The following is a 72089-nucleotide window of genomic DNA, read 5'->3' as shown; positions in this document are numbered from 1 at the left end:
CTGGGGTTCCCTGTATTTTCATTGAGGAAGACAGTCTCCTCTGGAGACTGACTGAAACCACCAAAGATCTGCATCATGCAGTCAACATGTCTGTCTTTCAGCATTCAGCATGAGCAGAACTTAGGTGACATAGCTCATAACACAGAAACCTCATTTAAATTCCTGAAATTAAAAAAAATGGATGTTGGTTTAATTATATCCAGTGGGAAAGACTACAAACACAGCCTCTGGAAAATACAGGTGAAGCTTAAGCAATAAAGCTCATGAAAGAAATTAATCTGTAGAAAATTCATCACAAAGACACAGAATGAATTCATAGTTAAACACAGAGTGAAGGAAGTATTCCCAGCAAACAATTAATCTATGTAAATTTATCTTTAACTTTTTAAGCTGGTGCTGAGTTTCATGAGTTGTGGGGATTGCCCACAAATATGTTTGTCACCAAAAGCTGTGAAGAGATCTGTGTGACAGGGAGTTACTGTGATTGACCTTGAGAACAACAGCACAAAGGTCAAATCAAAGGTCCAAAGCACAGTGTCTTTAAATAGCAGCAAAAAGTAGATGGCTCAAGAAAGTGTAAATGCTAGGAAAACAATATTATATTTTGTCTACTGTACCATTCCAGCTTCTAGTGCTGTGTAGATAAGTGACTTCATAAGGCAGATGTTGTAACTTTGTGGTTAGTACTGCTTGATTAATTTTCTGCTCGTGATTTTAACTGGTCACTACATCTGTGGTTCAGACCATGGGCTCATTTCGTTTCCTTCTCTCATGAGCATTTCCATGCTTTCTACCATGCAGGCCACTACACTTGAAGTAACTTTTACCTATTACTTCATTTGATTCTCCCCATCTTAAAACTCAACATTGCTCCAAAAAACCTCTGGGAAAGAAGTACTGAAAAGATTAATGAGTGTATCTTTCAAATTGTGCCTGTGCTCTAAAGCTTGATCCAATATCCCATTGCTGACTAAACAAAAACCCACACCGACTTGAGTCAGATACACACTGCTTCCAATGTGACTTTGTTTTGAGATACGCCAGAAAGTCTCAGGGCACTTGAAAACTCAAAAGTCACATAAATCTGGATTGAACACTAGATCCTATATTACTGGGGTTTGTTCCCTGATTAATTAAAGTAATAGTGTTTTCATTGCAAATATAAACAGTTGTGAATTTGACATTGACATTTGGAATGATTATTACACAATGTGCATCAAAATACTTTTGCCAGTTAACATGCTCGGTGAATATTCACAAAAGCCCAGTACATAGTCAGAACAGAATTTAGTATTATAGTGCCAGTAGACATTACAGTCCCTTTTGACAACCTTCATCATTCTCACCAGTCCATGATTATGCCACTGAATACTGTGTAAAGAGTAGCAGAATCACCGAAGGTCCAAGAAGTCATTCAAACCTCTTTGGGTGTTTGATAAACTTGTCTCTTGTCATTGAAATCAAGAGGTTAGCTTTCTATACCATGAATGACACCCAAACTAGAAATTCACCAGATGGATCACAGTCTTAAAAGACTCTCTTTCCTATCTATGAAAATGGGGTGGAAAGGATAAATAATCTACGTCACAACTGATCAGTCTGGCAGGACTGCCATTTGTCATTCCCGTTTTTTTTTTCTCCAAAATTTCTTTATCAGATACCATAGGAGGAAGCCATCCTTACTGGGAGCCTTTTCGTTTTGTCTACCAGACAGCTATTGAAGTCTCAACACAAAGCCATTTTCTATGTCTACATCTTTTCCACATACATGCCCCAGCATATACTTCAACACAGTATCTCAAGTATCTTTCTGTTGGCTCCCACAGTTCCTTTTAAGCTTTCTTATTTTAAGATAGACTGCACACCTTGGTTATCTTTTGCTGCTCACCTCAGTCTCCACCGTGACTTTTTCCTTTCTCTCTCCAGGACCAGTTAAGATGTAAGTCCTTCAGTAGCTCTTCATAGCCTGCTATGGGGAGCTTCCTGAGGAAGCCAACAGGCCAGCTAGTCTACCTTCTGCTTTTCCATTCTTCCGGTGAGAAGTCTGCAGGCAAACCCTCCTCTTACTGTCCTGCCCCAAGCCTTTTCCCACACTTAACTGTCCTGTTCTGCTGTTCTCCCTAGTTCAGCTTTAGAAGGTTCATTCCTCCTCCCCTCTTTCCTATCCTGCTCTCCCAGCTCTCAGCTTTTGCCAAAATATCTTCTGAGGTCCCCATAGTGTCCCCTTGCCAGTTAACTGACTTCTCCAAAGAACCTCTGCAAGCCTGTGACCCCTCCTGCCCTTCTTTTTCCAGTTATTAGATTCAAACCTTCCTAATCAGTTCCAGTTGAGGTGCAAATGCTCAACCACAGGAAATTACACTTTGGTTTATTTGGCATCCCTCTGACAAACACTTCTCTACTTCACAGGATTGTACAGGGTGAGTCCTTCCAGGATCAGAACACTTTCCAAAGTCTTGGTTTGATTACCCAAAATATTTCAGGGTGCAGAATAAAATTTATTCCTAAAATGTTCCTATTCTTTTAGAAGTCAGGACATACTTTATTTGAACCTTCCACTTCGGTGATCAAGAGATGTGTCCTAAACACCTTGTGAGAGATACTTGGAGCTTCTTACTTGCATGGAGTCAATTAGAGCATGAGCAAGTAGGGCTCAGCACCTTCGGGCTCTCTTTGCAGTGATGAGGTGGTACGTGCCCTGACAGTACCTTTGCAAACTGCATTGCTTTTCCTGCATGGCATTTTTTAAAAAAATAATTCCATTGCAGGCTTGTCCCTTCAACGTGCTTAGCGTTAAGCATATAAATAGTTTAACTGATGGAAAGAAATCGCCTACATGTCTGCACATGTGATTAAATGCTTTGGTGGATCAGGCCAGAATGCCCGAACACATTGTTAAATCAAGCAATGAGTGTGTATATAAACAAAATCTTTACAAACTGACACAAACATAGCACTTGCGTTTCTTTAAGAATCCCATAACTGTGTTCAGCCCTGGCCTAAATGCATTGGCTTTAGTAGGATAAGGCTAGCAATTAATTTAGCCTTACTTCTTTTTTGATGCAAAGACAAACTGCTTAGGTAAAAGTCCATGGTTCTAATTTTATTAGTTACAGACTTATTTTCACCAGTTGCTATACAATCTTATGTGATGATTTACAGTATTGACAATATGCAAAAACTTTAAAAATATTTGGATTTCTATTTTTACCAAGCCCCGATTGCTTTTATGAAGGATGGTATTTGTGTTATTGGCCACTGGAGCCTACCTAAGAACATCAGAATATTATCCTGCCCTGCCCCTACAAGTAATGAACTCTTTTCCAGTCTGTAAAATGTTGGCGTTTTGTGGTTTCCTGGAAGCGAGATAGCAACTAGCTGTGCTTGCCCCCACTGAACATGATGTCAGGGTTGTCAGTTCGTATCGGAGATTGCAGTGCCAGCCCCCCTGCAGGCATTAGTGCAGAATTAGGGGAGCAACCATTACTTACTTTATTTTAAGTGCATCACTTAGTTAGCTTGTTAGCCACAATTCCATGCACCAGGACAAGTAGCAGTTGATGCTTTTATAACATCAAAAGTAAACAGGGATTTACACATACTATTTTGATTGTGCTCCTGTTCCAGATCTGTAGCAGTTTAATTATTTTTAATAGTTGCCATGAACTTTCTATTGAAACGTATTACAAGCCATCTCAAGTGGGGTTAAACTAGTCCTCTCAAAAACCTCACGGTAGAATTGCCACAGGTTTAATTTCCTACTTTAATCAGGCATTTATTCTGCACTTTGAGAAGACAGAGTTTCTATTGATTGTAACAAATTCACATAACTGGGCTTATTTTGTGTAGGCTAAGAAAACTGATAAAAAAGTAGAAGTGACTATTTTTGTAGATGGCTTCGGAAATATTCCAGCTTCTGTAGTGCTCACCTCCTATCAACAAGTGGAGGATCTGCACACCTTAAACCTGCTAGTGTTAATGAGAACGATATCTGCAAACGTGCCACATGTAGCTGGGAAAGGAAGAGACTCCAATGCTCTTGCTTGTTAACATTCTCCTTTGTTTCTGCCCTCTCCAACTCAAACGCTTTCTAGCTGTTTTGCTGGCAGATTTAGCAGCATTAATGCATTCCAAACTAGAAAAGTTTTTACTTTAATATCTTACAACTAGCTCAATATGTACTGACCTCAAACCCAGGATAGTAGTAACTTGATATTGCAGCTCATTATTGTTACTCCCAGCAAGTTTCCCCTTGAAAGTGCCTGATGCTTCCCCCTCCCTCTCACACGCACCCTCCCACCCTCCATTCAGAATTTGTTTTTAATTGTTCAGGAGAGAAAATTCAGACTGTGAGCCAACAATATATTTCCAGGGGGTACAAGATATTAATAGAGCTACATCGTGGCCCCATATATTGTAATAAACTGAGCTGTAATTTGTTTACCCACCGTAGACAGTAACTAACATTCAGATAAATGGAGTTGGCGCCTGCAAGATTTATGATATACTTCTGTGCTTAGCAATGTTTAATCAGGGAGTTAAAATATTACAGTGTAAAATCCTTTACAAGCATGCACAAACAGAGAACTACCATTAGAGGCTTGGCAGACATACTCAGTGTCAAATAGTACCTCCAGACGCTCTCAAAACACAAAGAGGAATATTCAAAGCAGCTACTAACTGACTAGCATTATTTGAGAACCACGTCAGAGCTCATTTTTTTAGGGGGACTTGCTTTTGAAGTGACAGAATGATAGGCAGGGACAAGTGGGCTTGTCTGTAGAGCCCATCAAGCTAAAAGAAGTTGGGGTGGGTGGAAAGCGTGGAGGGGGGAGGGGGAGGGAGGTGAATTTTGGTCAAAAAGGTGGTAGATGCCTGTCACAGAGCTTGGTGTGTTTGGATAAGACAGGCTAGCATGTGGGGGGATCAGCATGAAGCATCACACCTGGAGGAAAAGACAACTAGCTCCAGCCTAAGTGCCATAAGCCTGGCTCCACAAAGTCTAGCCAACATCTGGAATGGATATCAAGAGACACAGTGCAGCCCTGACTGGCGCTCTACTCTACCTTTGTACTTTTCACTGCAAATTGAAAAGCAAAACAGACATCAAGGATATATTTATATAACTGTCTTCAAGCTGCATTTTCTACTCCCATCTGCTGCACATGATAAGTTTCAAGTGTTTTCTAATAAAAAAAGGATTTTTTTTCTTTTTTTTCACTCCTTGTTCAGTATACAGACTGACCTTTTTTTATTCACAGTTTTAAAGGAACAGTAAATATTTTACAGCCAGAGGAAGTGTCAGCACTATAAGACTTTCTGCTATTGACATTATTTAACCACGCTGGCTATCGAGCCAAATGTGACAGGGCACAAGTTTGTGCACATGCAGACGCCTGCATTTGCCTGTGTGTAAACGAGCTCACTCGTGTGCATTTGTATGTGCACATGTGCTTTGGAGAGGAACATTCCTGGGAGTTTTTGGCTTTATTTTCACATTATGTTGTTGTTATGTCGCTCAAAAAGGGAGGGCAGTCCTGTATGTACAAACAGGAGATCCTGTGGTAAACCACTCTGCAGGAGGGATACGCCGAAGGAATGCAGCCACCATATCAGAAAGGTTCTGGTTTTTCTCTTTGTTTTTCAGCTATGTAGCTGATGAGACCAGATCAGCCTTCTAGTCAGGCTGATTAATTATGAGGAAAATAACCAGAATGAGAAATGGTTACACTTGACTGTGAAACTTCACCCTCTGACCATAAGGCACCAAAATGGGCCTTGCCATAACGTGAGTTTTGGCAGAGACATAGGGAGCATGGCCTGATGCGCTCCTCAGCAATAGCCAGCTAGACTCAGATATTCCAAAATGCATTCTGGACCACATGGGCAATGACATGTGAGCAGCCACGAGAAAGTGCAGTTATCTGAGGGAGTCAACTTCAATCCATGAGAGACAGTAGGAACCAGAGATACTCATCCAGCCCTAAGAAATATCTCCTCTTCAGTATAGAGCAGAGAGCCTGCTCCCTATCTACCTCATTTATTGGTATAAATTAGGGATACCTGCATTTGTTGGGGTTATACTGGTATAAATGTTCAGAAAAAATCCTCTTTGAGTCCGCTGGTGAAAAATTTCACCAATACTAATAACAGGAATAACAATCCTATAGAAACTGGCTGGGACATCAAAACTGTTATTTGCTATTACTTGTTGCTCTCCTAAGAAAGGAGAATCATACTGGAAAAGGCTCCAGTTTCCTTCATATTGTAAAGTACTATTTTCAGCTGTTTTAGTAGTGTGAACAGGAGATGGGGATGTAAAACCTATGGTTCTGTTGTGACTGCACCAATTCACCTTATAAACGAAAAGAATTAGTAACATCTCTATCTACTCCTTTGTAAAATACATATAATTCACCCATTACAGGGAGAACGTGGTCCTAATTAAGATAATCCTGAATTTTGTGTTGGAAATTTATTGCTGTGTTATAGCTGTTCAGTGAAGCAGAAATATTTTTCTTTTTCTCCATGGGAAACGGTACCTTTTTTCCATAAGACACCCTTCAAGAAAAGAGATGTTGTCTTTAAAAAAAGTTTTATTTTTGTAATAAAAATATTTGCAAAAGGCAAAAATATTGTTTTAACCAACATTTCTTATATGAAAAACCCCATCATTCCTAATTTGCTCTACTTGTAATATGCTTCAGCTGTTTCAATGAAAAAGCCCAGTATAAGAGCAAATACTATATTTATAGCACAGGAAGAAGTTATACACCCTGCATTATGAGACCCCATGAATATCAAAAGAGCTAAGAGGTATTCTTAGCTGAACTTTTCTAAAATAATATCAAAATGAGTACAATCTGAAAAGTGAATAACTTCATAACATCTAAAATCATTCCCTGTTAGCTAATGAAACATATTTTCCCTCTTCCATAATATGCAAACAAATACAAATATCTGTTTTTCATTTGCTGCTGTGTTATCACCAGCAATTATTTTGTTAGGAATTTGGGGGCTTTTTGTGTTGGGTTTTTTTCAATTAAAAGCCTATAACTTCATTGAACCTCCCAAGTTTTATTTGGAAAAAACGGGTGACATAGGATCTGTGAAGTGAAACTCACAATGTCGGTAAAGCTGGTGAGAAATCACAAAAAAGAGAAGCCTTTTCTTTGGCTGAAACCAGTCACTCTGCACGAATCAGGCAAATTTCACAGGTAAAAAAAAAAAAATAAATATTGCTTGCTTTCCTAATTCTGAAAATATGGTTTTCCTTTGAAATCTCACTGGCAAACTTCAGGCATCTTCCCAAAGTAATTTTAGAGTTTACTACTTTTGAAGCTATGGTCCCAAGCGAAGTTATTCGCAGCAAAAGTAGCACATGGCAAAAAATTTGCACATGCTTTTAATATGGAAACTCTGTGGAAAGAAACTCTAGGCCAGTGTTTGGACATAAAGAAGGAAGTGTTTTCTCCTTTCCATATCTAGACCATTTCACAGCAGTTCTTGTGATGTGTTTTGCCATGCATATCCATTAAAAATAAAAGCTCCATGATTTTTTTTTCTGGAGAGTAAGGCATTTCTGGTTGCCTTTTAACAGAAGGGATCATAGATCAAAGGAAAAGCAGCCAGGTGGGTCAGAGGAAAACACCAGCATTTCCTGACCCCCCTTACTTGTTTACAGATAAACACAAGATAGCTGTAAAAGCAACAATCTAATGTGTTTGCAAGAGTGAGAAGGAAATAGACTTGAATGAAACTGAAGAAATAGGAGTATATTTCTAAATTTTAAAATTTGTGAGTTTATTTAATAATAAATGTTTCTATAGTGACTTAGAGCATGTTCAATATTATGTATCTGACATGTACGTGTATTTGTATTTGTATTGTCTCAGTTGTTAAATTTGGATAGAAGGATTTGTTCTCTACAGAAGGTCTAAAGAAAACAGAAAGTCATCTGTATGTAGTTTGTAGTGAGAGGGACAGTCTGCAGCAGACCATGCTACCAGCTCATCTTGTACTACATAGAAAGTAATGAAATTAGCACTCTGTAGAGTTAGACATCCCATGCTGAAAGGCACTGTCTGCAAATTCAGTATCAAGATTACATTAAACCCCTAAAATATGCTGAGTGAGGTTCAGTTTCTGAGCTCGTTCCTCCCTCACATTTCATGTGGTATATTTCTCAAACAAGGAACCTGCTCATTCTCTCTGTTTACCAGTATCTGCCTGATAAAGTAGAACTGAAAACACTGTGTTATACTGGAACATGAAGAAGCAGGGAGTTCAAAACAATTGCTTGCTACAAAAATAAAGGAAGGCCTTTCCTATAAAATCTATGAACTCGAAACAGGAATACAGAACTAGTTGTTGCCAATAACTTTAACTTCATTTATCTATATTTGGCAAAAATTGTGCTGCAGCTGGAGATGAAATGCTGAGCTAAATAACTGCAGCGACATGAGCTCCAAAACAGCAATTACTAAGCTGTGCTGCCTTGTGTAAGATTTTACTTTTATTTATTGTATTTAAAGCAACTCTCTAGCTATGTACAGTACAACAAGAACTGCCTGATCAAATAATGCCTGATTGCAAGGCATCTCAGCTCCACTGTCAATATAGTTAAGTGTTTAGCAAGGCAAACACGTCTTTCATGAAGCCTGATTAAAGTGGTGTGCATGCTAGTTTTACCATTCTACATACCTTTTTATTGTCTCTAATTGCAAGGAATAACTCATTTTGAACCTAAACTTGGTTTATCACAAATACTGAATGTATTAAATTTATTTTTTCTTATTATTAGAAAAGCTATTGATAGTTTTAAAAGGCTGAAGGAAAGGGGCACACAATCCCTATTCACTGCCACAGTGAAAATCTCTGTCTCTAAGGGCTTGGTTGTTTAACCTTTCTTCATGGTTATGAGAACAAAAAAAAAATGTATTAATAAAGCTGTTGGAGGAACTGCTTACCAACATGTTTTCTGTCATCTACCCTTTTAAAAAGAGGACAAGAAAGTTGGGGGGGGTGGTTTCTGCAGTGTCATCCCTTCCTGGTGGATGTCTCTGTTCTCAAGTGTGAAGCCCAGGTAGCAGTAATTGTAGGTGTTCTCCAGTGCTATCTAACTCCACATGTGTGTCTACTGTTACAGTGGAGCCTCACAGTGGCTTCTGTCTCAAGCATAAAGAAGAGGTACAAGAATATTGAACAGGCATAACCAACTTCATCTAGGGAAATGTTGACATTTCTGAGAAAGAAAAGGAGAAAACAGAGTGACAGAGAAGTATTCTGCTAGTTGATCTAGAAAATGAATGCTGATGCCATAGATCTAGCTCATTCCCAAAAAGTAATGTGACTGAAATAATATCACAGGGACAGAAAAGCTAATTGTCTGGATTCCAAAGGTGACATAGTATTATTAGTAGCATTCAGTCCCTCAAACAGTGGATTTCATCCTCATTTGCCACATTTCTCTCTTTTGCTTTACTTCCACAACCAGAAATCCTGATACAGAGCCTTCCCTTCTTCCAATTTCTTGGTCGTTTGTAAGCTTTTTAACCCAAACCAGCACAAGCTCTTATCTGTCTCAGTCATTTTCTAGATGCAGATAGCAGCACTTCTTTGGAACATATGGCCTTTCAGCACTGGTTCCCAAACATTTAGGGCCAATCAATCATTGCTGTCATTCAAATTAATCAAAATTACTCTGCACTCTTATAATCTAACCTCTGCTTGAAGGTAATACTGAAAATAATTCTTAATATAGCTCTAGATTTCATCTGCAGACCACCTCCCATGACTTCATTGATTGACTACTAGTCATTGGTGAATACAAAACTACTATCTACTGTACACAGAACTGGTGACATTTGTTCCTCATCATCTACATCTGGGAAACAATTATGTCAGAGGAAGCAGTCACCTAGACAATAGTAGGTCATATTGCTTAATTTCTCACCAACTTCATCTAAGGAGAAGCAATGTTAGATTTGTCTGTGCTTAGGGAGCACCAAGCTGGTTACTTATATGTCCTGGGATGCTTCTCCATTTATTTCAGGACATTGAAACCTCCTGGGAGAGGTAGGAGTGGGAGACTTGCTTCTTGTCACCTTCTCTCAACTTCAGAGCCTGCCTTGTTTAATGGAATAAATTTTAGTCCAGCACTATGCATACAGATACATATTTTCCTCAGATTTTGTGATTCCAGTCTAGACCTTGTGATTCTATCCTCTGCTAAATTGCTTGATTTCTTGGTGGAAAGGAAAGCAAAGCAAGGAGAAGCAAGCCAAGGAAAGGAATACAAGTCCTGTATGAATCTTCAGAATTCTTGATGGAACTTGCCCACTTTTCATTACTGGATATAGCCTGTCAAAGCTTGGCTTCTCTATTTATTTGTCCATACTATGGGTCACTCTGCAGTTCCATAGGCACAATGTAGAAATATTTCAACATGTTAACTTACAACTGCATGACCACCAAAATCATTTACAAGCTATAGTTGCTCTTATACTAGTTGTTACTATAGGAGACCTTTCAGAATGGAAAAGAATTGCTAAGCACATGTGTCTAGCAGCCATTTACATCCCTAGACCATCTCTGCTGTACTGACTGAGAAGCTAACGCCAAAGTCCCTCTAACCTTCTGATATTCCTGTCTGAGTAGATCGGTTATCAGCTGCCCTTCACAGCCAGGTCCTTGCACCTTGAAGGATATGAAAACCATATCATGGTTTACTCTTCTTTTGCAGAGTCACTAGGAGATGGCAGAGCTAAACATTTCAACAGCCATCACTTTAAACTCAGTAAACCAAATGAGCTGAAGCATTCCAGCATCACTGCTAGTGCTTTTAAAGTATAGCCCCTGTTTTGTGTTTTTACATCAGAAAACTCATATTTACATCAACTTCCCGCTTAAAGAGAGAGAGTGCACACATACTTCCAGGGTAATCTAACTTGTACCAGAGACTGCTAGAGATTAACTGACTGGGTGTTACTGATGTTGACACTCTGATATATGTCTCTCTGCTTCTACTTCAATATCTTATGGCCATCACATATGTTGAATGTTTTTTGGGCTGTGGTGCTTCAACATAACATGAAGCAGAAACTACAGCAACATATAATTTACAATGGATAGTCTACTTTTTACTTTCACATATAGAACACATATTGAATTCTTCCTTTTAAAGTAAAGCTTCCTTGTCCGTTCGTCACATACCACTAATCACCACCACTTAGGCATCTTAAAGAAAATGATGTACTATGTATCAGAAAAACTGACAGGACAAATGACGGAAATTGAACACGTCTGTACAAATTGTGAAAAAACTGCAGGACTGTTTTACAAACAATAAGAAAGGCAGCCACATTTCTTTTCTAAAAATGGAATCATTCTCCTGCCAGTTACAACAGTTTAGTATTTATGCACCTCCACAAGTCTTCAAACCACTCTTCCTGAGTGATTCTGAGGACTAGATCGTGGTTCTGTTGTTTTGGAAAGATCAATAGCTAGTCAAGTACATAACAAAATAACAGCCTAACTCCTTCTATTCAGCAGGATGATAGTACTGAGGAATCTTCTTGCTAACAAGGTTATACTCTGTTTCAGGAAGATCTACGTGCATACGGATCCCTGACTGCATTTACTCTTTGCATTGCAATCTGCTCTCCATTATCCAATTCACTATCCTTTATATCTTATATTCCATTCTTAGCTATTAAATAGGAAAGACTATGATGTTGAAACTTGTATATGATTACCATGGTAATGGAAGCATTTGGTTTCTTCTTTAAATTCCTAATATGCATTGGCTGCTTTTTGTCTGCTGTACTGTTTTCCTCTTCTTGGCTACACTGTCATCTATTCTGTTCCCAGTTACTCTGCAGTAGACTGGACATAAAAGTCTATGTCAACTCTACAACCAGTCAGATAAAGACACAAGAAAACGCTAAGCTTGCTAAAATAAGGGGCTTCTTCTGGAGCAGAAAGCATTTCAGCTGAAAGCTAAGGGGTAAGATAAAGGCAGCTCATAGTTTGTCCCACTCCTGCCTCAAGTAGACACCCTACTTTGCCCTCTTAGAGACATGCAGCTTCCCATGGGGCGCTTACATCCTATTTTCCTAGGGTACCTGCAGTGCAGGTAAATTACTATCAAAGCAGTAAGGTAATTCCCATTTCCACACTCTTCTAATCTGCCCCTGCCTCATGTTCACTTTGGCTCCTTACACTGATTTTGAGACAGTAATTCTTTCATTTTTATGACAGCTAAGGGCTAGGCTCCACCAGCCTCTGAGCTTATGGTTTATCATCTCTGTGTAGCTCATGCTCTTTTCTGTTTATACCACAGAATTCACTTTCACCTGTTAAAAGAATTACTTAGCTCCATACATAGGAACATCCTGCATATTTCCACTAAGCACCATTGCTGCCATTCTAGCATGACTTTATTGTAAATGACTACTCAGACACAAGACAGTGAGAAACCCGACGTTGACATGCAAAAGAAGCTAAAGTGGGTCTGTGCCTTTTACAAGGATGTGCATTATTGATAGCTTGCAACCTGCAATCCTTTAAAAGGCCCAGCAAAATCATATTGGACATCAGGAATTGTGGTTTCAGACAAGGAAATAACTGACTAGCTCATACTCTTTGATGGCAAACATTTTCTGAAGGGAAACTATTGTCCTAACTTCTAAATAAGAAAAAAAGAGAACAATTTATGAGGCTTATGCTAGACTCAAGGCCCTCAATTTTTATTTGTTTGGTTGGCCTGTTGGGATTTTTTGTTTGTTAGGAGGTATTTTCTTTCTTTATAGAGAGCACAATATTTTTAAAAACAAAGGATATACTGTTGTTAGTAGATCTGGCCTGAATACCATTCAACTAACATTAGTTATTAGGTCAGAAATAAAACTTACCCTGTTATTAAATCCATATTCTACCACAAATACTTTGCTAGTAAGAGAGCACATTTCTTCATATGGCAGACAGGAGCTGAGGAAAGGCAATGGTGAGGGATAATAACAGTGGAAACTCATTTATCCTAAAATATTGCATAAAACTTAAGTTGTAATTTTCTTCTGCCTTATTGAACTGTTTTCCTTTAAATTCCCAAGAGCAGCCAGGTGAATCAGGAAAGCATGAGAATGAAGATTAAACAGATTTCCTTTCCTACACTTCCACTCAGGTGAGGGGGGAGGATTCCAAAAAAACTGGTATTTTAACTGCATTTGTTGGAGGGAAAGAAGAAAAATTTGGAGATAGTGCCTTTTCATTTACAGATTATTAGCAACTTTTACTGTAAAGTGCAATTATAGGTCTGCCAAAATGGCTGAGATTATTTGATAAAGATTCATCAGAGAAGGAGAAAAATAGAAAGTAAAGGAATGAAGATCTTGGATAATCCAACATGTTCTACTGCAGCCAACAGAGCCAAGAATGTAATTTAGGATGCATAGTTTCCCATTTTTTTGTTTCCTTTATTTTCAAACATTGCCTACTAAAACAGCCATTACTAGCAACTCGAAAGGTGCTGTGGGCTGATTACATGACAAATCAAGATCAGGTGAAATAATATACAGCATATACAAAAAGTATAATTTCAGTAATCCCGAAATTACTTCTGGATTTGCACTGAACAAGTGGAATAAGGGTTTGAGATCTAGATGCTGATAATGCTGCTATCTATCACTCTGGTTTTGTACTCTCTTCCAGTAATTACAGCTCTGCCCAGTCACATGAGACTGGTTCAGTGCTGTTCTTCACTAAACAAAATTTGAACCCAAACTACTTTTCTCCAAAAAGAATGCCCTAGACATTGAACTAGGCATTCAGAGTGTTCAGACACTCTTTACTGTTATTTTAATATTCCTTGAGTTGACAAGAAAATAGCCCAGTAGCCTAATGGCTACTGAGCCTGTAGACTACCTTGGCTTCAGGCACTGCTCTGAACCAGTCATAACATAACCTGAATGCGGTTCTTGCATCTTTCAAGCAAATGTCTTAACAACAGACTGTCAATCAACCTAAGCATTAGCTTCCTCAACCTGTTTCTGGTGGTGTTTCACAATGATTGTTTATTTGTCAATCCAATGAGTAAATCACGGTTTAGCCTGGTGGTTAGGGCATTGCTCTAAGAAACATGACAAGTGACTTCTCATCCTCCTCCACTCATTAAGTCACTTATGCAATTGAAACAGCAATGACTTAAGAGCATTTTACCAGGATATCTTAACCAGATGGCTCACATTTTATACTATGAATAAGACACCAGGATTCAGTCTTCATTAGGAGAAAAGGGGGACTGTCTCCCACACTGAATAAATGTTCAAAACTCAAGACAGACAAAGAGTGGGAGAAGGAAAAGGGGTAAAAAGGAGGTAATGATGGAAAGTGACCCTGTCTTAGGTCAGATAGACAATAGTGTTAAAAGTGGAATCAAAATTCAACCTCCTGGCAGCCAAGACACAGCCTCAGGTACTAAACAGCCTTGCCTGCCCTCACTTCATTTGCTGTTTTTCCTAATTTATCAGGTCATGTTCATCAAGCCACTCCATGTCACCCAGCTTTAGAGCCCAAACATGGGTTGACGAAGTGTCCCTGAGCTCCATTTCTGGGTAGCGGAGACCTTTCTTCCTCTCAACCCAGGACAGGTTTTGAGATGGTTGAGGTGAAACATCCTCCCAGATTGCATAGTGTTTGACTGCAAGAGGGGCCTAAGGTACTAAGACTAGACTGGGATGACTACATTTCAGATGCCTGAACTACACAGGAGGAACCTCTGTGATCCAGCTGCCCTGTGCAGGCACTACCCCTGTTTACCCTACAGAGACATCATGATAGTTACTGCACATTCCAAAATCCTCAGAAAAAGGTATTAAGTACACATTATTTGCACCAGCTTTGAAGACACATTCAAATTCACTTACAGGCTGCTATTACTCTTCAGTTACTGAGAAACCCATCCTATATTTTTACAGAAGTTTGAGTTAACAATGGAGCTAAGCTCCCACAACACAGTAACCATCCCTAAAAGCTGGCTTTCTTGATGGCATCCAAGACAAAGAAGAGGAAATGTTTCAGTGATGCTGACCAAAAAGATGTGCCATCTCTTCATGAATAAGAGAAAGGGAAAAGCACTCCACAACTGAGCGTACTCACCAGCTGGAAGAGAAGGAGAGGCAGCAGGCAGGTGCAAAATAGCCATTTTGGGGCTCTAGCTGGTTTTCTCTATATTCCAAAGGACTGATTCCACAACAGCTTTCTGTGAAAAGAGACAAATCTAGATATAGTCCAGAAGTGACCAGTCAGTGAAAAGGGACAGTATCCAAACTCCCGCATTTTTAAGGATTAGGCCCCTCACACACTATTTTTCAATATTATTCTCTGCAATAAAACTGAGATTGTTTTCTGAACAGGACGCCAGCTGCTTCCTGTTCACGCTACTAATACATAACACTGCCATTGTATCAAATCAAGGGATCCTCACTCCGATCATCAGCCAGCAGAACAAATGCACTATATTAAGTAAATCGTCATAAAAGGCTACAGCTTCGATTGGTGTAATTCAGCCCAGTCACACTGACTTCAGCAACATTTTACCCCTGCTTAGGACCTAATCTGCATTGAAATTTATCTTTCACATGATTAACTAATACGTTGTATGCTTATATGTAGGAAATACAGTTCTATAGGTTATGCACATAGTATGGGCCCCATAGTTAGTCACACTTACTAGACCTCTCAGGTGCCCTGCAACGAAAACATACACAAACAGCACAAAGCTCCCTGTAGCATGAGCTGAGTATTGCTCTGTTTTGCCATAAAGAAGCATTCTCTGACCTTCTGCAACTCTTGCTGTGAGCATCCCCTTCCCTCCCAAGAGGCGATCTTCCCCAAGAAGCCACTGCCTCATTCCACGCAACTCAAATCTGCTGTTACCATGGTTAATATTTCTGACTTGATTGGCACCACTAGTAATTGAACTGCAGTCTCTTGAGTGCAGCAAGCTCTACTCATTAGCCCCTATTGTGTTAGGACACTGCATCAACCCACATTATTTTTCTGTGTTAAGGGGAAAAAAATCAGCCATGAATACAAAGTTATGTTGCCATACAAGATCATGCGGTTTTGCTCTTGGATTAATTTTATGAAATTAAATAAAATATTGCACATAAATTTTATTTATATCAAGAGCAGTGCAATATGGGATGAGGCACTTTCATTATCACTGCATAATGTTATGTATATCTAAAACCTGAATAGCTCGGTATCAGCTTTATAAGAAGAGTTTCAGTTTCATCACCGTATTAGCAAAATATTGCAGTCTTCTCCTTTTTTCCACTTTATACAGCGTTATACTTCACACAAAGTTGCTGATTTGAGTCTATATGTGACAGAATGCTATATAGGCAATGAAAAGAATCATATACCAGAAGGTTTCCTGTATGAGGAACAGGACAGATAAGCTTCATACTGCAGCTTCCAACTGTCTACTTAGACGAAGATTTTATATATTATATACCTTTTAGTAGATTTTATAGATTACCTTATGGTATATATAAATGAATTAGACCAATTAAAAATTACTTCATAAATCTTGGTAATTTTAAGCTGACAGGTTTAATAGAAGTAGCCAAAATATGAGAAATATTTTGTATCCTGATCCCATAAAATCTTCCACAAATGAATAACCTCTGACATTGAGGAGATGGCCATACCAGCAAGGTTTTCCAGAGTGATCCTTTTGTTCATCCTACTGCATTTTTACTGTAGTAAATATCCTCCTGGTTTCATCTTTGCAAAAGTTTTCATGCTTTGTCTGTTTTATTCCTTTTTCCTTTCCCCTTTATACAGGCCCATTAGAGAGGCCTGAGAAATATTGGCCATGAAGATTCTTTCCTATGGGGAAAAGGGAAAAAAAAAAAGAAGAGGAAGAAAGGAAGATAAGAGAAACACAGGTGCCAAAGCACAAAGTTCTGCTTTACTCCATCAGCCCACCTTGTGAGACGGATCTTGGAAGACGAGGAGTTTGCAGGGCTTCAGGAATGTGAGTTTGAGAAAGGTGGATGGGAGGGAGAGCAAGAGACAATGATGTGAGATACTGACAGCAGACAAACTGCTTCTCATTGTAGCTTGCTATTAAGTGGAGTAAGCTGTTCTTCACACTCTCAGTGCCAAGATTCTCACCTTTCCACAATTTCCACTCTGTTGCATATGCAGTAATATATTTCCTATTTCTTCAGTTTCCAGCCTCAGCTGAGTCCATTGCATTACGTAGAGTCAAATAGGTTTACAAGGAGCAAGGCAAGAACAGCACATATTCTAGCAGAGGCACACTTACACAACATAGCAGTGCAAAAGAGCAGTACTGTGAGATGTGCGTCCCCAAGTCCACAGGGTGGATAGTCCTGTCAGTGGTTCTGACTTGTCTCAGCTCTGTGTGAGGATGGCCAGTGCTTGGCACATCAGAAAAATCCAGTTGTGTCCCATTTTATACAAATGACTATTGAAGCAGTCAAAATTGATGGCACTGCTTGCTTAGGTCCTCTTCCATAGCATGCAGATAGTAACAGTTATCTTTCCCTTTATCATTGTAAAGCTTACTTTGTATTAGTAAGGTACTCAGTTGATAGAGTAGCAGTTGCCAGAAGAAAGTCCATGGCACTGTGAAAATTCCTTATCTGGTGTATGCCTGCTGCTGGGACTGCATATGAAGAGCACTATGAGTGACAAACTCAAACAGACTGTGAAATGCAGTATTAACTGAACCTGCTTCACTCTGAGCGAGTGATTCTCTGATGTCTAATATGCTGGTTGAGCTGACTTAGTGAGGTTCTGAGGACACACACTGTCCCCCCCTTCCCTGCATCAAGTTTAGATTAGATTGTCCAATAGATTTAAAGTCATTAGAGAGAGGACTAGCCAGCAAAAAAATAACAAAAGCCTCTTTTCTTAAGAAAACAAGGTTAAAACTAATTATTGATCATCTGTCTCATCCAGATATCTCTGTCCATGCCATTTGATAAATGAGGTAGGCACCCAGTGGAAAACCATTATATGTGATCAAGTAATAGTTCTCACAGTACATGTGCCAATGGGTATGCCTATAGGCATCAGATTAAGGCAAGTAGCTGTCACGATACTGATGCATTCAAACTTCTGATTACCTCATTTCACAACTGTAATTTGTTTTAAGTTTAATCTTCCCTTAATTCAACTTTGGGTGTGCATAATCCAAACAGCTACATATCTTTTTGTACTTATTCTGCATTTTTAGATTAAACTGGTAACTTGATGCACCAGCCCACACTCAGTGTCAATAACCTCATGTTCCCAGAGCATGATCACACATGCTCCTGTAGCTTTCTGAGTTCTTTCTGTCTTTTCACAGCCTCACCACCATGTGGGATTTGTAGCGTTAAGTAGCCCCACAAATGGTCACCTATGGCGTGCGTTAACTATGCACCCTTTGTTTCACAATTTACACAGTCCTCTTCAAACTCCTGCTGGGACCACTGCAAGCAAAATTCATGTATGAGCAGACTGGTTATTTTCATGCCCATCAGCTTTCATTCTTTTTGTTGGCCAACACGCCTGCTACATAAATAATCATGGTTTAAGAATAGAGCTAAATTCTATTCCTCTGTTTGACATACTGAACTAACTGCAAATATTCTCAGCTCAGCTTTTTAGAGCAGTTTGTAAACAGCACAAAACCCAGATTTGACTCAGAAAGGACACTCTCATGTAAATATAAAAAGACATAATTCAAAGTACAATATTAAGTCTCAGTAATTCACACCCATTTGAACTTTACGCTTTGATGGCAACAACCCTGACCTGACAAATACTACTGTGTAAATTTTTATAAAATTGAGTACATTACAGGATCTTAAAATCATAGTCACATTATAATAATAGCAGTGGAGCTCTCCCTTGAGCCCAGTACATACACACAGATTTTCTAAAGCACCTAAGGAATGTAGGTGCGTAAGCACTCCTGAAGGTCAGTGGGATTTCCATGGCTAAATCCCTAAGGCATGTTGGAATCAGTCCCTTGCAATTACTAATTCAGGTACAAAATACAGTTATTCACTTCTATATTTTAATGTTCACCTTGGATAGAGCAACAGGCAGCATTTGGACTGATCCTGAGTCACACCTGCCTGCATACTTTTCCAGTGAGGCAATGCATGTTGGTTAAGTCATCTCTAATGGGAGAGAGAGCATCTGAGTCTGGCTGTGGCTGTTTGTTTTTATTATCTTTGGTTCTATTCTCTTGCTTTCTTCTCTTTATGTTCAGCATCTCCCATTCTCAGGCTAATTTTCTTCATGTGTGTTTTGATATACACAGTGGTTTTCTTCTTGGCCACACACTCTTTTCTCTCTGCATCACCAGGCTGAATTCAGAGAGGATTAGTGACTTAGCTGCCTCCCTCTCCAAGCTGTATTTATGATGATGACAGCACTTGGGTTAACTCCTTCTTGTTTTCTGATAGAACAGAAGCAAAATTAAATGTGTTCATTGGCCAGACAGCTGCACTCAGGAAGTTTCTGGAGTTAGAGGTATGTCTATGGTACCAGAACACTGTCAGGGGCAAAAGAGAAAGCCACACAACACTACACCCCCTATAACCCTACCGCCGTACCCATCCAGACTTACTCTCCCTCTCATTCCCGAACACAGAAGTGGGATGCTACCCTGGACGGTCTTGCTGAACCTGCTGATGAGCAGTGTCTGTTACATTTGAACAGCTCTATCCAATACAGCACAATATCCATCAGTGAAGGAGCAAATAGTTCATATGTCACACAAGGCAATATTGTGCCTGCATTACCACAAGGGAATGCTCCTGGGACAAACATCAAGTGCTGGGGGAGAAACCTCAGCAGGAGACTGCGTATGAGGTCTTCTCCATGTGAGCCCCTGAGGGACAGCAGATATGGATACAGCACAGTGCTGCAGATGGGCTCCCCAAAGAAATGTGTACCAGTCAGCAGCTGCTTGGACACACTGCTCAATGTTAAGCTTCAGATTCCAGAGGAAGAAAATGGTCACTGTTTCACTCCACAAATGTGAGGAACAAATGCAGCAGAGTTCATGTGTATGAGTGCTGTTTAATGCAGACACTGAGCAGGCTTTGAAATTATTTTGTTTGAGTATTCACACAAAAAATAAAAATCAAAAGCTATTTTGGTAAAATATGATCTTAATATTTGGAGACGGACCCCCAAAGATATTAGCCATGTGAGGACTGAAGCCTCAGTGTGTGTTCAAGTTCCTTCACCACTGGAAAGCAGTGAGATTTAATTATTTTATGGCTGGAGGATACATACCAGTCTCTATAGGAAACTGCAAGTAGTATTGCGAAAGATTAGCCTTATTTGGTTTTGTTTTCTTTTACACAGAGTAACATAGCTGCTGAATCATTATTAAAAATTGTTTATGTTACAGTAATGCCTTAAGCAACCCTCCAGGACACATACTAAAAAGGATAAACCCTGAGCAATAGCTCTAGCAGAGCAAGGGGGATTTTGTTTTCCCTGCACCCTGAGCCTCTTGCACCTGCAGTTGGGCTGCTCCCCAAGTTAGACAACCAGACCTGTTTTGCGGGTCCTGAACTGTGTGGGCTACGTGGGGTGCTGCTAAGCAAGTGGTGCTACCATCCTCTAGTCTGCTCCTGAAACCCAGTTACCCCTCAGCTCCATAAGTCCCCAAGAGATCTGACAAGGAAAATAAAACAAGCCTGGCACACACTCAGCTATGTTAGTCAATCTGAATAATTCCCTAGCTTTGATATCAGGCACCGGTGCAGCTCCCACTCACCTCAGTAGGAGGGAACTGGCCCTGTGCATTGCCCAATTTATCAACATGATACATGAAGTCTGTCTGGAAGATAAACAAGGGGACATATTGTGGTGACATACGAACTCTTTTCAAGTTGCACATCCTAGGAGATAGATTACATGATGAACATGTGCAGGATGCCTTTTCCAGCTCGTGCTTCTGAGCTAAACTGTGATGTCCTTCCTGAGGACAGGCTGCATTTTATCCCACGGATAAAGCTGGCTTCCCTTTCTGGGGGAACCTCTCAGAATTTGGTTGCTTGGGGTACATGACAAGTGCCTAATTAATGAGAAGAAATTTATAACCCTTTGCCTGATGAGATTTTGTGTTGTCTTTCTGTTTGGGGAGAGGTGAAGAAGTACACTTCCATTCAGAGAAATGCAAAGGAAAAGGAGCAAGCCCTGCCGTGTAAAACTGTCCCCATCCCTGCCTGCCTCCTACCAAAGCTGATTGCAAAGGCTGTTTGAAACCACCTCCTTCCCCTCTAATTCACCATCACTTGAGAGAGAAGCAAGAGCTTCTCCCTCAGTAATTTTTAAAAGGTATTAGGAGTAATATTGTGACAAGTCAGCAGCAATTCAACACCTCCAAACACAGGATAGCAGAAATGTGCCCATTAGAGCACAGCTACAAAACAATTGCTGGACTTGCCATCCCCACTGTCAAGTATGGAGGTGGGAAATCTCCAGGAGCCTGAAAGACACATAAAGGCAGTCTCCCCTCTCCCAGTCAAATTGATCTGGGGACCTTTGCACTGCTTCTGCCTTTGAAAAACTCCCTCTTCAAATGTGGCTGATAGAGTTGTTATTAAATCTGCATATACCTGGACTGCAGTATTGCTGAAAACAGTTTATCTGAAGATAGTAATCTTTTAATAGTATCTTTTCAAATGACCTGTTCTCCTGTTGTCACTGATATGATATCATATGGTCAAAATTCATTACAAACATTGATGTTAAGCTTGAGTCACCTGGCTGGAGAAAACAGGTTGGCGTGGGAGTTTTTAAGAGATACATTCACAAAAAAAGGGCCTTTTAATAAATAAATTAATATATGGGGAATATATATACAAACCGGAGAGATGTACTAACAAATAGGCTGGCACTGGCTGTACAGTTAGACTATGCTCAAGTATGAATTAAGTAGAATTAAAATGCTAGGTGCCATAACCCAGCCATTTTCCTCCGTATCACTTACTCCAGGACTATACTGAGCTTGTACCTGACCTGGTCAGTCCCAGGAACAATCAGAAGCCCATGTCCTGACTCCCTCAGCTAACACCAATGCTGCCATCAGGCTGCCTACAGCTCCCTTGCGCGCTGGTGCTCCCCGAGGCTGGAGCCTCTCTAGTAAGGACGTTTGGGCTGGTGGCTCAGAGTCATTCAGGCAGTGGGTCAGCTGGGTGCTACCACCAGGCACGGAGCATCCAGGCTTGTCCGTGTGGAATGTCTGTGTGCCCTAAAGCATACAGTTCAGCTCCTCGACAGTTTATCTCCTCGATGGTAGCCACTGGGTTACCTCAGGGCTAGCAGGTTAGCACCTGAGTTCGGCCCTACAAGGCTTCAAGGAAAAAGTAAGGTGGATTGGTGGTGACTTACCTCTGCTCCAGCCTCATGGCTGCTGCTACGCAGCTGCATCTATACTATGCTACAACTATACAAACACAAGAAAACTAGAGATCTTTTTTAGACTAGAGATCTTTTTCAGACTAGAGATCTTTTTCAGGCTCTGAAGCCAAGTGGCGTGGCCCAGCCTGCATTCATATGCACTGATGATCCCCAAAAAAGGATAGCTATACCCCAACTGCTTTTTGGGGATAGTTCTTGTTACACATTCTGTTCCCATCCATCCCCAGCTGAGATAACGTTCTGGTTAAATCCATTACAGGGACCGTGCTGGCAGTTTAAGTGTGGACAATCACATACCAATGCTTCAGCATAAACCAGCCTAGGTTAGTTTACCAGCATAGATGTAGCTCCTGTGTCCATACCTGCCCGGGGAGAGACAAACTCAAAATATCCACTGTTGTCCTGGGCTGCTAAACACAAGGTCTCACCTAGGCCTGCTCCAGCCAACATCCCAGGAGCAAGAACCCAGGTCCACTTTATGGCCTTAAACACCCTCCCATATGGTGCTCAGGAAAGCCTGGCTGGCATGTAACGATGCAACTGGTAAGCCAAGATTTGGAAAGTGGTTTTGACTAGGACTGACTGAGTTGTCATACTTCAAAGTCTGTATCAAAACGCTCCAAAAGCAGCAAAAGTAATGGGCTCTCGCATAATGGCAATAGACATCAGAGCAGCCTAAAGGATTAATGAAACAGAAGGCACAGTTTTGTTACTTTGATGCTCGGCTTCCCATGCAGCCTTTTAAATCAGCCTCTTCAAAATCTGAACACACTCCCTTTTGCACAGAACCACAATACACACAAAAAGGAATATGCGATGCAACTTAGAGAGACAATATTAGGTTGGAGAATTTTGGACTATTTCTCTTACAGTTGCAATCAATGCCAGTTTTGTGTATCTTTCTACCTGCATGAACAAAATAATTACCAGACTACAGCATTCTGCAGTAATGACCATTAACTGCAGTAGCAATATTGCAGGCTCTAGGGCCATATTGTAATCTTCCTCATTTCAGTGTTAAACTACTCAAACTTCATTAGTTTCACTGGAGATACTCCACTTTACACCTACATAATTGAGAGCAGAATCAATCCTCCACTGCTGTGGAAAATACTGTGTAGTGCAGCACTTTTCAAATAAAATGTAATTAACATGAAATTCTAGATCCATATTGCAATTTGCAGAATGATCACTGTGGGTGCAACATGACTTCCAACTCCCTCTCTCATCTTAATTTAGTTAGAAATAGGACTGCCTGTGTAACATTTACTCCATAGCAGAAAACAGAGGCATATTTCTTTTTCTTTTCCTATTGTTATTTTTTTCTCTTTATAAATCTTTGTCAACAAAGGATTACTGGCTCACCTGAGAGAGGCAGTTAAAGTCAGATACTCACCCGTAATTAGGGAAACTTGGAATCCTTGACAGTGAACACCTGGCTTCTCATTACTACCTGAATTTTATACTTCCAAGTGTTAATCTCTCCTCAGGGTTTGCCTTGGAGTTTCATTCTGGTATTCAATGAAACCATCAGGTTTTCCAGGCACTGACACCTTTGAAATGTTTTCCACATGGGAACCAATATGAAACATGTGTGATTATTACTGATTTCTCTGTGTTGATTTCTATTATGGTAGCGCCCTGGAAAAATAGTACAGACAGCAGTAATAAAATCTTTCATTGAATGACTTTATACAACAGGAAGAGTTGTGTTTAAAGGGGCTGGTTTGATGGGGGGGCTGCTGTGATGAATGGTGTTATCATGATTATAGCTTGGTTTAAAGGATTCGAAGAACTTCTGGCACATTTTTAGTCTTGAGAGTAAGTAAGTCCTACCTTCTTTCCTCTTAAAAGCCAGCACTGCTACCATTCCTCATAGTTTTAGATTAAATACGTGGGCTACCTGGAAGCTGGGAGCAGGCTGAGCATGAACTCCCAGCCAACACTACAGGGCTACAGTTCAGGCAGATTACAATAATTTCCTTTACTTTACTGAGTGAAGAGTTTTCTTGACTTCCCAACCTTTACCAGCCTTATGGGCAGGAAAGTTTTCTCATTCTTATGAGATCAAATGTGCTGAGAACTTTGTACTTTTACTCCAGACACCGGAAAACCCAGGCAAAAGGATATCTTTGGGGTTTATCTTCTGTTAACAAGAAGGACTTACTATCCTGTGCCCGAATAAGATCTGTTTAAAGCACTCCAGGTCCAAAGCTTAATTGACTACTGCAAGGCAAGAGGGCCATAAGAAATCAAAATAATCTGAAAGAAGAACAGCAAAGCTAAGAGTTCCCATGGAGCTGAAACTCACTTAGAAACATGAAAACAAGTAGCTTTTAAACAATAGTTTGTTTGGTTTCTGAAAGAACTAGGTGCCATTGAGAAGGAAAACAATGAGGCTATCTTACCTCTATCAAGTCCAAGCCCTGATGCACTTGACCATTTTTAAAGTTTTCAATGACTTCAGGAAGAGCAGACTATGAAATTTCCTTAAGGAATAAGCACACTCAGTGAAAGAAAATATGTAAGACTTGTTTGGGATCTGAAGGGGTAAAAAAAGGAAGCAAAACAATGGGAGATCCTCTGACTGATGTAAGCACTAGTATTGGAATTAGCAGTATTTTGCTGATAAAAGAGCAGTTGTGACTGAATCCCAGAAGAAAAACACAGCAGAAGACAACTGAGAAACCCCAGATTAACCTATGGTGAGCTTTATGTGTGAAAAGATTAAATGAAAGAAGAATGCAAAATTTAATTAAAATATCAGATAATCAAAGGTGTTGATCAAAGTTGTCTTTGTCTTGCAGTTCAGTGATAAAAAGTGGAAAACTAAGTTGCCTACTCCATTTCCCTTACATGGTTCAACTCAGACTCTGATGTCTAATGTGTCATAGATGCTAAAAAAAATGAGCATCAATATGTACCAGCAAAAGAAGAGAGTTCGTTCTGCCTAGATGGATACAGGAAGATTCATGTCCCTATTTGCCAGAACTCAGTTTCATTTAAAACCAGCCATAGTCCAGTTCTCACCACTGCAAGAGGACACCTGACAAATTTTCCCTGGAGAAAAAGATTTTCTTTCTTTAGTTGCATGATTATGATTTGAGTTCTGGACACAGCCCCAGGAGAGACTGATGCATTTACTTTGAAGAAGACTACATAATCTTGCTATCAGAACTGGAATGCAAGCACGTTTCCCCAGACCCTTAGTGAGGTCCTAGATGCATGGCATTTCCCAGATTCCTTGGGGATATCCAATAATCCTTTCCAGTCTCATGGTCACTTGAGGAGCAGCTGCAGAGCACCTCCTCCTACTCAGCAGAGCTGAGTAGGAAGACATAGAAAATACTATGTCTTCATAAATATGTGCTTCAGATTATTCATAGAATTAAAAAAAAAACCACGAACAAACAAACCATCAAACCTGTGCCATAGCGACCATGCACATTATGTACATATATACATGTAAGTAATGGAAGGGAAAGTTTAACCTAGATGCTTCTTCTCTCAGCAGTTTTTTAGTCTCCATTGACTGTTTCAATTCCTGCATTAACCCCCCTTCCCCTCAGTTTCCTACGGTGTGTTTTCTCTCTCCATTGTAATACCCTTCCTGTCTCTGCCTCTGATTTTATGCAAATGTAAGTTATCTGGGATGATGATTATGGAACTGAAAATAGAGTAATACAATAGTCCTGCTCTAGAGCATTAGACTCAAAGTGCAGGGGATCACTACCTACTCTGCTGGGAGCATTTCTGGGCACTTAGCTGCACCTTCTGCAGCTCTTGACTTCCTTCCTTCAGATCCTACTATTTCTCTTCCATCTATGTGTATCAGGAATGAATTGCCTCATAAGGCTGCAGGGCAGACTCATGCAACAGTCCAGATCTGGACATCATAGACGTGTGCCCTGTCACAGGAATGACGTGATGCCAGCTTCCCAGCACACGATCTTCAGATATTTAGTTGTATCTGCATATAGTTAGTTGTATCTGTCATTTGATACTTCTGCAAGTCCCCATTTCTTCTGACATCAGCTTCTCTCATTATAGGCACTATAGTTCTCAGTTTTCTCTTAAGAAAAACATCCCCAGAGGAGGTGACGAACAATGTTGCAGTGGTGCCTCCTGCGATGAGTTGGTGAATCTGCCCCAGTACAACTGACAAATTCTGGTCACTGATGAAGTTACCAGGAAAATTGTTGGGCTGTGAGATGTTGCTATGAGTTCACCTCAGCTGTTCTCACCAGATGAGGAACCCTGAGGAACTGCTAATCTTAACAACTATGATTGGATCAACTTTGGCTCGAGATTGTCTGACAAACCAGCTTTAACTGCCTGTCTGCCAGGAGGAGTGAGGAATAGAAAAATCCCAAGAAGGATTTTAGAGACACACAAAAAAGCAGTGAGGGAGAAAGGTCACAAAACTCACAGGACAAAGAAACATGTACGTTCATGTGATGGGGAGGATCTGACTTAGCTAATGGATCAGCTCAAGATGCGGAAACACTGCCTTATTCAGAAAGCAGCAAGAGAAATATCTAAAAGCATGCCAGAGGACCTGCTTCCAGCCTAAATGATGTACCAGAAGAATAAGGAAAAGAAATGTATATAGGATTTATCACATTTATCTTGTTCTAGTAAGTAAGGAGCAAAAGAGTTCAGGAAACCTGAACAGAGCCCTGTGAGAAGGTATTAATAAATATATCCATGACCTCCTGAATACTCACGATGCAAAACAGCGTGCTCACATACTTGCCAATAGTGATTTCTAGGAAAACATGTTTAAATTTGGGAAGTCTAAAGAGTTGGTGTTTTGTTTAGTGGAGGGAACAAAAACAAATGTTGTTTTGGATGAACACAAATGTTTCATTTTGTGTTTTTTTTTTTAATTCAGCCAACAACAAAAAATACTTCATTGCTAGCATCACTTGCGAGTCAGGCATATACACAGGAAAACAAAAAACATAGATTTATGTTGTCCTCTGTTGCACTGGAGAAACCCAAGGGGAAACTATGTTTGACAGGCAAAAAAAAGAAAACAGAGAGGAAAGAATTCTTATTTTAAAATCTCTAACAGGATTAAAGTGACAGGGAACAAATGACTACAAACCTCAGAAGATGAGGACTTCCATCTTTAGGGGTGCTGGAGCTTCTATTATGAGCCCCCACTTCAAACATAACTGCAGAGAAGAAACTGATTTTCTGTTTTTATGACTTTTTAAAGGCACATTAATGTTCTACATAACTGAGTATTTGCACAGTACTTTATTATGTGAAATACCATTAATTTCAATGGGAGTTTGTGTAGTATGGTAACGATGTCATTAAGCAGGGCTGTTAAACTCATTGGGCTATATACCATCCTGAATTACACCTGTACACCCCACTCCCCATGATCAGCATGCCCTCTCTCACACCTCTGTACCTGAGCCATACAGCATGTCCCTGCTTACCCTGGCTAGCAGGGGCCAAAGACCAAACCTCTGCAGCTGCGGCTAATGACTAACAGGTAGGAAGTTTTGAGACATAGCCCACGTTATACCCATCTGCACAAGAGCAAGGTTTGTCCAAAAGACACTTACAGACCTTTACTGTGTGGCTGTGCCATGGGTTGGAACAGCTTCATTTATCACTTTATCCTAAAATGTCACAGATTTATTCTCACACCACCTTTGTGAAGAAGAAAAAGAGCAACTTAATTCCCTGGAGTGGAACTGAGGCACACACAGAAGATACAATCTGCACACAGCAAATTCCTCCAGCAGCCTAAGCCCTGAGCAGCATCCTGGCTAGAGGCTGCTTTCCAGACCCATTACTGCTGCAACCAGTAGGGACATCAGTATGTGACATGTTTTATAGGTGACTATTTCCATTTCAGTCCATGGATAATAACTTGCATGCTCAAGAATTTGCAAGACTTTGTCTCTTTAACGTTTAGGGATTAAATTGCATCTTCAGGAAAAGCTTGAAATAATGGGTGGTAAGCTGCACCATCTTTGAAGTAGCTCCAGGAAGTATTGTGCTCAGCATCGCTCCTCTGAAGTACTGTCAAATTCTTTCCTGTGTGTGCTGAACCGAGGGAAGAAGGAGTATTTTCCTTCCTACCCTATCCATGCTGGTTGCCTTGAAGAGAAAAGAGAAATTGATGTACATACAGACTGGAGAACAAGAGGCTGGAATGCAGCCCTGCAGAAGAGGATCTGGGAATTTTGGCTGATGATAAACTCAGCCTGAGTCAACAATGTGCCACCAAAAGGGCCAACTGTATACTTGGGGTGCCTTAAGCACAGTATAGCTAACTGGTCAAAAGAAGTGATTGTCCCACTATACTTAGCATTGGTGTAGCCTTACCTCGAGTACTGTGTGTAGCTTTCAGAGTCCACAATATAAGAAGATATAAAAATTTTGGAATGTGCCCAAAGGAGGGCAACAAAGATGTTGAAAGGACAATAGGGCATGACTTACGAGGAGTAGCTGAGGATACTAGGTTTGTTCAGCTTAGAGAAGAGGAAACTGAGGGGTGACCTCAATGCTGTCTACAACCTCCTCAAGAGAGGGAGCGGAGAGGGAGTTGCTGACCTCTTCTGCCTGGTGTCCAGTGATAGGACAGGAGGGAGAGGCTTAAAGCTGCATCAGGGGAAGTGCAGATTAGATATTAGGAAGAAGTTCTTCCCTGAGAGGGTAGTCAAGCACTGGAACAAGCTCCTCAGGGAAGTGATCATGCCCCCAAGCCTCTTGGGGGCAATAAGCAGCATTTGGACAATGCTCTTAGATACCTGATTTAACTTTTATGTTGCCCTGTGTGGAGTCAAGAGTTGGACTCAATGATCCTTGTGGGTCCCTTCCAACTGAGGATATTTTATAATTCTGTGAAAATACAACCCCATTCTCAGCTTTCCACTTGACCTAGAGGCAGTGCGGCAGAATGAACCAGGAACCAGCAAAGGCCTGGTATGAAGGAAGCTCTCACTTTCCATCTTCACACCATGGCTTGCAGCCCAAATCATCTCTTTGACTTTAACCTCTGTCCTTTGCTCTCTTTCCCAATAATGGGCTTTTCTTTAGGATGGTTTCTTCCTGTCCCATTGAAGTCAATGAGAGTTTTGTTAATAATTTCAGCAGAAGCAAGATCAAGCTCTTTATTTTTCTTTTTTTTTTCTTTGTCAGTATCTAATTTGGATTGCAGTTGTACTGATTGACAACTCCACTACAACTGCATTGAATTGCTGCCCAAATCAGTAATCTACTTTGGTGTCTTAATTAACTAGAGTCAAATTTGAATTGAATTGCTTTTCTTGGAGATCTTTTAGGGTGGCTGTCAATCCAAAGGTAAAGACTTTTATAAAATTGCTACTGCTTTTTATTTTGTACAGTTGCTTTAGATAAAGATATTTTTCATCTCTTACCTCTAAGTACTTACATTTTCTTATTTCATATTCCCCTCTATTTCTTTTTTCATTTTTAATATATTCTTTTCTCCCTCTTATTTTTTTAATTAGCCTTCTATTTGAATGTAATTATTTTCTTCTCTTTCAGCTAACTCCTGTCTTACACAGCTCACTATCTCACCACCCCCTTCAATAAAGCTCTGTCTCTTGGCTTCACCTGCCTCTTTTAAGTCTCAACTCTCTAATTTATTTTTTGCATTTCTAATTCCAACCCCCCCCCCCCAATAATTCTTTTTTAACTCATAAGTTTCCTTTCCAGCCACAGGGCCTAGGTTTATCCCCTTTTGCTTCTTTTACATCAGTGCAGTGCTGTAGGTCCCAAATGAGCAGCACTAGATCTGTACCCTTCCAGTATAGAGAAGAATCAGGCCCACAAAGCAAACCCAGCAAAAAAACCTGGGATGTTTTCCTGTGAAAAACTGGGATCTGTCCTTTTGAACAGACTGGGAAACAACTGTTCAAAGTATGACAAATAATGGGATAATCCCAGGAAGGTGGAAGAGCATTGCAATAAGCAGTTAATAAATATTCCTGGTCTTTATCCATTCCCTACTAACATTTCTCTTCCCACTCTCCTTCCTCCTACAAAATTCACATATGCTGTCTCTCTTGGGCACAGATTCTGATCTTGTTTTTACCACTTTTACGCTGGCTACACTGCACTAACTTCTGTTTCATTTCTCTTGAGTTATCCAAGCTGGAGCAAGAGCAGACTCAGGCTCTCTGTTGGGCTGAGATTTTCTTTTTTTTTTCTTTTACTTATTAAATTTGATGTTCCAGCTGATCTTAAACAGCTGCCTTTTTTCATTTCAGGAGCAGCTTAAGTCTGCACTCTCCAACAGCACACAGCAGTTATCAGTTAATGAGATGACTTGTACCCTTGTCCACACTTGCATCACTACAGCTGCTTAAATGAGCTGATGTGCTGCAACTGAGGATTAAACCGTCTCTTTCAATCCTGCATGCACTGCAGCACAAGCTACTCACTCCAACAACCACAGAAGCGATTGCAGTCCTGGGAAAGTCAAGATGAGCAGAAATTCTTGTGCATTAAAGGCAAAGCAACTTCAGCAGTGGAGAAATGAAGAGAGGAACACATCTTCTGCCTGCTGTTCAGATGCTGCTGAAATCCCCTACCTGTTTTTTCCAAATGTACATTGTTTTGTGTATTTTCACATCCTTTTTTAAACCACCTACCCATGTTTCATTTTTGAAAGGTGCACTGCAAACATGTTAGGGTTAAATAGGACACTCTAACATTCATGTCTGTAGACTTCACTATTCCAAAGCCATGCACGTATAGTATAGGAAACATGTTCTAGAAAAACAAGAAAATTCCTAGTGTTAGAATATGATCTTTGGGGCTTCATACTTCCAGGATGAGGTAACAACTTTGGTACCCTGAAGCCTGAAGAAGAGCTATTTTTATAATAATGCTACATTTGCTGACTCCACAAGGAAATCACAAATGTTGGGATATGGTTCCAAAGGATTTAATCCAAGTGTTGGTCCCACACTGAAGGATATTCAGCTATAAATGACTACCTGGTCATTTAAACTGGTGAGTTGAAGATAATTACGTACACCTTTTGGTTGTTATTGATTACAGAAACACTACAATCTAACTGTTTCAGCCCTAGGGCTAACTAGGTTCAGATGTACCCTCTTTTTTCTACACAGGCCACACAAACAAAGATGCCTTAAGATAGGATTGGAAACTGGGATCCGTTTATCAGTGCAAAGGTATACTTTGTTCAGAGAACCTAAATTAGTTGTTCCATTTCCATGTTACAGAGACAAAATTAGTAACATTTCTTCATATGTGGAGGCAGCATTTGCACTGAGGTGATTATACTTGCCAAAACAAGCAAAAGCCTCAGTTGCTGAATATTTTTTGCTGTTATCCACTATTACTCCCTTCTCCGCAAAAATTCTGTTTTAGGCTTCTTTGACTTATTACAGTAGAGCGCTAAGACACCACTCTTGTAAGTAGCTTCATGTAGTACCAGGATTCTGCAAGATCCCAACACAGCTCTAGGCACTGTACAGGCACCTACCAATAGACAAATCCATATATCCACTCAACCCTGAAAGATATTTATACCAATGCAAAATGAATGTATTATACTACCACTCTGGTTTGATGGCAACTGAGGTCCATCAGTTAATTAATTGTGTGCAGCACCAAAATAGTACTGAAGGGACACAACCGTCCCTGCCCTGGCAACTTCATGAACTACTTTCCCATCCCTTCCATGTTACGCTTGTGTGAGCTCTACACATAGGCAGCAAGTCTTCAGGCTTAGAAAGGATTCAAAATAAAACCCATACCAAAACAAAAACCCCATTGTGTACTTTCTGATTAATTTCTGAGTGCACCTGAAGCAATTACAAGAGTAGCAATGATATTCTTCATAGACCCTGTCCCTTAATGTGCACCATAATTAGAGGAAACTTGGATCCCAACAGACAAGGTCTCTAAAGACTTGAGGGACTGGGGAGGGGGGGGAGTGAAGGGGAAGGGGGTAAGGCCATTAAACATAGCCAAGGCACCTCTGCCTATCCCTCTCAGCACAGACCAATGCAAATATGTGGTCTGAAAATTAACACAGCTAGGAAGGAAACATCCCACAGGGAGAATCAATACCCGGCAAAGGATAATGGGAACCCTGTGCAAGCAGCTGTGATCTGCCCTCTGAACATTAGCACCTGTCGACGACAACAATCAATGCTGGTCAATGGGCAGCTCTCCTTACAGCTCAATTCACACAATGATCATTAGCTGGAACCAACCCGGTGGCACCCCATGCTGCCAAATGGTGTCCCATTCGTCCTAAATGCAGACAAACAATGAATTCCCCAAATAACTGGCACTGCTCTTTTTAATCTTTCCTCCCTCCTTTCTGCTTTTGCCTTTTTGCAGTATACAAGGAGGATCCATAGAATCCACAGCTAGAAATTAAGTTATTCAGCTTAATTTCAGAATGTGTTCTGCCACGGAGTCAAGGCATGACAGGCATTTCAATTCAGCCATAGCAAGGAATTTGGGCTTAACCATTTCTGTTGATGTTTGGATCGTACTTTATGAATATTATTAAAGAACCATATTTATTACCCTTTCAAGGACAGTGGAATAGCAAACCTGGAGATGCTCAGAGCAGGTTGGAATTTGAGTTATTCTCCACAAGACAGAGAAATTTTGCAGGCAGTGACCTTTATGCCTGTCTATAGCTGTCTAAGTTGCACCACTGAAGACTGTTCTTGTCACAGCCTTTGCGCATGTCTCCATACAGTCACAGTGTAATACAGTAAAAAGAGAAAAAATGGATATAAGCAAAGAGTCATGATGCTTTCATGGAGTCCACTGGGCAGAATGAGGAATTAGCCTGATGTAGTCAGCAGCAGGTCCTGAGAACATTTCTTTCACTCAGAAGACCTTCTTGTTTCTGGTGCAAGTAATAGCAAACAATATCAAAGTCTGCAGATTTGTTTTAGAAATTTGAAGCATGTAATTTTGACCCATGACTGTATGACTCCTCCTAACAGTCTCCAAACTCTTTTGTGTTTCAGTATCCTGAGATACTTTGAAATAGACGTAGGAAGCTGAATTCTAAAGAGATCAAAGCCTCACACCTCTAAATGCCATGTGACTACTCACATGCTCAAAATTAAGAGTGTGCTTCATTAGACTGGGGTCTGTGAATTTGCTCTAAATACTAAAAGCCAGCAGATTGCAGGAAATCATAGTAGCCACCAAAAATTACTCCAGATCCTGTGGTTCCCAGTCCCATACTCTCAACGTAGTAATATCCAGTTTCCCAGTACAGAACCCGGTAACATTAGCAAACACAGAAATGCAGATTGAGCTTACTGAGATGCCAGTTAGGGCTCTAAAAGGTAGACAGCTGAGCAGCATACTGGAAAATGACCAGATATATTTAAACTGGCACGATCCAGTTCACTACATTCTGAACTGATGCCAAAAGTTCAGGGATATTGCGAGCACATCTTACATAAGGGACACACGTTTCTGCTATCTACTCCTGGTATTGAGCACAGCCGAGTGGAGAGCAGGGAGCAGAGGCCAGAGGATATCCTAGCGTGTTCTTTCAAACTTGACACAGATTTCCATTTTGTCACGTTCTTAGCATGCGTGTTTATTTTCCTTGAATATTCAAGCATTTGGAGCTTTACAGTTGCCAGAGCTTATGAAAAGTACATATTTAGCTCAAAGAGTTCCCAGATGTGAATTTCAAAATGACACTGTGTTGATTAGCTATAGAAGGCAGCCAGTCAAAGAGCAGAAACAACGACATGTGACTTGGCATTCCCCAGCTAGCCAGAAAATAGTCACCCATTTACTTTTTCGTTAATTTTCCAAAATCTGGGAGTACAGCAAAAGTTAAAGGCATGAACAAACATTTCTGTTTCCTCATCCACACCTAATGTCTTACCCTATCATCACTGCTGTTTCACCTCCTCCTGTTGAGAAAGGTCTTGAGAAGACCTGTGGGGTCATCGGAAAGCAGTGGCCATGACTTCAAGGTTCCTCCATCACTGAAGTTATCCTGCCATGGAGATACCTGGTGCTCTGTCCCACCTCTGAGGGAAAAAAATGAAATTAGAGTGAAATGCATTTATTTTCTCTTAATGTTATGCATTGTGTGCAGCTGATCATTCATCATCACAGCTCGCCCCTATGAATGATTCATGAGGGGACAGCTGTTCCCAGGGCCTCAGCTCCTGAGCTGCACGTACCACAGGAGGCATCCCCAGGCTGGTTGTGTGAGAAGTTGAGCACCTGAGAACTGCTGAGGCCTCTTCTGCTCAAAGAGCTTCATTTTTTCAAATGCTACAATGCACCCTAACAGTACAAGGGGGGAAGGAGTGGGTAAGTAGGTTAAGCATAGAAATAAAAGGTGCTTTAAGGTATACAATAAGCCAGGCTTTAAGGAGAGGTATATTAGTCTGATCAGCTGGAAACACAGGGATTCAATGTCTTGTACAGCATTCTTCTAGCTTCCACAAAATTCATGCATAAAACACACAAACTTCATTAAAATGTTGACATGTTTTGCAGATATTGTTTGGTTTGTGTCCTACGTTTCAAGAAAAGGTCTATAGTTAAACTGCAGGCACTACAAAGGTCACAGTAAAGCCAGTTTTCATATCCATTTCTGATTTGCTTCTGATTCTTGTCTTTGTATAATAAGCTATATGTCTCACACTTAGATGCACAGCATGTTTAGTGCTCTCCACTGCGGACAGAACTAAACTTCTCCTAATGAGGCTTCCCAGCATTAAATTAACAGTAATGTAAAAATAATATCCTCCCTCTTTCTTTACTGTTACCTCAACTGAAGGAGAAAGACATAAGAGAGAATTTTAAAATCTACTCAGAAAGCACAGTTGGTAATATTACAGTAATTATTATTACAAATCAGCTATTTTTTTCAAATACGATGACAATTTTTCCTTAAGAAAATAGGAAACTGGCAGTAGAACTGAAGTGGCAAACAACTTCTGCACTGTGTGTGGATGTAGCACAAATCAGGAACATATCCTATGTCTTTTTCCTCTCTCTTGTGTCCTTGCCCCTTAAAAAAAAAGATAAATTACTTCCAGGATGATATTCTACTAGCAATTTTAGGAAATCCCTAGACCCCAGCAACTGCACTGAAGAAAGATTGGTGCTACTCTTTCAAGCTCCACACACAAAATAAGATTAAATTGCCAAAATCTGATGCCATTCCTAATAAACAGCACAGATGTTTAGAATAGAAGAGAAAATGTTACTTAGAGTTTGGGTTCCAAACTCTTTAAAACCACTTTGATTGAAAAAAGCATCACTGAATGACATTTCAAAAAATAGTTCCTAACTGGAAAGCCTTTAAATCTACAGCCCAGGTTTGGAATTATTCACATATTACTCCCTTCTTTAAGGAAGAGTAGTTTACACCAACGCAGCATGGGAATTTTTTTTTCTTACCCATACAGCTTTTGTGTTAGATATTCCTCATGCTATTTGGATAGTTCTTTCTCTCAACCTCATTCTGACCTTCCACTCATCCCACCACAGACTCAGTCTACAAAGTAGTCAAGGTTATTTATACCACAACCATTGTTTATAGAGAAGTGGGCAAGGGAAACTCAGTTGTTTGTAAATGCAGGAGGGCAATTTAAAATAGAATGAATTTCAGCTGCAGTGCTGGAATTCTTTACTGTGTCTCCATAAGAGATGTACAAACCACTTACTCTGCAGAGAACAAGGTTACAAGTCCCACATCATACGTACACTGGAATTACATGGTTTGTGGTAGACCTCTCTGGTGTCAGAGACAAATTCTGTTCTCAATCTCTGGAGACAATGGGCTTGTGGTGATATAAGGTTGCAGAATTTGACTTTAAATCAGTAAACAGGCACGCCAGACAAAAAACAACAGGCCTCTGCAGACATACGTCCTTGATCAGGTATTACTTGCACATGGAAATAATTTTTAGTTACAGAATAAAGCCTTTTGTTGTCCGCAAAAAGACCATACAATGTCTAGGCAGCCAAATGTTAAGTAGCTCCCTGGAAGCAGCAGTGGCCATCTTTGCTGTAACAGAAAAGAACCATGGGAGGATTTCCTAGTGGGAGAGGCAATGAGTCTAGCCACCTTTTTTCCCATTAACAACAGTTAGTGCAGTTCAACCTTCTCATCACATAGACATGTGGCACCAACACCACTATACCTGCATGCATCCCAGAGAATTAATTATACAGATCTCTGCTTCAGGGAGTTGAACTCAATGATACTTATGGGTCTCTTCCAACTTGAGATATTCTATGATTCTATGATTCCATACATTTCAGATTGCTTCAGATAACATTTTCCAATGACAAAAGTCCAAAAGGACAAACCACTAAAGCAGTATTCATTTAATAAACAAGCTGCTAAAAAATCCTTTCCTTTGATATAAAAACCACTATTAATTGTCTCAAGCTCATATTTCCTTGATGAAGATCACTTTCAATGATATGGTGAGAGAAGACCAAATTTGTACAGAATGGTAGGATCCTTGAAACTGAAACAAGGGCAATTCCTTCAAGTACAGTGTGGCTATAATATAATGCCTCTCCTCTTCTCAGTACCCTTCAGATTCCGGCTGTGTGCAGAACATGATACTATTATCTGTAGGAAGAAAAACAAAGAGAGAAAGAGTGGTTGGTTGTCTGGAGCAAATTACTACTGTTAAAGGTGAGGCATAACAGAGCTCAGAAACCATTAACGTTAGATATGTTGTGTATGCCCATGCTGGTCACTCTCTGGGAAACATATCCTTCTGTAGCAGTTGTTTAAATCCCATATCTCGTATCCTCAGTACTGAAGATCTGATTCAAGCTGAACACTACCAGATTCAAACATGCTAAATTTTAAGTGCTTTGACTCATAATTAAAACCTTGCATTATTTCTTATTATTTAATGTTTCAAGGATTTTAATGATGAAGATAATATTTTGCTCTTGGATACTTTTATCTGCAGATCTGCATGCAGTCTATCAAAAAGAGATAGAACAGAGCATCAATGAAGACCATAGCTGAGGTTCTCAGCAGAGGTGAGGTTAGATCCCTCAATTCACTGCCTTGTCCCCGGATCACTCTGCTAGTAGAATTCAAAATTACACAATTTACAGGACTATGGAATCATAGAATCATTTATGTTGGAAAGGACCTTTAAGATCGAGTCCAACCATAAACCTAACACTGCCAAGTCCCACTAAACCATGGTCCTAAGTGCCACATCTGCACCTCTTTTAAATACCTCCAGGGATGGTGACTAAACCACTTCCCTGGGCAGTCTCTTCCAATGCTTGACAACCCTTTCAGTGAAGAAATTTTTCCTAATATCCAGTCTAAACCTCCCATGGTGCAACTTGAGGCTGTTTCCTCTTGTCCTATCACTTCCTACTTGGGAGAAGAGACCAACACCCACCTCACTACAACCTCCTTTCAGGTAGTTGTAGAGAGTGATAAGGTCTCCCCTTAGCCTCCTTTTCTCCAGACTAAGCAACCCCAGTTCCCTCAGCCGCTCCTCATAAGACTTGTTCTCAAGACCCTTCACCAGCTTCGTTGCCCTTCTCTGGACATGCTCCAGCACCTCAATGTCTTTCTTGTAGTGAGAGGCCGAAAACTGAACATAGTACTTGAGGTGTGGCCTCACCAGTGCCAAGTACAGGGGGACCATCACTTCCCTAGTCCTGCTGGCCACACTATTTCTGATACAGGCTAGGATGCCATTGGCCTTCTTGGCCACCTGAGCACAGTGCTGGTTCATATTCATGGTTGACCATATATGACCATATTCATGCTGGTTCATGGTTGACCAACACCGCCAGGTCTTTTTCTGCTGGGCAGCTTTCCAGCCACTCTTTCCCAAGCCCGTAATGTTGCATGGGGTTGTTGTGACTCAAGTGCAGGACCCAGCACTAAGCCTGGTTGAACCTCATACAACTGGCCTTGGTCCATCGATCCAGCCTGTCCAGATCTCTCTGTAGAGCCTTCTACCCTCCAGCAGGTCAACACTCCAGCCCAACTTGATGCTGTCTGCGAACTTACTGAGGGTGCCCTCAATCCCCTCTTCCAGATCACTGATAAAGATATTAAACATAACTGGCCCCAGTACTGAGCCCTGGGGAACACCACTTGTGACCGGTTGCCAGCTGGATTTAACTCCCTTCACTACCGCTCTTTGGGCTTGGCCATCCAGCCAGTTTTTTTACCCAGTGAAGAGTACTCATGTCCAAGCCAGGAGCAGCCAGTTTCTTCAGGAGAATGCTGTGGGAAATGGTGTCCAAGGCTTCACTAAAGTCCAGGTAGACAACACCCACAGCCTTTCCCTCATCCACTAAGTGGGTCACCTTGTCATAGAAGGACATCAGGTTGGTCAAGCAGGACCTGCCTTTCATGAACCCACGCTGACTGGGCCTGATCACCTGGTTGTCCTGTACATGCCGTGCGATGGCACACAAGATGATCTGCTTCGTAGCCTTCCCCAGCACTGAGGTCAGACTGACAGGCCCATAGTTCCCCCGATCTTCCATCTGGCCCTTCTTGTAGATGGGTGTCACATTTGGTAACTTCCAGTCAACTGGGAGCTCCCAGGTTAGCCAGTACTGCTGATAAATGGTTGAAAGTGGCTTGGTGAGCACTTCCACCAGCTCCCTCAGTACCCTTGGGTGGATCCCATCTGGCCCCATGGACTTGTGTGTGTCTAAGTGGTGTAGCAGGTTGCTAACCATTTCCCCTTGGATTATGGGGGCTTCATTCTGCTCCCTGTCCCTGTCTTCTATCTCAGGGGGCTGGGTACCCCGAGAACCACTGGTCTTACTAATAAAGACTGAGGCAAAGAAGGCATTAAGTACCTCAGCCTTTTCCTCATCCTTTGTCACTATGTTTCCCCCCACATCCAATAAAGGATGGAGATTGTCCTTAGCCCTCCTTTTGTTGGTAATGTATTTATAGAAACATTTTTTATTGTCTTTTGTGACAGTAGCCAGATTAATTTCTAGTTGGGCTTTGGCCCTTCTAATTTTCTCCCTGCATAGCCTCACATCGTTCTTGTAGTCCTCCTGAGTTCCTGCCCCTTCTTCTAAAGGTCATAAACTCCCTTTTTTTCATGAGTTCCAGCCAAAGCTCTCTGTTTCAGCCAGGCCAGTCTTCTTCCCTGACGGCTTATCTTTCAACACATGGGGATGGCCTGCTGCTGCGCCTTTGAGATTTCTTTCTTGAAGAAAGTCCGGCCTTCCTGGACTCTTTTGCCATTCAGGACTGCCTCCCAAGGGACTCTGTCAACCAGTCCCCTAAACAGGCCAAAGTCTGCCCTCCAGAAGTCCAAGGTAGCAGTTCTGCTGACTCCCTTCCTTACTGCTCCAAGAATTGAAAACTATCATTTCATACCACTACGCCCAAGACAACCTCCAACCATCACATCACCCACAAGTCCTTCTCTGTTTGCAAACAACAGGTCCAGCGGGGTGCCTTCCCCAGTTGGCTCCCTCACCAATGGTGTCAGGAAATTAAAGTAACCAGCCTAGTTGTAGACCTCTATGCCCAGGATTGACCTGTTTTCCAGTGTTCTTGGGTGATCTAAGAGAGATCCTACAGGTATCGCCTCAGTTGAAAACTGATGAAAAAGAAGAAAGAAAAAATATCCTGTGCATGTAATGGACATGAATGGAGATTCCTTGAACCAATCAGCACAGCAGTGTGTTCATACTGACATATGAAATATCTGTGGACTTAAGGCAGTTTTCTGTGATGCTTAATAAACTTTATATCTATGACAAACTAAAAAATTGAAAGGTCTGTTTTTCTTACAGTAGCATTCACTACAATTTTTTCTTCATAATGCTTACATTTCTGTTCCCACAGTGAAGGGTACTTTCTCACCCTTATTGAACACAGTAAATATTTGAGACAGAACTGAAGTAATTCATTCAGACAGATGCATATCTCCAAAGAAAATCCAGCTGCATGAAGGCAGGTTAGAAAGGGAATGATTTTGTAGGCGCTGTCGTTCACTTCCTAAAATATCAGTCATCTTTGTGAAGAACTTGTCCTAGAATAATTCCAGGCTCTTTTTCCATATTACTGGTAGGCTTCTGTGCATATGTTTATAGCCAGACTGTCCTCTGGATGTTCAGTCATTTGCAGAGATGTGTGTGTACTGTGGGTCTTTTAAAGACCACTAATTCCTGCAGGAGGACTAACCCACTGCCCAATAACCTACTGCCAAGCATCACTATGGGAGACAAAACCTCACCACTGCAAACAGATGCTGAAACTACTTAAGATCCACTCTGCCATTGTGAATGTGCTTTTTATATAGTAAGTGGCAAAGAAAATAGCAAAGCGGAGGTTGGACTGAATGACTTCTTAAGGTCACCTCAAACCTGAATTTTCCTATGTTCCCATGAGAGGTGGCAATACAGTACATGAGACAGAAACTGCTCCTACTGCATAAACCTGAGGATTTACTGTCTATTATTACCAAGCTGTTGTTACAGTTCTGCCATCTGATGTGAGGTACTGCATGATCTAACATCCTGATCATGTGAATTGCCTTCCTCTAATATGCTTTTCACATAAAACACTAATATATTTTTATTTATAATTTATATACTTATAAATTACAAATAAATCATTGTATAAGCCTGCACAAAAAAATCTAGTGAAGACAGTGTGAGCTAAAATAAAACCCAAGCAACTCGGACAATTTAGCAATGTCTGTGCACTGTGATATATCATTTAAGCAGAAGCCCACACACGAAGATAGAGCTTGAAGTGCCTTTCCTGGGGCTTTACGGCAACCAGGGCTGTACTGCCAGGAACAGCACAGCTCTCAGCCATGTTCAACAGTCGTGCAACACTGATTTGGAGCAATATCAGAATGGGACCTCCCTCTATGACAAAAATAGGGCTGACAAAGTTGTGGAAGGAGCCAACGCTTAACAACAAATACAGCACGTGGTGAAAGGGAATGCTGCTTGAAGTGTAATGTAAGATAAGATTACACTCATACAGCATTGCTTTTTGCAGGAAGAGAGGCAAAACACAATCCTCCAACACAGGCACACTCACACATTGTAATGAATCACAGATTAACCATTACATTACTCCTGCAGATTCAAAGGGCTGTTGTAGAGTAGAAAGCTGTGGGGGTGGTTGTCCTACTGCTAACAGCTCCAAAGAGTTGCCTCATTTCACTTGTGAGAAGGAATTCCAACATTACACTAACAGAAGTGCTCAAGAAGTCCCTTTTCCCACTTATGCTGAGCTTACCATCATGAACGTAGTCCTCAGATATTAACTACTTTGGATTATTTCAATAAACAGTTCACTACCTGGTGTCAGTGGCCAGGCACTCAAAATCCACAGAGTGATTCAAAGCATGTACACTTCAATGAAAGACATGCCCTGACTCTCATCCTGACTCACATGGGCTGAGGGTGAGGCTCTTACAGTCCGCACATGACTGGTAATTTTTAAATGATTACAATGAAAGGAAAGACTGCCTTTTTAATGCCCAAGCGCAACAGCTGCAATGTCATTGGGGTTGTGTTCTGAGATGCTCCTAGACTGCAGCCCAAATAAGTGTCTTAACGATACTTTGAAAATATGTAAAGCACTTCTTTTATATGCAATGACAATTCTGTCTGGGTGCATCATCTGTTTGTCCAGCCAGAACAGAATTAGAATTAATGAACCAGATTCTACTTTGATTTGCACAACATGCAGCTACACTAAATGCAATGAAGTTACACCGTGTGTAAATAAGGGGAGACTTGGACTGAGTTACTTTATTTATGACAGTGAGATTACAAATAGATAGCACCCTTCAACTCCAGTGGATCTCCAGGTTCTCTGAAAAATGTTACACCACACAAGGCTCTCCTTTATTTACGTGCATCTACTGTTTAACAATTCTTAACCAACAGCTTCAGAAAACTCATACAACAATAAAAGTTGTTATCAAAGCTACAAAGGAGTTTGGGGAAGCAGACTACAATTACTTGCACAGGAGTTTGGACAGTATGCAGGCACTTCACCTCTACTCCTGTAAGAAATTCCTTTGGATTCTTTAATGATCATACTCGATGATGGCCTTGTCTTGTTACCATATAGACAAGACAGCTTCTCTGGCATATTGTCCCAAAAGTGATGGTTTGAGTCACTCAGAGGTGACACCAAATGATGGTCCAAAGCTGTATTACTGATTCAAAGAACTATCACCTCTTAGTTGCAGTAGTTGTTATGCATGGTAATTATGTTCCTAACTATGTTATAAATGGTAATTGCTATATATGGTAATTTATATGGTATAAAAAATATATCTGGTGCTAAACAAGTAACAAAATATAGACTAGGTTCTTGTCTTAAAAAAAAGGGGTAAACTAAATGAGTTCATTGAGGTGCACAGCATTGTCTAAAGAAGGGAACAGCTGAGATCCTGCAACCTACTACTATTGACATCTCAAAGGAAGCAAGCAGTGACCTAAGTGCAATGTGAATGAAAATAGTGATAGTTGACAAAACAGTAATAGCTGACTATATCGGTGGGAGGTGAATTAGAAACAGACAACTGAACCAATATTAGTTCCATCAATTCTCTCATATTCCTACTGCCCTTATATTAGACCAGTGTAAGGGCAGCAGCATCTCAGACAATATCTGATGTATCCTGAGATTATAATTGCTGTCCCTGGTAGACATTTGGCTTTTGTGGGTTCTTCTAGAGTGGGTGAGGTGTTATGCAGGAAGATAAAAGCCTATCCAAAGCTTTTCCAGTCTGAAAGACAATCTACCACTAATTTATAAACTCATGAGGGACAAAAAAGTAACTGCATTATTCCAAAACTCTTAGCTTTTTGTAGGCAATGTCTTGCTATATAAAGCAAGACAACCTAATGAATGATACCTGATTGTCAGCACTCTGCACACTGAGAGACAGGCATTTCCACATACTAATAAGGTCATTAAAATCTGGAGGCCAGAGAAATTTTTAGGTCTTCCCCATTCTGGCCTTTCACTTGGTTTTACCCAGAAAAGGCAATTGTCCATTTTCTTCTTTCTTTCAGTAACAGTTCCTGTAATTAAAATAAGATTTGGGGAACAAGATGCACGATAGAGGGGAAGGAGGTTAATGTAAAAAAGTCCTGAGAAACTTTAAGAGGCCTCGGCTGTTCATTAGACAACATATACACAGCCACCAGTATGCAGGTGAATAAAGGAGTTATACCTTAGGGACAAACAACAAATCAAGTGTGACACTCCAGCTTATTGGATGGAGAAGAGGCCCCTGGGAACTGGCAGCATAGTCCTTGATAGTAAAGTAACTTCGGTGAAAACATATGGAAGCCAGCATATGGTTATGCCATCTGACTCCTTATTATACTTTAAAGGAGAGAGGTCTGGTAATAGCATGGGGTTATAATGCTACAGCAGCCCACAGCATGTGTGCTTCTCTCCTAGTAAAATCTTCTGCCTCCTTCACACACCTATCAGGCTGTGTCTGTCTGATTGACCACAGCAAGTGACTTTGACAGGGCAACATACAACCCTGAGGAGGAAGGGCTATAACATATTAATATAAGAATGTAGTTGATTACAATATAAGCCACTGAAAGTGAGCTGACTATAGCACAAGACTGGAAGAATGCGGCTGTCTGCAGGGTCCCGACGGGAGAATGCATCTATCTATACCTACAAGCGTGTGGCTGACTGCAGGCAGCTGTCATGCAATTGGAGTGGTCTGGTGGGGTTGTCACCTATCAAACCATCGCACCCACAGTTATTGTGGGTTTAAATACACCTCCCATCTGCCTCCCAGTAGCTAACTAGTGTTTGTCTCCAGCGAGGGAGGAGGAAGGGTTCTCACTGGGTTTGTTTAGAAGTTTCTGAATCTCCACTTTGACAGAAAGTTTTGTCCTTCAATTGGCAAATGCCATTCAGCTCTTGTACTCAAGGGAATGATTCCATTATTAAGAATTTGATTTATTTTTAATAACCCTTCTGCTGTATATATAGGAACACCCTGGATATTATAATCTAAAAAAATCCCTAAGGGTAATTTGTTTTGGAACAAATATACTGTCTGGGATTTTTTGAATAGTGGATAGTAATCAAATGAGGTGCATTTTCTATATCTGATGTGTTGTAAGAACACATTGAAATATATGGGGTTTTTTTGTTTTCTTCATCCGATATACACAAGCAACATTTAAATAATAAAACATTACAAAAAATATATCTAAATAAATTCTTAATAAATGACAACCAATCCTGCAATCAGACCCGTCAGGCCCATCCCGCCTGAAAGCCAATGAGTCCACCTGCTCTGAGCTGACTGCTATATTTATATATATATCAGACTGGGATTTGCCAATTACTCTCTGCCCTTAGTTAATGGAGCTCAGCCCTGCACAGTCTCAGAGAGGATGCTTAGGATAACTCTGCATGGGGCTCCAGCCATCCTCTCCAGCTGGTGCAGCATGCCTTCCAGTGCCCAGCTCCCCCTCGGAGTGATGGGCCCTTCCAGGCACCTGTCTTCTCCTTGTTAGTTGAGCAGCCTACTGCCTTTCAACTCTTACCTTCCCTTTCCAGCTCTCCTGCCCTGGAGGCTTCATATGCAAGTGTTAGCTGGCCTCACCTCTCTTTCTTCAGTACCAGTACATGGGAGTCCATTTAAACATCCCAGGTTGGAGCTGTTGATATCACTCTCCATTTACATGGATCAAGTAGGCTGAGCTTTTTCCTCTTTGGTTGTATGAGCTATTAGTATGTGAATGTTTTGTCCCTTTCTTCCCCTAAAAAAGAAAGCTTAAAATGTTATTTGCTTTGGATTCTGAGACGTACAAACTCTACCACATGGCAGACACATGTGAATCCATATGCTATCATGTCTGTAAAGCCGAGAGAGATTAAAGCCTGAAGCTTCCATTAAATGCTCTCCTTTTTTTCTTGCATACAACATTTTTAGATCAAGCTCTAAATGTTCACCGACTCATGAATATTTTTGAGCCAGCTCTGTTCACTGTGATAAATCATGCTGCTTGTGTGTTGGTTTAGTGACAGATAGTTACCTGAAAATTTCTAATGTAAAATGGTTTATGGCCATCTGAGGCGAAAAAAATCTGTGATCTTTGCCTGACTGCTGGAACATTATGACAAGAGGAAACATACTGTATTCAAGCCCTACAGCATGCCAACTTTCTTTTATTCTTCTAGAAATGGACAGAGCTGAAAGGAAAATGACTGCTGGCATATTGTGAAAGTACTTCCAAGTTTGTACAAGCTCCAGTGATAGATGCAAACACAGACAAAACCCTTCATAAGAAACGAAAAGTTTTGCAAAGAAAGCTGAAAAATATCCTGTGAAAGAAACAGAACTATCATGGTTAGTCCTTCCAACAAAAAGAAACAGACGGTCTCTAGGCTTATGTTCCAAAGTCAGATTTATTGTAGTTGCTAAACCAAATACAGATATTCAAGAATGTTATTCACACTGTCAAAAGCACATATAATATTAAGAGCAATGCAAAGAAACCTTTTCTTCTTTTAGAGATCTCAAATACAAGGACTGCCTTGTCTCCTTGAAAGTTAGCTACCTTGAATCACCTCACATTACCATGGTGTATGAGCATATAAACTGGCAGTTGGCTGACAAATTACCCTGCATGAACTGCTCTGTGATAGCAGCTTGTATGTACACTTCCACACAGCTATAAATGGAGGACAGTCTGATTTAGCTAATCCCTAATGGCCATCAAATTCAACCCTTGAATTAGAGATCCCTCTGGGATGGGGAAAAAGTTGTCTTCCATTCAGGTGAAGAATGATAAGGAAACTACCCATAGACAGTTAGCAGAGAGCAGCTTTCCCTCCCCATGATGATGACTGAGCAGCAGCAACCTTTACTGGAGTCATCATCAGATGTCTCAGATCAGGCACCACACCAGCCCTGTGCTAATGAAAACAGGGAGATAGGGCTTCTAATTCTTCCCCTGCCAATCTTTTCATCTTAAATCAGTCCTAAAAACTGAGGAATTCTTTGTAGAATAGGGGTTCTCCCAGTTCTAGAGAAATATGATATTTCCTTCCTTTGGAATAGAATGTAAGAAGTAATGGAAAAAAAATTTCCTCCCACTGCTGGTTGGAAGTGCATTAGCATAATACAGGATTCTGTAGTTAGGCTAATAAACTGTGGTTTTTTTCTTGATTAGAAGTAAATCACATCCTAGTTATACTATCATCATTAATACGACATCACCACTCTGAATATTTCAGCTCTGGGCCTTGAGTAAGACCTGATAAAGATTTCTTGCAGGGTAGAAACAAATTCCACTGTCTATTTTAATGATCAAAATCAGCAAATCTAGACTCTCTTTTTTCCAAAGGAATCCAAGGGAATAAACCACCGAGATCCTACTGATTTTCAGTAAGATCTGGGAATTAACTCCCTATACGTGCCTTTGACAATAGTAGCCTGAAGAGCTCAGCCAAGAGTGAAATTCTGCTCAGTAAATCCAGAGAACACCAGTAATGTCAGTTGCACTGAGTGGGAAGGATGAAGGGTAATTACAGTCCCAGGTGCCAAATTCACCTCGGTTGCAAGTAATCATGATGTGCACTGGAATTACGAGGTGGGGGAGACACAGACACTCTGAAAATCAAACCACTTTTATTACATGGTAAAGCATAGACATAAGCACTTCATCTGTGTTTGAAAATCTTCACCTCGATGACTAGGTAAGGTTAGAGAATAAATCTGTGCAGGGATGTAAATGACACAAAGACCATCCTGTTCCCCAACAAGCAGACCACGCCTCCTCTTTTATTAAAAATATCATAGAGTACCTTGGTCTCTACCCAGATTAGTACTTTTGCATCTTTTATAATTAGATGATGCTAACAATGAACTCTCCATAACTACCATAATTGTACTGATACAGACTGTTTACATAGTTACATGTATTTGTAGTAAAAGTACTGTTGTTTATTAAACTATTATACTACCATACCATTGTTCTTTATTAAACCATCCAAATTCTATCCTTTTATATGTATCTGATAAACTAGTGTATTAAAACAGACCCTCCATTAGAAAGTGATTATTTCCAGTGTAAGAGCAGAGTAGCGCAGTAATCCACCATCACCTGAAGCTCCCAGGGAACCTCTGCACAGGTAAAAGAAGGCACAGGTCCCTGCAGCTGCAGCACTTCATTCCTGACTTCCAGCCCTGTGTAGTTCCCAGTCCTTTCCATGGAGGCACCCTCCAGAGGTACTGCTGCTCAGCACTCCAAGCAAGTTCTCAGCAGCCACTGCACACACTTGCTGTTCTAATTTGGAGGAAACTCCATCCTAGAGTGTTCAGTACAGGAAATAAGGAGACAAGATACTTAAGGCAAAAAATAGAGCCCTGTTAAGTCACCTACCATTCTTAGCATCAGAAGACTGTTGGGGCCATTTTCATGTTACGGTGCTAAACACGACAATCAAAACAGAAATGACAGGTGGAATCAAAGAGATTTCCTAGGGGAAAAAAAACAATCAGATTTAATGTTTTGCAAAGCTTTTGCCTTAGTGGCCCATTGACAATACTCAACATTTCTCTCAGACTATTCTGCACATTTATCAAAAAAAATTCAATAGAAAACACTCCATTGCTTGCAGGGGCCTGGGGCCAGTTATGAAGCAGGCATGTTGGCTTTACAGAGCAACCGCTGACTTACAGACAATCACTCAGAAAACTTCAGTCCAGAGCATCTTATTGTTCTCATAATTGTGGCATCTGACAAACTTTAAGACTAGATTATTTGGAAGAAGTAGGTAAAGATTAATAAACTAAGGAATTAAGTAAACACACCTGGACTTTTTCTGCAGCAAACATTCTGATGATCAGTGATCTGGATCTAATCTCTTTCCTTCAGTGAAGCATAAATTCAGCAGTGATTTGGATCTCCATCCAGATTTGAAAGTTAGATATTTAATAGGCCAAACTAAGTCCATGTTCTGCAGACATTTGGAATTCAAGCAAGAATATGACTGGGAACAATGCTATCTCTTCTTTAAATTAGCAGCCTCTTTCCAATTTTCTCAGCTTGCCAGCTTCAGCTGGCCTCAAAACCAGTCACCATAAAGAACAACACACTTACCTGTTACTGAAAATCTTTGCTGTGTATTCTTGCTGTTCTCTCTTACTAGTCCAGAGTTAACACATTGATTTAAAAAAAAAAAAAGAAAAAAAAAAAAAAGCCAGCCTAAATTGCTTTTCCCTGAATCATCTAATTAAATTACCTCCCTACAGTAGCTGAGCTAATTGCTCTTACCCTACAATTCTATATACCCATTTCACCTTTGCTGGCTATTTTCTAACCACGTTTCCTATCAGTTTCCCAGAAGAAACACTCCGCCACTTAGAGTAATGTTCTCTTTCCCTGATGGAGAGGCAAAGTACCTTGGAGCTCCTCCAGAGTGAGTTTTAAGGACCTGAAATGTAACATTCAATAGCACTATTCCTTATTCTCATGTTTCCATACAGGCAATGGACCCCAATGGAAACAATCCTACTCTTGTTCCCCCTCCAGCAGTCAAGTGAATAGTTCTGAAGAGTAGCTAGAAAACTCCAATTTCAGACTGGCTGGGAGAAATCTTCTTATTATGGCCAGGCCTCAAGCTTCTCCAGCCACAGGCATTTATCTAATATCCCAACTCACACACACTTATAGATTTGAAGCAGGAACTAATTCAGGTAAATTCAGGAGGAAGAGTCAGTAAAGGAAGGAAAATATACCAAAGGTCAAATTGGATTATCATGATGGCCCATTGTAGGCTTAAAATACGTAAATATAGACCTGTTCTCCTGCAGTAGTCTTTATACAGTGCTGTCACACATTTCCTAGTCACAGAGACTACTAGCATCTCTCAAGTGCCCCAAAATTATTATTACGACATGGAAAAAAAGCCAAGAAAAAGGGCTTCTTCATTAGCCAATCTCCAAAATTTTCCCCAACTACCTGCAATATCAAGTGTGCTGTGATAGGAAACATCCTTCAGACAGGTTTCCACACTTCCACATGCAGTCATAGTGAAATCAATATATGTGACATAGGGATACATGTGGACCTCACAGAATATCAGCCTTATTGCTCCCATTTCAGGTACATATTTGAGGCTGGAATTGAAAGCAATCAGCACATCAGTATGAAGATGTGTATACTTTTACTGCACATTTTCCTTGCTTTCTGTATACAGACAAAATATTCATATAGTTTATGTGTAAATTTTTCAGATTATTATTTTCAGACTAAATGTTGTTGTGTAGATTATGTGCAAAAAGGAGGATACAATCCATTTTTTTTCTATATTCTGACTCAATATAGTTGAATCAGATGCTGACTGTTTTTTTCTGGCAACTAAATGCCTTTTTTCTTTCCAGATTTATGTAGCACCATACTGATTTTAGGATCATAGTGATCAAGGACCACTTTTATTACCAGAATTTAAAGACCAGGCCCAGCAACTGGATCTCATGAGCAATCTTGAGCACACAGATTAAGTTTAGCTAAGAACAGATTAATAGATATATAAATCTAAGGTTAAGAAGATGGAAATTACATTCGATCATTTTAGGGAAAAAAAAAAGGAAATATTTGTCATGCTTCTTTGGAAACAAACATCTAGTAAAATCTACTAAAATCTTCAATGAAATGAAAGGATATATTTTTCAGTTTGTACCTCCCCCTATTACGAATATCCCAGGAAACTACCAAAAAGAACATCAATATAAAATTCCCATTCTTCAGCTGGGTTAAATTTTGAATTGCCATCCTGCAGGCCAAGAAAATTGGGGAGAGTGTTTCCACAAAGTTGCTGCAATTGTGTAAGCCTTCAGTAGCCTGCATGGGTGAAATCAGTCAATTTAACTCAGATATATCTGGCTAATAATTATTCAGAGTAGTGTTCTTTCAACCAATGTAGTGTGCAGGTGTGCGACATCCTGTTCTGATGTGACCAGTCAAGTACAAACACCGAGTACAAAATTCATCCCTGGTTGTAGCGACTGTAAATCCAACTACCCAAAAATGGCAGTCACACTTCTGAAACTCAAGCAGACAATGCCAATGGAGTGCTTCATAAAATGTTTCTCCCCAGCATCAGGACAAAGTCTTTCATGAAGTAGAAAGAACAGGTGTGCATGTGAGCTAAGTTGTCTCTATTGTTTTATAACAAGCCCTCTCATTTTTTTGTACTTCAGCCCTGTGTCCATTACATGCAATTTAGCGGGATCATCAGAGCTTGAAAGGGCAGATCAAACAGCACTGAGAATCCCAGCTGTGCAGGCCCCAATTCAGAGTGAACATTAACCTCGGCATTCAGCAATAATTTATTCTACTCGAGACAGGAAGATGTTCTATTTCTGTCTTGCATGTTGGTCCCATTGTTTTTTTCCTCCTGAAACAAAGTCATACGTGTATATGTGATAAACCACAGCAATTTATATATGTGTGTGTGTGTGTGTGTGTGTATACACATATATTTGTGGCACAGAGAATTATATATCTGCCTCACAATTAATTTTAGATGTGCTCAGGGCTGAACTAATATCTCAGAAGCCCTTCCAGAGGAGCAGACTATTTCTATTATTATTATTTTACAGTGCCTGAGCTAAAAGAAAAGAAGCCTCAGTAAACACAATGACTCCACAAGCTTGTATTCAGCCATCAGGTTTCAGTCTTTGTGGTACTGTGGCTGAAACCTGATGGCTAAGGCTTGAAGATTGTGCTGAAGGCACTTATTTTAGACAGAAGCTGGTGATCAGTGATTGTACTTTAAAGGTAAACAGAGAAACAGTGTTGTGTTGGGGCTTTTCTTTCCTTTTTTAGTCCACTGTTAGCTAAAAGCTCTCAAGCAGTGCTTTTCCTAGTGCCTGAAGATGATAGATGTGCACAGAATGATTTGCCAGTCAGATAGGCTGCACCTCAGCTGATATAACTGTATGCATGATATATCTCTCCATTTCACAGTATATTTCTTCCTGACATTTTTTAACTATATGAGATGTATAGTGGTACAAACCTCAAAAGCTGGTCAAGAACCAAAACCTGCAACTGTTTTTAAGGTAAAAGAAGGCAATGATAAGGGGTTAGTGTCCACAATGCTCATTACGCAAATTGTTAAATTATGTACTAGAGAGGCAATTGCTATTTTAACTACTAGTGACATAGCTAGTATTTAAGCAGTAGCATTTCTATTGCTACATGCAGCATTGGAGATGTCCAGGGAAAGGTCAACTTCAAAAGACGAGTTTAGGAGTATTGCAATTAATGGCCAAAGTACAGAAATAACCTGTCGGGTATTTTCCTCTCTCTTTCTCTCTTCCTGTTCATTGCTTCTGTACCAGATTGTGCTACATAAAACATTTTGCTTGTTTTGATTTTTCCTAAGCACTGAAGTTTATTTTGGATCAGTGAGGTGAGAAACCTTTGAAAGGCTCATGAGACTCCCTAAGCCCGAGAGTCCAGCATTTGCAGCTGTCAGGATCATGGTTTCCTTCAGCAGATTGCTAACTTGGAAATTTAGCAGACACATTTCTGCATTTATTTCCTTCTCTGCCTTAACAAGAAAAAAAAGCAGTATTGTGTAGGTAACACGTAATCAAAGGTTTCACTTGTCAGATTAAGTGGATTGTGATTTTTTCAGAAGTGAAAAAAAGCTGCAGCAAATTCGGTCTGCATTGCACAATCCCCCAGGTACACAGATAGTAGTTAGCTTGTTGTGGAAAATGTTAGAAGGATTAAAAGACTATATAAAAAAAAGAATAAATAAATAGGGTTACTCTGATTAAGGAAAGCAATGGCTGCCTTTGTGTTTGTTTAAATCTTCACAGTCACATTAAGGGCTTAATTACTTTAGTTAAGGATTCAGGTTCTACTGAGGAAGAGAGCTATAAAGAGACAAAAGTAATTAATGCAAAATACTCAGAGTCAGGGGGCACAAAAAAATTCTTGCAATATCCATTTTCCCTAGACACATTTAAGTTAGTGAAAGGTACATCCAATAATATCAGACAGATTTCTTCTGTTGAAGTATTGCAACATTGCTACTTTCCTCCATTCTCCCTTCCCTTTAGAAATAGATCCAGTATTTAAACTCCTTCTATGTATAACTATTCACAAAACAGAAAGTGAACAGATCCTGGGATCTGGACATCAGCAGACAGCACAGATCACTGCTACAGAAAGATACAAACAGACTTCAGTCTGGAGGTCAACAGTTTCAGAAGCTTCTAAGCTCATTAGCAGTGTAAGTCCCACAGATAAGCCCCACGTTGAAATGCAAGCAAATAAGAATTCAAGCTTCACCAAAAAGGGAGAATTAGGCTCCTTCACTTCCAGAAATCAGGTATAGTTTAATAAATTTCTTAAACTTCACCATTTTTCAGAAATGTTTGCCTGCAGTCACAAACCCTATCAGAAAGCAATATTGGGTGCTTATATGAGCCTTCAAATACCTACATGCTTTTTGGAATACAGACCTATGGCCTCAAAGTATCTAAACCTGACCTGCTGGCTGGCTATATCTGAGTCCCACTGAACCTGGTGCTGCTTTGTGAAACGGCCGTTTGCTTTCCGTTGTACCAGAAATGCCTAAAAGTTGCTCCAGTTCTGCGTAGCTGTAACACGCTGTGAACCAAAATCACAACCAACAGTCAATGCAAATGAGCATGATTGAGACACTACGTTGCCTTCTCCATTGCCTTCTTCCTTCGGTCATGCACCCTTTTGATGTTATCCCTACAATACTAAGGAAGAGAAATGTAGGTGCCCCACAGCAGCTCATCATCTCAGAACTACATTTCTGCTGAGCCAGATCCTCCAGCTTTTGCATTAGTTTATGCTGACAGTGCAGACAAAAGCAGCTGCACAGTAATGGAGACTCCTGCCCTACATTTCTATTTCTATCTAGCCCAAAGGAATCATAAGAGGATGACCACATCAATCATAAACAATCCAAATGTATTTTGATGCAGACTATGAAGTTGGATGAATGTTGCATTAAAGAAAGTTGTGCCTATTTGCTAAAATAGAAATCATGAATGAAATTACTCTGTGCTTTGTGAATATTCAGTAGTTAGGTTGTGCTGTTAAAACATTCAAAGGATGCACACGTGCGTTAAAACATTTACAAGCCCATTTGTGCTAATGTTGATGGAGGTAACATTCTCACTGCCATCTTGACATCTCTTCGACAAAGTTTCATTTACCCATATCAGGGGACAGAGACAATGATACATGCCCTACTTAATCACTCTAATACAACACATAACGCCTGAGGTAAAACAATCACAAAAGATAAAGAGATTGCATAGATTGTTAAAAAAAGGAAAGTAATAAGGGAATCACCAAATATCCAATAAAATACATAGGAAATTCATAGGTGAAACATGAAGAAATATTCCCTGGAGCTAGCTGATACTTCCTCAACTCATCACAGTGCTATGGAGGACACAAGGGCCTCGGCAAATTCTTTTTACTATTTGTATTTACACTGGATACCAAAAGCAGTAACACACAGTGAGGAACAGTCTCAATCTCAAGAAGCCTTTTGTCCAAAATGGGCAAATGAGGTTAATAACAGGATCGAGCCAATGTAGATGCAGCCTGTAGATGCTCACGCTAAATCACATCTCAGAGACATGTCCCCAACACTGTGGAGAGGTGTTGTAGAGGATGGCTCTCCCCAGCTCCGCATGGCTTTGTAAGTGCTCCCAGGCTGGGATGTGGGCCAAGAAGCAGAAAAGAGCCCACAGCCAGCACAGTGTGCCATGGGTAATTGGCAATCAGGGACAAACAGAGAGAGGATAGAAATCTCCTCCAACCTCTCTTCTCCTCCTAAATCCAAGCCTAGGTAAGTCACAGAGAAGTGAAACTATTTGTCCTCATAGTCCAACTACAAAGCTAGGAAACTCCAGGCTTCCCAGCTATCAACACAATGTGCTTTCCATTAAAGCATATTTCTTTCAAGTGCTCCTTTAAGTTAACGCCACACTTACAACCTAGCTCACAGCTTGTCATTTATTAACAGGTCAGCCAGTTCTAGTAACATCTTCCCATCCCATACATCTTTCCATCCAGAAAAAAAAAATGTTTTTTCGAAAATTGTATTCCTCTGTACTTCATGCCTTTGAATACATCATCTCTAACAACTGTGATAAGAAAGCTCAGTGTGAAGGCTGCAGAACTTAGCAATAGGCTTGCATGAAGTGTGAGCCACGCATTCATCGCTGCTGGCCTGTGTTTCATCACTGATTTGTGCGGAGGTGTACGTAAACTACACTCATTCCTGAGGAACTTGTCCAATTGTAATTGGAATCAGCAAGAAGCCTTGGAGGATTGGGCATGGGCAAGTCTTCTGAGAAGGTGTTTTTGCTAAAGAAAGAAAATAAACATGGCAAACTGGCATCCAAGTAAAATATGAACAATGTAGCATTTTATTTCCTAAGTTGCACATTTCATGCTGCCTACCAGCTTTTAAAGGTCAAACATGTAAACTTAAGAAGTGTGTGCGAGTGTATACTAGTTGCAAAGCTCTTTTTTTGTCAGTTCTATGAAGCAATAACCCATGAAATATAGTTGATATCTCATGGGCACAGTTCTCCATGCCTGCAAACATTTAAAATTGCACTTGTGGTACATAAAAGATTTATAATGATCTCACCCACAAATATAAATTTTATCCCACATAGGAGAAAAAGACCTAGAAGCAGAAGTAGTGAACAGCTGAATATGAGCACAGTGTCATAAATTCATATCACTTACAGCTTTTTAACAACCAGTCATAAATGTGACCGATTTCAATTTAATTTATGAGACTTTGTGATAGAACCAGGATTATCTCTTCAAAACTGAGTTTTAAAACACAGTGGGTACAATTATGGCCTTACTATAATGTCAGTTGGGGCAAATGGGATTGGGGTGGCCATCTGGAAGGTCCCTGAGCTATGCTTCATGTGCAGGGTCAGACGACTGGAGCTGAAAGGGCTCCACCAAACTTCAGTGGGGATCCTACTACTGCTCCAAGCCAAGCAGCACATCCTGTCACAGCACAAGCTACCTATAAGGGACACGTTAATAAGGGCTATGCAACTTGCCATCACCAAACCTAGCATTCTTTGTATGGGTACAGCTGGGCAATAGATAGTCAAGACATGCATCATGGTAGTGCTGTGACTATTTCTCATGCAGGTAAGTATCAGATTCACCTCATCTCCACCACTCCATCACCTCCCCCATACGTTCACATGACTCAGTCCTTGTAATATTTTACACATATTTAGACAGTTTTGTCTGGACTGGAATTTTTAGTGGCAGTTATTGAAAGGAGAAGATAGTTGGGGAGGGACTGGAAGATAGGAAAGACCACCAGCCAAGAGGACAGGGGATGAAATAAGAAGTCAGGCACGTTTGCTCAAACATTCTTCTTCAGGCATCACTGGAACAACTCAGGTCAATGAGCTGCCATAAGTTAAAAACCTTTGTTTTCCAAAATGCAATGTTATCTTTCTCCCACAACTGTATTGTATAAGTCGAGTATCTATGGTAAAAAAAAATATCTGAATTTCAGCTAGATGTATCTCATAAAAACTCAAAGGCAAGCCCTGATATCTGGTAAGTCAACAGAACTGTTTATTTTCTTGGACATAGAGATTGAATTTTATTTTGGGTCTGGCAAGAGGAAAATTTTTGAAATACCCTGGGGAGTCAGAGTTTGCCTCAGAGCTCTCTCTTTCTGCACCTGTCAGAAGTTTGATTTATTTATTTTTTCTCTACTGTACATATTGGCATCTTGGAAACCAAACAAACAAACAACTTGTGTATTTTTCCTGTAACCTCATCAGGAAAAAACAGGAAGAAGAAAACATGTTTTACTACCTAAGCTTTTTGCTTCCATTTTTATCTTACATTGCACTTGTTCTTACGCATGGAAGATAACAAACAGTCCCTTGTGTTGCCTGTGTGTATGTATTTGAAGGCAAAATATTATGTCACAGTGTGAAGCTGTAATATTGTGCCTATTAAAACATCAAAACTAGCTCAATATAGAAAAAGACATCATGAGGTCAAGCTGCAGATGTATCCCCAAAGGTGCTAACTAAGGAGGACATATTAGTCCCAATTATTTTTAACTGTGTGTTGTGATGAGTGGCATTCCTCAGGGATCAGTATTGGGACCAGCGCTGTTTAACATCTTTGTTGGTGACATGGACAGTGGGATTGAGTGCACCCTCAGCAAGTTTGCCAACAACACCAAGCTGTGTTGTGCAGTTGACATGCTGGAGGGAAGGGATGCCATCCAGACGGACTTTGCCAGGCTTGAGACGTGGGCCTGTGTGAACCTTATGAAGCTCAACAAGGCCAAGTGCAAGGTCCTGCACATGGGTCGGGGCAAACCCAAGCACAAATACAGGCTGGGCAATGAGTGGATTGAGAGCAGCCTGGCAGAGAAGGACTTGGGGTGTTAGTTGACAAGAAGCTCAACATGACCCAACAATGTGCATTTGCAGCCCAGAAATCCAATTGCATCCTGGGCTGCATCAGAAGAAGCATGGCCAGCAGGTCAAGGGAGGTGATTCTCCTCCTCTGCTCTGCTCTCATAAGATCCCACCTGGAGTACTGCGTTCCGCTCTGGGGCCCCCAGCATAAGAAGGACATGGACCTGTTGGAGTGGGTCCAGAGGAGGGCCACAAAATGATCAGAGGGATGGAACACCTCTCCTATGAAGACAGGCTGAGAGAGTTGGGGTTGTTCAGCCTGGAGAAGAGAAGGCTCCGGGGAGACCTTATAGCAGCCTTCCAGTACCTAAAGGGGGCCTACGAGAAAGCCGGAGAGGGACTTTTTACAAGGGCATGCAGTGATAGGACAAGTGTGTAACAGTTCTAAACTGAAAGAAGGTAGATTTAGATTAGGTGTAAGGAAGAAGTTCTTTACTGTGAGGGTGGTGAGGCACTGGAACAGGTTGCCCGGAAAGGCCCCATCCCTGGAAGTGTTCAAGGCCAGGTTGGATGGGGCTTTGAGCAGCCTGGTCTAGTGGAAGGTGTCCCTGCCCGCAGCAGGGGAGGGGTGGAACTAGATCATCTTTAAGATCCCTTCTAACCCAAACCATTCTATGATTCTATTGTTCTATGATTACAGGTAGTAGAACAGTTACGGAGTTGCAGAAGGCAAATAGTCAAATACAGTCTTGCAATGCTGAAGTAGAATTGCAAGTAGCATGAAGTTACTATTTCCTCCTTTTTCTTCTCAAATGCAAAAATATTCCTGTTTGTGCAATACAAAGTTTAAGCTGAGCTAGCCACCACTTTGGCATCAAAAGAACATCGCATTATTTTAAATGATTGCTTGACATCCTAGGTACAAAACTTCCCAGGTAAGAACTGAGGAAATTTTTTAATATCCATTTAACTGTTCCACAGCTCTGCACATTTCACATGGAAAAATCATACAAGCCATTTGTCATCCAATCCAGAATGTATTGTTAGTTTCTTAATAGTCCCCAAATTCTGTCAGGCATTGTCCATTTACAGAAGAAGCTACAAGAGGAGGGGGAGATTAAAAAAAAAATTAAAATAAAATCAATTAGGTAATTAATTCTAATTGTTTTCTGCACTATTCCAGCACCTAAATGCCTTTTACATGCATATTTATTGTGGAATCTTTGTATCTAGGTGTACCCCAAACACTAAGCACACCACATCTGTTGGTGATCAGTAACCTATATTTTGAACTTGCTTGACCTTCTTGAGCTTTCTCCAGCCTTTTTCCATTGTATTTGGAGACAAAATGGGTGGTTACATGATGGTATGCCAAACTAACTTTTTTCCATGAGACATGAGGCACCAGATAACTCAAAGCACTGAAGGCTCCAGGGTGGCAGACCCTTGTTGATCTAAAACATGACAAAAGGCATGTGGCCCAGCACCTCAGCCAGCAACTGGGAAGCAATAAGAGACACTGCAGGAAGTGGTGTTGAAATTCATGGGATGTTGGTTCTAGTCCTGGCCCTGCTACTGTCTTACCTTACCTTCAATAAAACTGAAAAAGGAAGATAAAATGTTCACCCTCTACAAAATACAAGGAGGTGTGTGAGCAAGAAAAAAGTAAAAAGAGCTAGAAATCATCATTATTTCAGCACAATAACTACATAGCCACTAGAGCATATTGTCACACAGTCTTTCGTGTATCACTTGAGCATCTACCAAATTCACAAAGCAGCTATCCCCTGGAGAAATAGCTTTAGTCATCACATTGCTCCTAGTCACCAGCCTCCTCGCAGTCTGACCAAAGAGCAGGGGCACATGTGACTCTGAAGTGACACTGAGGCGTATGTACATCATGCTGCTCTTGACCACACGACCATTTTTTCTGCTTCTTCTGATCTTTTTCTTTCTCCAGAAACTTCAGTGCTTCCTTCCTTCCTTCCTCCTCAACCTGCGACAGTATGAAGAGGTTTCAGAACTGTCAGGAGAACACTGTCATGGTGGGAATAAACCACAGCTAAAAAGGGTAGCGTTTCCATTTTTCTTGTTTAAGCATACAATCTCAAATAGGAAAAAGGGGGTATTAGACATACCTAAGAATTTGCTGTTTCACAAATGCTTTTCTTCACCTTCCCACATGCACAGCAGGCATCCAACTACATTTTACTTATCTACCCTTCAGCTTGTGAGGAACAGTAAACCAGTCTTACTGTTCTGCAAATGAATGGGTAGACCCACTAGCATTAGTCAGACCTTGGTTAATATAGACCAGGAGACAATAAAAGTCCATGCAATTTACTGCTGGTTTAATGAAACATATTCACACTGAAGAAGTGCTACTTCTTTTCTTTTACCGGCTCCACTCACTTTATTACACAATCCTTCGTGCCCGTGTCATTAAATCCACTAACTTTCTGGACCATAGCCTCTGCAGACATCTTCCACTCAGCTAATGAATATCTTCCAGACAACATTCCCTTTATTGGCATACATAAAAGTCCTAGCTTATTTGCCTTGCAAAAGTTAGATCTTTATTGGCTGTGTATGCTTCATTTAGTTGATTAAGAGGTAACCAGCAACAGCCTTGGGTTATCCTGATTTTAAGAACTTAGTCTGGGTCCATTTCCAGTGCTTTAACATGTCAGTTTAGCATGATTTTTTTCCTATACATTTTCCCATCACCTGAAACAATGACTAATAATCATTTACTATTATTTGTTTCTATTCTAGTCATACCTGAAGATTCATACCAGACTGTGCTTCTGGTATGTCTTCCAAAACCATGACAAGAGAAAGTCCATGCTTCCCAGAAGGTCACAATACAAACAAGAAACAAACAAACAAAAAAAAGTGGAAGTGATAAAATTATATTATTAATGAAACATTAACTGATAAGGTGACCTACCCATGGTAACATTTAGAGCCGATGGAAAAGCCACAGAAGTCAGAAGAGGTAATATTTTCTTTTCTGGTTTCTGTGTAAATAGCTATCAAAGTTAGTTAAATCAATTTTAAATTCTGTAAAGAAAATTCGTAGTGCTTTATCTGAAAACCAGTAAACATGTTTTAAGCATTAAAGATCATTTGTTTGGTGGGTTTTTTTCCTTCCATATTGCACTTATTCACACCTCTGAATATTCACATATTAATGGTCAGACAAGCCTAGTAACAAAGCTCAGCCTTATTGAGCCTTCCTGGTGTTCATTCAGTAATCAAGAGAAAGATGATTGAACTAAACAGTCTTTCTTGATGTTCACTCGTGACTAGTATGCGATGTCATTACCGGATCAGGCCTTCATGAAATTTACTCCTCTCTTTCAGGTGCAGTGCTAGGTGATTGGCAGGATTGTGATTTGTTCATCACCCAGGGGCTAGTGCCAGTGACTGAAGGCAGAATACCTGTTTATAGCAGGGATGCTTGCTAGCAAACCTATTGTGAGACATAACAGACACCCATGAAGAATGAGGGTTGATCTGCCTCTTTATCAGGTGTTTCCACAGGGCATTGGTGAACAGGAAAATATTTGTGATTGAAAACTGTTTCTTGAGAGTGTAGAAGAAAATATTTTGTGGACACCTCTGACTCTATGGTTTTTAGCAGCTTTTCCATTTTGTAACTCACATATGTGAAATGAAGGGCCATTTTCTATCCCTATCAAGTGTATATTAGGACATTTGCCTGTTAGACAGATGACTGTTTTGCAGATACCTCTTGAACACAAGTAATATATACTGTATAAAATCCTTTATACTTTGCACAGGATGATCATTTTATGGGTACAGATTTTGTGCAAGGCCCATGTGGCAGAAGCAGAGTACATGGGACACATTCAAAGCTCTCTACTAAAACGCACAGTCCATGGTTTGCTGTGCTGTCCCTACAGCACCATCCTTCCCAGCCTGTTGTAGCCTCGTGAGTTTTGTAATGTAGAAAGAATCCACAGACCTCCAGTGCATTGATCTTTTTCTTATTATTAACTCCTTGTAAGAAAAAGTACACTCATTGACTACAGTCAAGGATCTCCATGCGTTAGTTTGTCCTTGACTTGCTTTTGAAAGGAAGGAACAAAATCCAGCAATGGCTTTTCTTGCCTGTTTTACATTACTCTAATTTAGAATATTTTGTTGAAATACTGCACTGAACAGGAAGCCTCTCCCTGTCCCCTGAAAGTATTTCTAATGCATTGATATACATGCTAAAAAGATTTGTGTTCCACATGGACCATGGCTTCAAATATAGTAGCAGCTCTGCAGCACAAAAGGTGCATTGCTCTGAGGGAATGTTCTGCAGTCAGTCTGATGACTTCTGTGACCTTTTCCAATGAGATGAGGAAGATCATAAGACCTACGCATTGCCCCCTCCATCCCCAGCCTCAGAGCTGTCAATGTCTTGGTGAAAGCTGTAGCTGTACATACTTCCCTTGCAGCAATTGCTGTCTGACACAAAAGATGACTTTGAAGACAGAGCCAGGCTAGCCACACAGTGCCAAATCAGCACAGCGTTGGATAAAAGTTTTAGACTGATAGCTGTGTTCTGATAATTGCACACTATTAAAATATTTCCTGAATTTATTATTAGAAAAATTAGGTCTAAAAATAGAGATTCCTGCGTGCAGTGGCCCATAATTTTAAAGGGTAACATAAAAATCCCAGCAATCAATGATTGCTCATTGGGAGTGAAAGCTGTTTAATGTCTAAGTCTGAGGAAGAACAGCTAAGACATCTGTGTTGTTTTCTAAGCTCTGCCACAGATTTCTTTTATCTCCTGGGGCTAGCCACTTAAACTATAGGAAACCGTTCAGCAGCTGCAGCCTGCAGAGTGCTTTGGAGCCCTGGACCTTCAGTCAATCAGACTGGGGATCTGGCTGGGACACACTAGGGCTCTCTTCTGGCCTTCAGGGGAAGAGGGGCTTTCATCCACCAGTAGAGCTTGGAGAGAAAGCAAAGAAATCATCCAGGACCTGGGAAAAATGTGCCTTAGCTTCTCCAGTACTGACCTCCTTTAAGGATAAAAGGGTAGAGGGGAGGAAAGATGGGGAAGACAATAAAAGAAAAAAAGATAGAAAGTAGGAAAGATGGGGAAACCTTTAGCCCCAGTAGGTCCTAAACTATTTAAAGTCTTCAGATTAAAAAGACTGTAAAAGTGCAAAGAATTATTGTCTCCACATACACAAGGTGCTGCTGTGTCTTTGTTAAGTCATGCTAAAGGAAGACTGCATCAGCTGGAACACATCAGGAACCAACAATAAACAGCAGCTCGCATACTTTGGGGAGCTGAAAAATATAATACACAATAAGAATACTCCCTCAGAAATTCCCCTTCATTCATTTGCTTGCTTGAACTGTGCCCCCAAAATCTGTACAGCAATCTGGATAACATGTCTTACATTCTGACATTTCCAAACTTTAACTGACAGAGAGCAGAAATGTCATTGAAAAAAGGAGCATCAACAGTAGAGAGAGGAATACAGGCAATTAGGCCTTCACCCTGACACAGTTCCCCAGGCAAGCAGGCTCAACAAAGTCAGAAATGTTGCTTGAGCAGGGTCTAAGACCCCAGTGCAGAAAGCATTTAAACACATGCTTTTGATTCAAACAAGACTTGACCAGATACTTAAAGTTAAGTGCAGTTTGATGAACTGAGGCTTGATGAATGGTTGCAGGATCAGACCTTTACACCACTCAGCTCGAAGCTGCTTTTAAACTCTTCACTTCCATGTTTATAATGCTCCCTTCTAGAAACATCACTATTCAATATAAACCTTGCTTATTTTCCTTTACAGTGGCATTAACTCCTGAAATTAAATTAATTAGTTGCTAATTTTCACTCTGTAAAAATGTGTTGACACAAGGAGTATAATAAACAGTGGTTGGGTCAGATAAATAGTGAAGCATTTACCTGACCCTGAGCCATTATTATAATTAGCTCCCTCTGACACATTACAGTTTGTTCTTCAATCTACCACTCACCGAACATCCAAAAGGACATCTACACAACAGCACCAGTTCACAGTCCCAGGCATACTGGGGAGAAGTGCTTTCTGTCCTATAAATAGCACAGCAGAATGCAGTGTTAAGTCTTTCTAAGGCTTTAAGCACTGTGGGAATGGCTGTTATTTCAAGCCTTTCCTGTTTTGCCATTTTTTAAAAACATCATTTTGCAGGAGAGTTGGACATTCAATGTTCTGTCAGAGCAAACAACAAACTTCAGCACCTCAGGAGCAACAACAGCAACAAATATCCTGGACTCGTACAGAATTGCACCCACAGTGGAATCCTACAAGCCAACTGTGTATCATGCTTATTACCCCTTGTCATGAATTTCCTCTTATTTGAATATCTGGCAGTATTTTGGATGAAAAAAAGAGATTTAATTTAAAGAAGATTATCAGCTGTTCTGAGTTTTTGAGTCAAATGCCAGATCTTTCCAGTTTTCACTATAAAATACAAACAGGTTATTTTTATAATATGAAGAATTCTGGGTTGTTTTTTTTCTTTTTTTTTTTTTTTAACAAAGGAACACATGATGTCATGGACAAACAAATATTGTGTTAGTTTGTTTCTAATAACGGACACATTTTTTAAAGTAAGGATAACAGGAAAAAAACAAGATAAAAGGAAAAAAGATGAAGTTAGTGTTGAATGAATTAATAGCAGGCAGGTGGCTGGGTGGGTGTCATGGCAGATAAACACTGAGATGAAGCCAAGGTAATTATAATTATAATCTGGCTAGTAATGCTTTCAGCTGAGGGTGTATAAAAACCTCCGTAAGTTAATACTGAGATGTTCAGATCAACCTCCTTCTTGCCTGCTCCCCCAAAACAGAATCTCATATATTCAAACTCACATTTTATGCATTTTTATTTTCTGAGCATTTCAATTAGTATTTTTTAAGAGTGCTATTCTGTTGTAACTAGTTCAACCAACTTTCCACTCTCCTTGTGCAATCCTGGAAAACATGAGTATGTAATCAGCCGAGTGTCTTCTGACCTCCATGTTTTGCTGGACAGAATTCACCTCTTTGTATCATTTTCTTTTGCAGGCTTTCTCTCCCCACTGTGCTATTCACAGGGGTATAAAATGCTCAGGCAAACAGAAGTCAATGGCAGATGTGTCGGCAGCACTTCTTTCTGTAATTTTACTAAATGGATGTAGCCCATAAAAGCAGCCTTAATTAATGGAAACATTTTAAAGGCACTTATAATAAGCAGGGAGAACAACAGTTGCCAAAAGCAAACTTTATTAACAAAGTATGTTTAAAAATTATTTTCCTGAAGGTGACAAAAGATCTGTGGTGGGTTGACCCTGGCTGGACACCAGGTGCCCACCAAAGCTGCTCTATCACTCCTCCTCCTCAGCTGGACAGGGGAGAGAAAATATAACAAAAAGCTCGTGGGTCCAGATAAAGACAGGGAGAGATCACTCAGCAACTACCATCACAGGCAAAAGTCTCGACTTGGGGAATTAGTTTAATTTACTACCAATTAAATCAGAGTAGGATAATGAGAAATAAAACTAAAGCTCAAAAACACCTTCCCCCCACCCCTCCCTCCTTCTCAGGCTTAACTTTACTCCCAAGTTCTTTACCTCCTCCCCACCAGCAGCACAGGGGGACAGGGAATGGGGGTTGGGGTCAGTTCCTCACACGTTGTCTCTGCCGCTCCTTCCTCCTCAGGGGTAGGACTGCTCATTCTTCCCCTGCTCCAGCATGGGGTCCCTCCCACGGGACACAGTCCTTCACAAACTTTTCCAATGTGGGTCCTTCCCACAGGAGACAGTTCTTCACAAACTGCTCCAACATGGGTCCCTTCCACAGGCTGCAGTCCTTCAGGCACAGCCTGTTCCAGCGTGGGTCCCCCACGGGGTCACCAGTCCTGCCAGAAAACCTGCTCCGTGGGCTCCTCTCTCCACGGGGCCACAGGTCCTGCCAGGACCCTGCTCCAGCATGGGCTTCCCACAGGGTCACAGCCTCCTTCGGGAACCCACCTGCTCTGGTGTGGGGTCCTCCCCGGGCTGCAGGTGGAGATCTGCTTCACCGTGGACCTGCCTGGGCTGCAGGGGGACAGCCTGCCTCACCATGGTCTTCCCCATGGGCTGTAGGGGAATCTCTGCTCCGGCGCCTGGAGCACCTCCTCCCCCTCCTTCTTCACCAACCTGGGGGTCTGCAGGGCTGTTTCTCTCACATTTTCACTCCTCTCTTCCATCTGCTGTTGTGCAGCAGTTTTTTCCCCTTCTTAAATCTGTTATCCCAGGGGTGCTACCACTGTCACTGACGGGCTCAGCCTTGTCCAGCAGTGGGTCTGTCTTGGAGCCGGCTGGCATTGGCTCTGTCGGACATGGGGGAAGCTTCTCGCAGCTTCTTACAGAAGCCACCCCTGTAGTCCCCCTGCTGCCACAACCTTGCCATGAAAACCCAATACAAGATTTTATGTACATAGTTATTAGAAGAGGTATTTCTTTATTCAAATACCCTAAAAATCTTAAAAGACTCAGGTTTGGGACATGTTTTGTTTTCTGGAGGATGAAAGTGAGACAGGACAGTTTTCTTGCTCCTGTGTGACAGGGGAGAAATGCTTTTACTGTGCCTCAAGTGTCTTTTACTATTTAGAGATCTGAACCTGAAAGGTGCTGAGTGCTCTCAGCTCTCATTGACTTCAATGTCACCCAGTCCTTCAGTCAGGTTCAATGGGATCTGAGAGAACACCACATCCCGCAGCAGATGTTTCCCCCAGGAAGTATCTCCTCTAGTGCACCCATCTTCAGAAACACCAGGGCCCCAATTCAGGTTCAGCAGAGCTGTTAGTTGTATTCTTAAGTCCATCCTGAACCAAACACACTTCAGGAGTATTTAGCTACATATCTAAAAATTAGCATGTGTTTAAATATTTTACCTTCCTGAAAGGAAACAGCATACTTTTTTACTTTCTGTGGAAGATGTGACAATATGTCCTTTTGCTTAAATATTAAGTCATCCTTTTGAAAAAAATAAATAAGTATCATAGGTTAATATATTCTCAGCAGGTAAATAACTTGGACAAATGCCCTTGTAATTTTCTAAAGCCTTCACAATTCATTTTTGCCTACATACACTTTGCATTTTTTTGTTGTGGCAGGGATGCGCATGGAAAGACTGAATAAACCCCATGTTCTTGTTTCATCAAAGGAAATGGCTTTCTTTAGGAAAATGCCCCCTCACACACCATCTGACACTGACTTTCCAATCAAATATAAAACGTAAAAGCAAACTGTCCCCACCATCTGTGACAAATTCCCTTTAATTCTTCAAACACTTCCCTGTAAAATGCAGCTATTAGTAATAGCCATACATTTTGCTACATTTGTACATTAGAGTTGTTTTCTTTCATTCCTGATTGAGACAGAATCATTGTATTATTAACCCAGAGAAGTTCTCTGTCCTTTTTAATTTCAGAATAACGAAACTCATTGGAACTTGGCGGCATTCAGTCCTGCTGACTAATCATTGGCATTGGCTAATGGCAATTTTTAATCAAATCTTATTATTAAATCAGAATATAAAAGATTTAGAAAATGCAAGGTTGCAGCTAGAGGTCATTAGTCATGAGCACAAGAAGTAATCAATACAATTATGGTTGCTCAAATTGTGTTGGATGGGCCAGGTGGTGCAGTGTGATAATGCGTTACCCTTTCACCTCTGGTGCCCTTCTCCTATCGCAGATAACAGCAAGTCTGCTGGTTTCCATCTAATCTCTGGTGGATGCTTGAACATGCAGAAACCATTAAGAGGAATTCAACCAAATGGGCTAAATTCAATTCTTAGTCACACTGGTGTAAATTTTAAGTGGAGTTATTCCAGATTTACACTTTCCCCGTTGTGATTTGTTTAGCCACCTCTTTTTTAAAACTAAGATATTGGATATTGGATATTATTGGATAATAGGCATGAGATGGAAATGCTCACTTTACAAAGCCATCAACAGCCTAACCTACTGTTATTCACTGTAGTGCAAGTATGAAGCCATTAAAATGAAGTCACTGCAGATTTATACTGATGCTAATGAGTGCAGAGCTGGATTGTTGAGCAGTTCCTTTTCATTGTAAGAATGTGATACTGAGGTTGCCTTCTATTGTTTGTCTTAGGAAAGGATCCTCAGGAAAACAAAAAGGTAGTAGGAAAGGCTAAAAAAAAGGAGAGTGTGGGTAGCAGGTGGAGCTACAAACAATCTGTGAAAAAGCTGCACTTCATCCTAATAAATGGATTTTCCATCTCAAACTGGTGTTAACTCAGTGGCACTAGAAAAGTTTACACCAGCTGTGAATCTGGCCATACTGGCAAGTGTTCAAGCAAAAATATTACTATCCACAATTTACTTTCCAAAAGACATGCTTTTATTTGTCTCCTTTTAACAAAATGACTGGCTCAACTCCAGTGTTAGGCAATTTTTAAGGATTTCACATATGCATCTACCTGGACAAGGGGTGCTGGTCTCCCACCCTCATCAGCAGGGAACATTGAAAAATGCTTGGTTACCAGCAGAAGTTGGTATCTGGGACATATACACATCAGGAGGAATATTACCTTCACTGAGAATTTTAAACTTTCCTTAAATACTTATTTTGGAGATAATTTTCTCTTCAAAAAATGTCATCAGTTTCACTTTGTGTCACTGTGTTCCTTGCACTAATCTACACATCCACCCTCTAACGGAAACAAAGGAAATTTCAACACTGCAAAAATAATGTTTTCACATGAAGGTGAGATTTCCTTATGAAAGCCTGACAGGCCAAAAAAAGTAGACCATGCTGATTTTTTTTTTTTCTTTTTTTGCAGACAGTGAAAATTATCTCCTTTTTCATACATAATGTTTCATCTTGTGTACTTTCATGTACGTATGAATAAGAATTAAAAATTCACACAGCAAGCTAACTACCAACCATACAGACATAATTGCTTTTGGAAATATTGTACTTGAAGACATTTTCATGTCAGCTGTATGTGTTCGGGTATCATCATAACATGGTGTTTACACCAGATTAATACCATATGCTGTGTGGGAATTATGTCAGGTTATAAATGGAAATATAGGATAGTATCTGAAATTCAGGAGCGCATTAGAGTCTGATTTATTTTAAAGTGCTGCTAATAAAAAAGAAAATAAGTTTGAATAACATTACTTTTGATTTACACTGGTATGGTGCGGATAGAACCCAAATCCAGCTGCCTTTAAGTTTCGTTAAACAAATGTTAAAATTATCACCAATTAAAACTGTTTCTACACACTATTAGTGGACTCGTGACCTCATTAAGGCAGCCAGGAGTGCTGCCACAAAACCATCGTGAGTCCTCAGATCTGATGAGAATCATTTTTCTACCTTTTTTCCTCCCAAAATGATGCCACTTTTTCATGTCTCCTCTAGGCCTCTTGTGAGTACTGTCAACACATTTTAGCTCAAAGCTGAAAGCACTTCTTTAATCTGCATTTTACTCACTGCCTAAGTAATTTAACAGTTGTCGAGCAGGTCAGGAATGGGAATAAAAGTATACAAAAGTGGGGGAAGATGAGGGATGCGAAGAACATTGCAGAAGTGAGTCTAAACAGAAAGCAGAGTTAAAAACAGACAAGAAAGGCAAATTAAGGAGCAGAGCCTGACTACCAAAGTCAGTAAAATCCAAGGAAGCTTACCACTGATTTTAATCAGACCCCCTGGGAACGAGGGTGGGGAGAATAATGAAGGACATTGAGAGAGATGGCATCATTACGGTAACAGAGCTTAGCAAAAGGAGAGCGGATGCTGACAGAAAGCAAAGGTTTACCAAGGGAGTATCTTCCTGCACTGCCGAAGAAGAGGCAGTGGCCTCCTTCATGGGCTAAGCCGACTTGCTCCGGGACCCAGACGGCCACATTAAGTCAGCATCCCACTCCAGGTCTTGATCCCACTCTCCGTGGGGCTTATTAGCCACCGTGCCTGGGCAGCACTCAGGCTCCCATGTGGAGCAGCTTCCCACCGAGCTGGGGCAGAGTGGGAGCGGAGCAGAGCCAGGTCTCCCCCATGCCTCTGCAGACCTGACCCATCTTTCTTTCACATTCAGGCTGCCAAAAATTAGGCAAACACCTGACCCCTTGGCCAGCTCCTTCAATTCACCCTTAAGTTCTTCTGAACAGACTGCATTACTCAGGTTAGCGATTGGAAAAAAAGAAAAATACCAGAAAATGCTCATACATAAAGTTAAAGCTCTGAGTTTAAATAACAACATTACAGAATTAAATGTACAACATAGCATGAGAAGCTTTCAGAATATTACAGCATGTGAGAAGATCTCAAAGGTAAAGGGTACATTAATCCCTCAAAAAATAGAATTCAGAATAGAATCATCTAAAGATGATTTTCATTTTAGAACAATACACGTGCTGTAGGATCACAGCTTCTCCTGTAAGGAGTAAGGTATCTGCAAGGTACTCTGTGGAGTGTTTTCTTCTGCTGCAGTAAGTTATCCTCTGTATTTTCCATTAAAACATGGTATGTATTCATGTTATTCACTTAAGCATTACCGAACTCTCTTAGCAATGACAGATTGCCATTTTGATTAAAAATTTAAGGGTATGCTGTTGATGTGACCCTGATTCATATACTGAGTAGGACGTGATATCTTTTGTGCTAATCTAGTTCCAAGCAGATTAATATATACATACACATATATATACATACACACATATATAAATATATGTATATATAAAAAACTCTGTTGGAGGATTGAATGTAGAAGGAGAGCATTAACTCTCTCTTTGCACAGGACCTATTAATATGAAAATTACTGTAATATGATTAACTGCTCCTCTTAACACCAAAGAGAGTGAGTCTTGAGAGATTATTTTGCAAGATGATAACGTTTCCCTATCCAGTTTATAACCCTAGGGAAAACTGAAAAAAATATGGATTTTGATTTGAACAATAATGAAATGGTAAGTGATATAGCTTTGCTGTCTTATAATGACTGTATTAATTTGCAAGCTGTAGTGCTAAACCAGAATAGAGGTGCTCGAGGAGATATGCCTGTTATCTAGGCAACAGTTAATATGATGAAAATGCTATTTAGAAGCAGCTCCATGTTTTTATCATAAATATAATTTTAATTCCTTGAGAATCTCCATAAAGTCCCAGTAGAATATAATAAATGCAACATAATCTAAAAGAGAAGCCTCTCATTTATAACTATTCCCAATATTAGTTATGGACCTTTTAAAGTTTAAAAGCACTTTCTGTAAGAGAATCTATTCCATAGATTCCATGCTATATTACTTCCCCAGTTTAGAAAAATGACTTAACTGTGATAAAGAGATTCAATTTTTACCTTTTGCTTGCTTTTGAGTTAGCATGGCAGACCTTATCTATTAATTTGCCAGGGAGAATTTCTCTTCAATGGTCCTCTTTTCCCCAAAAGTGAAAAAGTCTTTTCAATTTTAATTTTAGTGTAGGAAAGAAGTACTCCACAAGCAAATGACGAAATGGAACTATACACAGACTGACGTTTTATCACCAGACTGAAAGTGCAAACCTTCTGTGAATGCAATGCTCTTAACAATTGTCAGAATTTTATATTACTGATATTTATATAAGACTGCTGAAGGAGCCTTTTTATTCACTGGTGAGGCTATACTATACAGAATTCATGTCACGTTCCCTGAAGCTAAATTTAATTTGGCAAGACCATAAACCATAGCCAATTTTTCTATAACAATAGCCTTTGGAAAACAATATTTCCAAAGTTTCTTGGAGGTCAGCCTTGTGGACTGAGAAATGTGGGACTGAACCAAACAATAAGCACAGGATTATACTGAGTTACCCATAATATACAGTTCAGACCTCAGTCAGAGTGTCTCTTGTCTGGCTTCTCCATGGCACCCATGTTTTGTTTTGTCTTACCTCGTATCATAGTGCAGATATACTAGCACACTCTACATACATCTTTGTTTGGGAAGAAGATACCATAATGAGGCAGGATTAGAAGGAGCAGTGACCTCTACATGCTTCAATATATCACCAAACTCGGCAAGGTGCTACAAAGGGTTGTCCTTGTTCACAAGCCACTCTCTTCCCAGTGTTTCATTCCTGAGGATCCATTTCACAGTAGCATCTAACATAAGCTAACAGGCTGATGTTCATGACAGGGCAGTATTTAAGATGGCATTGTTAGTTGGTTTGTCTTGCCTGGCTGCATAAAATAGAAACACAGGTAATTTTCCTCAATTTTCTTATGGAGTGCTGAATGAACTTTAGGTCTAGGCACTGTGGGAAGAACAGTTGAGGAGCTGGGTGTACCTTATGAGGCAGATGTGGTTTGCAACAGGCTGAAGCATGTAGGCAAGAGTGATGTTACCAAATACTTAGTGGTACAATAGAGGTAAATGAGGATTTCCTAAAAGATGGGGAACACTTAAATCCTTCTGGCTAAGGACAAAGAGAAACCTTGCTGCTCAAGGAGGGATTGGCTCTTTTAGTCCTGCTTAAAGTAAAGAGAGAGAGAGAAGTGGGCTTTATTGGTAAGCTTCAGAGCATGTCTTCTGAGATGTCTTCTATCTGTGCAATAAATTACCATAATGTTTTCTCTATGTGACAGTGGCACCGAAATGTGCTGTGACATGTTGAAACAGACTTCCAGCTCTGAAGAAGAAAAGCACTAGGGGAAAAAAAACTATGCGGAATGTATTAAAATGTATCTATTCTGTTTAGGTTTTTTTAAGCAGATATAAAGCACCTCCAACTATTCTTCAGTCAAACTAGCAGTTGGCTTATAGTCGTTGAGAATGTGAATATTATGAGAGGAGATTCTCCCTGCTTACTGTCCACGTAAGCAGCTACTCTAATAAGGAGGTGTATTCCTGTTTATGTATTCCAAATGTTGATGTGATAGTCAGATTTCTGAAGCCTTCACCTTCTTCACCTGAGACAGAACTGACAGAAAAGGATTGGGAATCTGAAGGCTATTCTCCCCACAATGGTGTTTCCCTTTAAACATTCTCTCTTGAGTTGGGGAGCAGGAAGTAAGTTTTTTTGTTCAGCTTTGGTGTGCACAAAGTCTTAGCTTCTGTGCAGATTGCAGGATGTTAT

This window comes from Buteo buteo, chromosome 17 (assembly GCF_964188355.1).
Source record: "Buteo buteo chromosome 17, bButBut1.hap1.1, whole genome shotgun sequence".
Classification (NCBI taxonomy): domain Eukaryota; kingdom Metazoa; phylum Chordata; class Aves; order Accipitriformes; family Accipitridae; genus Buteo; species Buteo buteo.
The sequence above is the reverse complement of the archived record's forward strand: the minus strand, read 5'-3'. Positions refer to the sequence as shown.